The sequence below is a fragment of the Tamandua tetradactyla genome, chromosome 4 (assembly GCF_023851605.1).
Source record: "Tamandua tetradactyla isolate mTamTet1 chromosome 4, mTamTet1.pri, whole genome shotgun sequence".
Classification (NCBI taxonomy): Eukaryota; Metazoa; Chordata; class Mammalia; order Pilosa; family Myrmecophagidae; genus Tamandua; species Tamandua tetradactyla.
Genome location: NC_135330.1, coordinates 192,606,465 through 192,677,385, shown reverse-complemented (window position 1 = coordinate 192,677,385; position 70,921 = coordinate 192,606,465). Strand labels below are relative to the sequence as shown.

The window sequence follows — 70,921 nt, the reverse complement described above, 5'->3', positions numbered from 1 at the left end:
ATAGGGCTTGAGATTTTGTAGGTTTGTCCAGAGTGATGCCCAGATAAATCCCAGAGTGATTTCAACAGTGAATAGGGAAGTATTTGCAGAATCCCCTAGGGGGAATGGTGAGAAAGGGGGAAAATTCAACTTCCCCAAGTAGAGAATTCTTGATATTCTCACAGGCAGTGGGGACAGCCAAAGCAATAGGCCGAGCCTCCAATCTTGGGGTTTGTTCATATGAAACTTAATCCCACAAAGGACAGGCTAAGCCTACTTAAAATTAGGCCTAAGAGTCACCCTCAAGGGAACTTCTTCTGTTGCTCAGATGTGGCCTCTCTCTCTTGGCCGACACAGCAAGCAAACTCACTGCCCTCCCCCTCTCTACATGGGACATGACTCCCAGGGGTGTGAACCTTCCTGGCAACGTGGGACAGAAATCCTAGAATGAGCTGAAACTCAGCATCAAGGGATTGAGAAAATCTTCTCGACCAAAAGGGGGAAGAGCGAAATGAGACAAAATAAAGTGTCAGTGGCTGAGAGATTCCAAACAGAGTTGAGAGGTTGTCCTGGAGGTTTTTCTAACACATTCAATAGCTATCACCTTGTTAGTCAAGATGTAATGGAGAAGCTGGAGGGAACTCCCTGAAAACATGGAGTTGTGCTCCAGTGGCCATGTTTCTTGAAGATAATTTTATGATGATATGGCTGTCGCAGTGTGACTGTGTGGTTGTGACAGCCTTGTGTCTGATGCTTCTTTTGTCTACCTTATCGACGGACAAGTAAAACATATGGATTAAAAATAAATAAATAATAGGGGGAACAAATGTTAAAATAAATTTAGTAGATTAAAATGCTGGTGATCGGTGAAGGGGAGGGGTAACGGGTATGGTATATATGAATCTTTTTCTGTCTTCTTTTTATTGTTTTTTCTGAATTGATGCAAATGTTCTAAGAAATTATCATGATGAATATGCAACTATGTGATGATATTGTGAATTACTGATTATATATGTAGAATGGAATAATCATATGTTAAGAATGTTTGTGTTTCTTTGTTGTCATATTTAAAATATATATATTTAAAAATTAAAAAAAAATGGCAGGATCCAAGTTGAGGGTTGACATTAATTCAAGTTTTCATCCTCTCCATGCTTCAGTTTCCTCATTTGTAAAAGGAATGGAGTGGAACAGCTTAGCTCCGAGGTACTTCAGCCCTTCAGGTTTGTATAAATTTGTTTGAGTCTACAAGACCGGGGAAGGCAGGGCCTGTGACAGTCTACTCTACTGTATACCCAGGGCTTGGAACATAGCAGGTGCTTGTGAATTGAGCGTTGAATGAATTTTTTTTCCTTACTTGTTTAATGGTAGTAATTCACCCAAACATTAAAGGAATTAATATTAAAACATAAAAATAGCTGTCAGGCCCAACTATAAATGTCATCACAGCCATTCTTATTCTATTGCACAGATAATTTAGAATCTACTAATTTCTTTCATCTGCCAAAAGGATAGGTACAAATACATCACCAAGAACAATTGCTTTGATTGATTAAAGTTCAAAAAGAGATTTTGTGCAGGGAATGCTGAACCATTTCCATTTTACAAATGCAGAAAACAAAAAAATATCACTTAGCTCATCTTTTGGACTGGTTTATAAATCCCACTACATTAATGTTTCCCAAAAATAAAGATTCATTAAGGAAATTATTTCCACGACCTTCATGACATTTCTTTTTTTTTTTTTTTTTGCATGGGCAGGCACCGGATATCAAACCCAGGTCTCCGGCACGGCAGGTGAGAACTCTGCCTGTTGAGCCACCGTGGCCTGCCCTTCATGACATTTTAAAATAAGTTTCTAATAGGCTTAGAGAAGTCCTCGATGGCCGTGACCATAAAATGAGTTTAACATAGACAAGTGATATAGTTCAGCTTTGAGCATTTATTTACACTGTTATTAGAAAGAGCTCTTACTTCGTCCATTACTAAAATAGGTTTGTCGAGATATATCATCACCATCTTCATCTACATGGTTACATCTCACTTATTTTTGCCAATGTATACATCTTATTTTGTAGTTCTTCACTTAGCATTAAAAATCATGTTTCTACATTTTCACCTAGTGCTCACAGAGCAAAAGGCCTTCCATGCGTGTCATGTCCTTTTGCTTGGTCTCTGCTGAGCAAACTCGCTGAGGTCTGCAGCTCACAGAAAACTTGAGGTGAGCAGGCTGTACACTTGAATACTTTTGCTCTCCCTGTTGAATTGTCCTCTCTCTAAAACTCAGTTGTTTGTTCCCAAATCTTCTCTTGCCAGTCATGTCTGATATTATAATTACATAATTTAAGTATTACATGAGCTATGCCAGTGCAGAAAGAACAAATGTTACTATGAAAACCAAGCTGAAAATCTCAATAAAAGTGAATTACTAAAAAATAAACGCTTTTGAAATAGTCATTGTGCGATGACTTTAAAAAACATGACGGCTCTAGATGATTTTGCATCCCAAATCATTAATTTCTCATGTCACAATGTAGTAAGAATGTGACCATGCAGAAGACAATACGGGACTCATGGACAGCAGATCATACCCAATAAAAGCTCTGACTCTCCATCAAAAGGTAGGCGAGGGCGGGCCACGGTGGCTCAGCAGGCAGAGTTCTCGCCTGCCATGCTGGAGACCCAGATCTGATTCCTGGTGCCTGCCCATGCAAAAAAAAAAAAAAAAAAAAGGTAGTCAAAGCTATAGAAATGTGGATGCTTTAAAAAGATAAGCCTTTTAAATGTGCATCTTTTCATCACTGGTTCCAACTGAGTCGCATAAGAACATTTCTACTGTATCATTTTAAAAAGCAAATTAACATTCTAATTCTTTGATGTAACATAATTTAGTATGCCTATTATTAATTTTTGCTCCATTAGATTATTTGCAGGCTTTTAAAAATAATACTACAATGACAATTTCATGCATATGGGTTTTGCTTGTTGAATAATTTCTTTAGGGTGATATTAGAAGAGTAGGATTTCTGTATCAAAGGACTTAAATACATTTCTACATTTTGCTAATAAATAGTATTAGCTTTTCGCTTTCTGCAAGAGCAATATTTCCCATTTCCTTAATACTAGTCTAATGGACTATGGTTGGGTATCTATTACCACATAACACTCCACCCCATGACTCAGTGGCCTCACATGACCACCATTGCATTATTTCTCATGGTTCTGAGGGTCAGCCAGGACTTTTCTGGATGGTTCTCTCAATCAGATACGGTCAGAGAGCAGCTGGGCAAGTCCTGAGAATTCAGTACGAAGTCTCCAGGCTCCTGGCACTAACCTGAGCAAATAACATGCCAAGCTAGGAATAGGGAGGGAGGCAGAGAATTCAGGAGTGTGAGAAAGGAAGATTTCTCTTCAGATTGAATATTCCAACCTACATCTCCTCTTCTCTCACACCATGACATGTGATGAATGAGGGAGAAATGCCTCACAGGGCAAAAGTCAGAGGATGGACCTAGAACCCACGATATGGGTGGGTCTCAAGGTCATGAATGCCCTTACGTAATTTATTCCAAGAAGGGCCTTGTTTCAGCTGGAAATGAAGATGAACCCAGGTCCCCCCGAAGCAGTGGGAGAAGGGGACTCGTGTGAAAGCTTTTGTTCCGACTTAATCCTGAACCCCACATCTGGGTGAGCCCTTACTAATTACTACTTTCTGTTTTAAACACTACTTCAGCAAAGCTGGAGTGTCACCAGGATAGGAGGCAACTCTGAGATGAAAACGAAAATGTATAAATAGCCCCTCTGAAAGCACAACAAAAGCTGATCTCCACTGAGGAATCAATATTTTAAATGAGCCTCAGTGCTTCAGGGAACATAATTCTATCTAATCACCCAGCCCTGTCTTCATCCTCCCCCTCACTGCTCCTTCACATCCAATCTTCCCACCTCCCACAAAAGAACGGCACAGAAAACCTCAAATATCATCGAATAAGGTCATGGCTACCAGCTGGGAACTTCAGGAAAGAATACGGGACTTAGCAGAAAACAGTGGCATCTGCCCTGCATATAGGAAGTCGGTAATGGTTTACGAATGTAATTGAAATAGTTCAAAGGACCCCTGAATCAGCAAGGGTTCCACCTAAAAAGCAGTCCATAGGATATATGATACATAAAGTGATGTATTCCAAGGAATTGGTTTGCACAGTTGTAGGGGCTGGCAAGTCCCAAATCTGTAGGGCAGCCAGCAAGCTGAAATCTCTCAGACAGGAGCTGAGGCTGCAATCCCACAGGGAAAACATCTTCTTCCTCAGGGAAACCTGTTTTGCTTTTCAGGCCTTTCAGCTGATTTGATGAAGCCCTCTCAGATTTTTGAGGATAATTTCCTTCACTTCAAGTCAACTGACTGTAGATGTTCGCTGCATCTACAAAACACCTTCACAGTGACACTTAGTGTTTAATTGAAGAACTGGATACACCAGGCTAGTCAAGTTGACATACAAACTAACCATCATACTCCCCCATGTGGGCTTGAAATTTTCCTGGGTGTAGAAGAGAAGATGGTGGAGTCAATTTATGGGTGGATAGAGACAACGTGAGATAAGGGGAGGTCATGACAGCCCTTGTGGGGATGCAATTTCAGGGACCTTTAGCTATCAGCGTCACATACGTCTCAGCAGCCTCCAGTCAGGCCTTGCTGTGGCCCTCTGGAAGCTTTTCTTATCAGCCAGACCCTAGGTTATGGGTCCTCTGCAGAGGTTCTGGCAGCACCAATTTGTAGAAATCCTGAACCTGCCCTTCCCACAACACTCAATGTCATATTTATACCATAAAACGGTAACAACAATAATAGTGTTGCATCAAATATTTACGACATGCTCCAGCTATAGACTAAAATTATTGTTCTCATTGTGCAGAGGAGTAAGCAAAGAAAAGAGAAACTACGTAATTTGCCCCAAGCCTAATAACTAACAAACAGCAGGGGCAGGATTTAAGCCCAGTTCTATCCAAAGCCAAAGCCCAACCTCCACCTACCTTGCCTGGAGGCCTCTGCTCAGGAAACACAAACCCAGGAGAGCTCGCAGGTCCCTGAAAACAGCTCAAAGTGTCTGCTCTTCTCGCTGTCCCTAAGGGACAGCAGCAGGACAGCAGCAGAACCTGTGGGCACTTTGTAGGCCTTAAGGGGACACTCAGTCAAAGTTGCACTTTCTTGGAGCAATATTCCAAAAGCAATGTTGTTTACCTCGTTTTCCTTCCTGTGCCCCAAATAGGGGCATCCATCTGTCATCTTCGTTGAACATATTTGAATACGCACCATAGATGGAGAATTTTATACCATTTACTATATAGTCTTAAACATAATTTTATTTAACAAATTACAGTGAAAGAAGTTTTGATACTCATTTTACTTCAATGTGGTATGATGGATTTTTTTTAAGAACAGGAGGTTTCATTATAACTATACATTATTCTGTGGCGGTATATAATGCAGTGGCACCTGTACTAAATGCTGTGCACTACATGGATTTTACTTCGTAGTATCGCCTATTGTCTTTTTGATTATGTGGTGTGAAGTAGTATCTCCTTGCATTTCCCCTTTGGTATTTAATATCCTTACATCTGTCCATTGCTAACGTTTAAACTCTTTATTAATGCTTTTAAAAATCAGTTTTTAATTTTCTGATCATACTTCCATTTCAAATTCAACTATTCTGCTTTCTTTAAAAAAAATTAGTGACTAAAGAATGTATACAAATCCATAAGCTTCTTGTAATTAAAATATTCCCTCAATGAAAGACTCTTAGGAAAATTAAGCCAATACCATACCATGTTAAAAGTATCAAGAAAAATACATTAAAAGAAAAGAAAATGAGGAAGATTATTTTTATAAACACTTTTTTTGGCTTTCTTTTAAATAATCAAAATAACCCTTTATTTTAAATGCATAATCATTATAATTTCCTTTCTTAGAAGATTTCATAAGAGACAAGCTTTTTTTATAAACTCACTCAAAAAGTCAAGCCTCTTATTTATCATAGAAATGCAGCTACATACCATCCGTGGCCTTAGGACACTCAGCATCAACCATTTCCCACTGAAGAGGGAGGTTTACATGACCCTCTTTTGAATGGCCAATTTCCATAAGAGTTTGGTCCTTGAAGAGAAATCTGTGGCCATCTTTTTTGCTTACATAGAAATAAAACAAACAACTAGTTCTGCCCAGTATTAGCGTATGAATTCAAAGACACCTCTGGAAACTTAAGAGGAGCCCTCTTGGCGATTCTGAGTAACTTGGAAAAATTATTCTCTGACGGCTAAAACACAAAAGAAATTTCTAGGTATTTGAGCCTCGACATCGTACTACCGAAGCGCTTTCCCATTTCTAATGTGGATTTTTTTTTCAACATCCCTCACCGACTATTTTTTGACTTAGCCAAGCAGGGAGCCTATTTTAAATTTCCAATTTGGAAATCATGGAAGCTTTATAGAGTCCTCCACCTGCGTCTCTTTTTAGGAACACAGTTCTTTATTCTCTGAAGGATGAAAACCTCCAGCATATAAAAACTTTGTTAAGCTGTCACTATCAATAGAGTGAAAAACAGAAAAAGTTGACAAAGAAGAAACAAATTGCATCTTCGAATAAGTTTTCTTGAGGCTCTTGTTAAAAGCTACCACCTCTGATGTTAACTAAATTTAACCCATTCTGACCCTTGTGGTGGCCCTTGACCTTTTCTTTCTTCTGCTTCCCGTGGCTGCTGGAGCACACTGGCTCCGGCATTGGAAAAGCGTTCTCTGTAGCACACAAAGGCCCGGCCTTCCTGCCACCCCGTCCGGAGGCCCAGAATAGATGGCGGGGTCAGCACCTGTGCGGAGAAGCAGGTGACAGTGGCCTGCCTCCCTCCTTCTAGGGCTAGTTGTGAGTGTCTACCCTTCAACTATCACACTGCAGTGTCAGGCATTCAAGCCACTGAAGTTCAGGTTTTCTTTGTGAATGCAGACTTTAAACAAATTAATCTATTGCTGCTCAACTGACTGTAAAATTAGTAGATTTACTGTTGCAAAAAGAAAGAAGAAAAACTGAGAGCTTTTACTTCCACTTTTGTTAAAGTCACGCATGTGTCCTAGGCTGCCAATAACACAGGCTTTAAAATCTTTGCAGCAGGACCTAGCAACTTTCAGGGGAGGAGGAGCAGTGTACAGTGGGAAGTTTTCCCTCTACAGTAAACATGTGAAACCCCACCTTTTGAGCAACTCTTTCCTTCGAAGATGGAAGACAGTGAGAGCACAAATTTGTTTTATCACTGTCATTTACATTATCTTTGCTGTCAGTCTTGCCTCCCTTAAATGGCCAGGGCTTTGTAACTAGAACATCCTGTATGGGTGTTTAAAAATGTTATGGGTTTCATTTAAAATGTAAAACACTGTCTCCTAACTTGACCATGACTGTGCTTTGATTTGCACAGTTGAAAGCATCAGCACGGGTTGAAAAGATTCATGGACCATCTCTTTCTTTTTCAAAATGATGCCTGATGATGGGAATGGGAATTATTTTCATTAAAAATGTTTCAAGATGACCAAATTGAGTTTTGGAGGGATTCAGTTATCCTCCAAAACTCAATGCCTTTGAAATGGAAACAAGTGGTTCCATTTCCAAAGGAGACTCTCTGAACCTAGTTTCTGCTTCATTCAGTTGCACAAGGGACTTTTTGCAAAACACAAATGTAACTTTCATATACAAATACTCTTTTATTCAAGAGACATGAAAGCATTTTAAAAATTTATTACAATATACTACTCTCTTTACACAAATTTATCTTGCTTATTCACAGCCACCATCATGTTTTAATAATTGGTGCCATAATTTTTTTGCAATTTTTTTGTAACCTACCACCATTTATTTAATCAGTTTGATATTATCAGACATCTAGGGACTTAATCAGCTTTTCCATTACAAATAGTACAGAAAACCTGAAAACAAATAAGAAAGCTTAAAATCTGTAAAAGTAGCAAAAGTGTTTAGAATATATAGTTAAGGAGGAAAGGGGACATATAAACTATGATTCATGAACAACTATTTGTTAAAGAATATTCTGAATATTTGAACTCACACAGGCTTCCAACCATAACTCTAAAATAAATTCATTCTTTAAGTTAGTCAGAGGTTAACTTTTTAAAATAGTCATTGCACAGTCATTGTGGTATCATGAAGACACAACCAAGTGTAAATAACTTAAAAAAAAAATCCCCCACATAATAATTTATTTGTGAAAGGGAAATATTGTATCTCAATGGCCTTGGACTAAGCAACTTCGCCTCAGACTCTTACTTATTTCTAAAGGCTTCCTCTGCTCCAGTGAAAAGGATCTGAGAGAGGAGAGTTGAAAAACTAAACAGCCAGGAAAGGGACAGAATATTTCCAATAATCCTCAAATAGGGCAAAATGCCAATCTATGCATCACGTGAGAAAATGTTCACAGACCAACCATGGAAATCATTTTGTGGTTTAAAAAGGTAGTTTTAGAACCACTAGGATTGGAGACTTGAGTTATACTCTGTGTGTGTGTGTTCTGTGTATAAATTATGGGTAGAAAAGATAATTTGGAAAAGTTCTACACACTTCTGAGAATCCTCTCTATGCACACATGGAATCAAGCAGTTTACACAGGATTTGTGGCACCATATTACTTTTCAAAACCAAAAAGTAGAGGCCATCGAGGTGGAAAGAGGCTCTTGAAAAGCCAGTTGCCTGCTTTGCTATCTTTATTCAAGGGTCTTTAAAATCTACTATCACCAAGCTGAGCCTAAAGCTCTAGAGGACACTTTTTAAAAGCTGCCATGTCCCACTGCAGCTGGGAACCAAAGCAGAGTTGAAAGGAAGAGGTGCAAAAGAACTGCTCCTTCCTATTCGAGGTGATGTCTGTAGCACCCACCCCTTTTCAGCCAGGTCCTTCCAGGAACACTAAAGCACTGTCTTGTAATTGTTGAGGCATCTGACAAAGGCAGGCTTATCAAACTTTATCAAACTGCCAAACCTATCAAATGCTTGGCACGGGTAAGGTAAAGCTAAAGGCAAGCAGCAAGGAATGAATCCATCCCATATCATGAACTCTTCATTTATCTTGAGGTGCCAATGACCGTTTGGAGTGAATTTATTCAAATCAAAATCTCGCCAAATTGCAAGTCCTTAATTTGGGTATTTTAAATGCTTCATTTAATTTTTCTCATTTCACCCCTTTAATACTTTCATGGATTTAATCCTCCGTGTCACTCACTACTTGAGTCTAGCAGCATAAGGAACAGTTAGACTTAAGGGCATCAACTCTGGCACCAGGATACCTCGATGTTTTTTTTTCTGGATTCTGCTGCCAGTTGTGCAATCTTGGGCAAGTTACTTAATTTCTTTATGATTCAGTTTCCTCATGCGTAAAATGGGGATAATAGTAATCAGTTCATAGTGTTGTCCTGAGGATTAATTAACTTAATTAATTAACGTGAGGGACTTAGAACAGTACCTGGCACTGAGGAAAACACTGTAATTAAAGCGTTGAACACCTACCATTTCTCAAGGTGTGCTCATCACTCTATTCCCTTATCTGCACTAAACAAACATATCCTGGTATTAATACAGGAATAATTTTGATAGAATAAAACGAATCCTTACTTCTTCTCATTTAACTTGGAAATGGCCAACATGGAGGTACTATCCCTGGACAAGAATTGTTTCTGCGTTGACCACTTCATTATGTCAACAAACAGCGAGTCTCTCAACAAACTGCAGACTCGGTCCTTACGCTCCAGGGCCTTTGTAAAGCTTCATCTGTAAAGAGAGCTCATATCTGATCCAAGGAGTGACTTAATGAGAATTAAGTAAAACAATGTGTTCCAGTGGATTACAAGCATCCAATAAACGTTAGTTTCCCTTCATATGATGAACGAACCTGCAGACTCACTTTGCCACAGAGGAATTTCCTCTAGAAGAAAAGGAGAGGGGCTGGGCGATGGGAGAGGCACAGGGGTCACCAGCCTGCCCCCGAGGTGAGGGGTGAGGTGGGGGCAGGGGGCCACACATCAGCAGGTGTTCCTCGGGCCATTGAGAAACAAAGGTACTGGCCTGGACTTTTCAGAACTTGCTCTGCTGTGACTCTGGGCAAGGCACTTCACCCAGATGGGCCCATTTCACCTCCCCATAAAATTTATGACCTGTTCAACCTCTCCAGTTGCACAATTACGTGACTCTACATGTCCTGCCTCTGTCTGCATTTAGTCTCGGGTCACCACTTGAGCGGAGAGCCCTGCAGTATCCTGCCATGTGCCTCCCCGGACCAAGGGATGCTATTTACATGAGTCTGTCTGTTCACCTGCAAAGGGAGGAAGTGCTCCCTAACTCACAATACTATGAAAATTCTGTCAGTTCAACCCAAAAGGAAGAGGTTGGCGTTAATGCCATGTAACCGGTGGAAGGGCTGCTGTTTGCTGCAGAAACTCCAAGTATATTGATCTTCATCTCACCCCTGGAGCGGCAGAAACCAGGTGACTGAGTACCAACTTTCCGCACCAACTCTCGCCTCAGTATTTCTAGTCGGAGGACTTCATCTTGCCAGCTGGAAAAGCTCTCCTCCCTTGCGTCACCCTCCCTTTAAGAGATGCGGGCTGAAGTCCCGCCCACTACGGAGAGCGAAAGAGTCGTCTTTCGTACCCGTTTGCTGGCTACTTCCGCCACACCTTATCAAACGCCCGGCCCGGGTACGGTAAAGCTAAAGGCGAAGAGCAAGGAACGAATGAGGGACCTGCAGGAGGAGGACGTGGTCTTAAGGGTCGTGCCTGCGGAGGAAGCGGCAGTGCGTCGGTCACGCTCAGAAGGTCAGTGTCACCCCCGTCCCTCCGAGCGGGAGAGGGCTCAGAGCTCCAGCTGGGATGTAAGACCGCTGTCAGGGCTTTGCAGAGCGGGCCGGACGTACAGCGTCCTCGACGTCCCGCCTGCCTTTCCGGCCCCCCTACGCACGCACGCACGCACGCCCTTGCTCGGCCGTGTTGAGATGGGCGGGGACACCTGCTAGGAGGTGCGCGCGGCCGCGGGGTGCCGGGTGCCGGGTGCGCGGTGCGCGACCGCGGGGTCCCGGGTCCTACATCTAGGGGCCGGATCCGCTGCTCAGTCGCGGAGCCCCACGTATCATGTAGTGGACCCCGACCATCAGACGCCACCTGAGAGATGTAAAATAAGTTTTCTGAGAAGCGGCAGTTCCCAGTACTTGTTATGAAGGCCTCAGTCTCAGAAAAGCGCTGAGGGTGGAGGAGCTGGAAAAACAACAACACAATCCCAAACGCAGTACAGTAATGAATAAGTCGAATTTGTTCCCCTGCGTGGTAGAGCTTGCGGTCTAGTGAAGGCGAGAAATCGTAGCAAAATAACCACAAAGTTGTCATGGTGATAGGTGCCATAAGGGAAAGGTTACTGCCCGGCGGAAGCATGTAACGTTGAGCATAACTGCTCAACAAACAAATTGGGTGGGAGATCTGACTTAGCTTGGAGGGTGAAAGCGCACCGGGCGGTAGGAGACCTGTCGTTCCCAGTCCTAGGGGAAGAGCTGAACTCCACCGGCCTCTCTGGAGATGCTGGCCTTTGACCTAGGGGCCGCGTAAAGGCGGAGAGGTGGTGGGTGCGCTGGCGGCTGCGATGGGAGGCTTCCGGTGTGGGTGTAAGGGGACCTACTTCTAACCCAGAGGTGGGCGATGTCTTAAACAGGGGTGGTGGTAGTGGACATGGAAAAGTGGGTGGATTTGAGTGAGAGGGAGTAAAATAGGGCTTGATGTTGGGGGGGGGGGGGGTGAGGGAGAGTGGAAGTGTCAAATGTGGCTCTGCATGGGTGGTGACGCAGTCACTGACAGAAGGAGTTCTAGAAGAGGGCGTAATGATTTAGAAAATCAGCAGTCTTCAGCATGGTCGTTTGGTTCCAAAGTGAAGCCAGCTCTCCTGGCAAAGTATTTTTCCCTTTTCAGTTTAGAAGTCACCTGTGGGGTGACAGTTTAGCACCACGTGAATCCTTTCTTCATCAGCTTGCTACCTGATGATTCTCTGTCCATCCTTGCCTGAATCGTGGTTTCATCAGGGGTGGCAAATTGTGATTTTCTGGTTACTTTTACTTTCCTTCTACATTTGTTAGCTGCCACTCTCTAAAGAAGAGTGCCTCCTCAAATGGGAATGATTGCTGTTCTTCCTGAAAAGGTAAGGTACATGCTCATGTCTTTCCTTTAAGTACCAATTTTCAAAGTTAGGAGACAGGATAATAGGCCCAGTGTTGGGAAATGATCTTATTTCCTTATAGATTTTTACATATTCAGTGTCTTGAAATGCATTACAGTCATTAGTCTTTAAGGTTTAAATTATTACCAGTTTGGCCATTGGAAGCCTCTTCAAGCCCCAAAACTAAATGAAATATAAACAGGCAAGCAAGCAAACCAAATGAATTATGCTATCTGGGAAGTCTGAAAACTGGTTATTTGATGATGCAAAGGAATGATTATTAACTGACATAGTGTTATTGAAGTTAATTAAAACGATGAAAGAGTCTTTACCTCTTAGAGATACCTACTGAAATATTAACTGGCAAATGGGATTTATTTTGAAGTAACCCATGGATGGTTGGGGGATATTAGTAAGAGGGGTAGAAGTGAAACCAGATTTGCCAGAGGCTGTTAATTGTTGAAGCTGCATAACAGATGCCTCAGGCTTTATTGTATGAAGGGCATATTTTGAAGAAACATGTACATCTTCAATTCTGCTGATCTCAAGCAAAAATTTAGCTAGTATTAAGGCATCATTGCAGTGAACTGCTTTGTCTGGTGTTTAGTCAGTACAATTTTAAGCTTTATTCAAATTCAAATAATGGTAAATAATTTTTTTAAAAAAAAACATAGTAACGCTATTTTTCCTCTTGGAAAATGTTTTAAAACTTTAAAGAATCCTTCAGCATTTTTTAGAAATAACTTCTATTTTCTGTAAAATATACTAGTATTAAAAGACTAATACACATTTCTTATTTTAAAAATTGTAAAATAATGATAATGATAAATGGAAAGCATGGGGTTAGAGAATTACTTGTGTCTTCATCCTCAGATAGCCAGGGCTTTTTATAAATTTCCATCTTTTTTCTATACCTAGCTTTTTGTTTGTTTCCTTGCCTATTTGTTTGAAAAAAGTTCTACATTTTGAATTAATATTTTCTATTTTAATTTGTTGATAGTTTCCTAAACCATCTGCACTAGCTTTCATCCCTAACTGCTAGGAAGAAAAGAATAAGGTTCATCATATTTAAACAATTGTTATCTGTTTAGTACTAAGGCATATAACAACTTCTATGCCTTGTTGTTGATGTGGACTTTGGAAAGATAATACTGTGATTTAGAAATGAAGCTTACTGAATTAACAGAGCAAGAACTTGTATTCCGTATAGCATCTAGTACTTTGATACTCAACGAATACTTAGTGAAATTTGGGACTTGATGCTGCTAGTATTTTTCTGATGATAAATGGAAAAAAAGTATAATCTAGTCTCTTCAGAAATTTCTGCTTTCTTGGTTTGGGGGTTTCCTCCTCCAAAAAATATCTATTTTTTATTAAACAGTACCTCAATTATTTAAAATGTACTCCTCTCCTACCTTAGAGCCTTTAGATCATCTGCAGCTGGAATCCCCAACCAGTTAGTGACTGTAAAACAATTCATCTCATTCATTATGGGTTGAAGCATCTAGCCGTAGGGTCTTCACTAAGGCCAGTGGACATTTGGAATGGCAGCTAGAAATGTGAAGAGTGCAGTTTCCCAGCATTTGTGTGCATTGGGAGGGATGGCACCCCTGAAGATCCAGCACTTAGATGCCAACACATGCTGCCATGCCTCCTCTCCTTGGCTATTTCCTTTGCTCACACATTCATTCAACATGTATATGCTGGGCCAAGCTCTGGGCTTTAGTCTTGGGGAACACAGCAGTAGAGAAAATGCACCACTTCCATTTTCTCATGAAGCTTACCTTCTAGTGAGGAGACTGAACATATGTACAAATAAATGTATGTGAATTTGTTGGGCTGTGATAGATGCAGTGACTTTTTTACAAAGGCATGGTAAATGGGTTTGAAAGTGCTAGGGTATGCTGTCTTGTAGAGAGCAGTCAGAGAGGGCCTTGCTGAGTAGGTAGCGTTTGAACAGAGACCTGAACAGAGGCCTATAGATAACTGGGAGCAGTGCAAGGAGAGGGAGCATCAGGGTTAGAGACCTAAAGTAAAGGCATGTTTAGTGTTTGCAGAAATAGCAAGGAGGCCATCCAGATGAAACAGGGAGAGCTAGAGGAAGCGTGGTGGGTTCTGTGGGCAAAAAGGTAGATGGGGGCCAGATCTCAGAGGCACTGGATCTCAAGCTCTTTCAGGGCTTCTACCCTAAGTGAAGGTTGAGCAGCCGATGGTGGGTTGTGAGGGATGTCATCTGACTTAAACATTTTTAAAGGATTGCTCTGCTTCCTGTGTGGGTAATACATTGAAGAGGGGCAAGGACAGAAGCAGGCAGACCAGCCAGGAGGAGAGGCTATTACCGTTACCCAGGTGAGATATCATGGTGTGTGGTGATAACACTGGAGAAAGTGAGCAGAGATTGAATCCTGGATATATCTGGGACATCGAACAATAGGGTTTGCTGATGGATTGCTGAGGGAAATAGAAGACTGAAGGATACTTGTATTTTTTTACATATTTTTTGGCTTGAGCAATTGGAAGATTGTGTTGCCATCTATGAGAGGGGGAAGACTATGGGAGCAGCAAGTTTGAGGCAGAGGATTAAGAATTCAACTTTGGACATGTTAATTCTTGGAAGTCTTCAGATACCTAAGTGGGGATGTTGTGTAGACGATTCACTCCACAATTTTGGAGCCATATGTATAAATTAGGGTGTTACCAAGCAAGGTAAAGGGGAGAAGTGAGAACATGCACAACCTATCACTTTCTAATCAATATATTATGCTTCTCTTATTTTCATATCACCTATCAACATGCGAGGTTTAGGGATTAATGACCATGGTAGAAACAATGAATTGTAGACTCCAGTGGGTCAAAGATGGGGGCCAGAGGGAGTGAGCTGGACAGACAGGAGGTGAGCAGGAGATTGGCGTTCCGTGTGGTAGGGATATAGTTTTTGGTAATAACAAGGTCTCAGTGGGAATTGACCTTAGCAATGGGTGGCTGAGGAGGGCTGGGGAGGCCCATTGGAGTGAGGAGCTCAAGAAACTCGAGGCAGGGTGATTTAGCAGGGATATTGAAATCACCAGAAATTTTCGTGGGAGACACATTGGAGAGACAGGGAGTGGGGTACTCAGTTTTCTCAGGAACCAGGAGAATGGCCCACAGGGCTGGAAATGTCTGTAACAAGGATTGGCAGGATCATTTCACATCATTTCCCTTCCTAGTCACTGCTCCTTGCAGCTCCTTGTCTCCCAGGATCACGTAATCTCACATGTGAACCAGAAAGACTATTTGATATATGAAAAAAGAAAATAACCATTTCTCAAGTGCCCACAAAGTACCAGGCACAGAAGGTGGCACTATAATTCATTATCTTTAAGCTTCATAACACTGCAGGGTGATATATTACTATTCCCATTTTTTCAGATGAGGAGACAGGAGCAGAGAAGTTGAATGACATCCCCAACCCCATGGAATTGAGCTTTTACTCCAGGGACTCTGACTCCAAATCTTAAAAACACATGCTTCCCTAACTCAAGAACCCTTGAGTTACCCTGTTCAAAATTGCATTTGTAATTTCTACCTGTTTTTGACTGGGAGGTAGTTCCCAGGTATAAGATTCTGATTCACCAAGTTACCCAGTCTGGGACTAGTCCAGGAGCTTCCATGTTTAACAGAAGCCTCAGGTGATTCTGATGCAGGTGGCCTCTGGTCCTTTCCTCTCTCTATCTTTGACAAATCCCACTTCTCTGAGTTCTTAATTCTCTGATGTTTCTTAGCAGACCACTAGGGAAGAGGTTTACCCTCTTCACTCATTCAGCCTTTGCTCCTGAGATTTCCAACAGGTCCCTGGAAGGAGAGAAACACTTATTGTGGTAGAGAAGCAATTAAAACATGAGAGTGCCATATATAACTGTAGCATCACAACCATGCAATAGAACCAGCATCACCTTACATGCCCAGTGCTGTTAACACTGGGCGGTAATGCCTTTCTGACCTGCAAGTGATTTTTATGGTTTATGAGGTCAGCACTTTGATTTATTCAGGGATTTCCCTTCTAGGAGTTTCAGTTCATTCTATCAATGGGTCATCTTCCTTTCTGGAGAGTCTCCTTTCCCCCAGTAGTGTTCTTATCTTTTATAAATCATCAGATATATTGATAAATAGCTAGCAGTTATTTATATTAAAAGTTTATGGATTGGGCGGGTAACGATGGCTCAGTGGCAGAGTTCTTTCCTGCCATGCTGGGGTCCCGGGTTCAGTTCCTGGTGCCTGCCCGTGTTAAAAAAAAAAAAAGAAGTTTGTGGATTGATATTTATGAGTCACTAAGGATATATTGCAGCCTCATTAACAACATACTACCATCCGTAGAAGATAGAATTAAATGAGATAATGTGTGGGGAAGAAAAAAATGGAAAGCCAAGGCACTGTGCGAGTATGGTTTATTATTCTAATAATAAATAGGCACAGGACGAACATAAGTTAGCCTGTCCAGGGCCACCGAACAGTACACATCATGATGCAGTTGTCCCAAGAGTGGATCTCGTAGTCCAGAAAACTGCACTTGCCTAACTAACATTCACATGTGATTTCATCCCTGAAGCTATACACACGCCCAGCCATACCCCATATCAGACCACTGGGACAAACGATTGGATTTTAATGTGATTCTCTCCCTCCTTCCTCAGCATGGCCGCACTTTTTCTGAAGAGGGTAATTCTGCAGACGTTAAAAACTGAAGCTAACTGCCTTGGAAGATGTTTTGGTAAACACATCATGCAAAAGACAGCACCAGCACAGCTGTCCATTGTTGCTTCCGCCCCCAGACTCCCCTACATAATCCATGCGAAAGCTTTTAGTACTGTTGAAGACAGCCAGGAGGAAAGAAAAAAGAAAAGAAATAGTGAGACAACTTTTAGTAACGTTGGGAGAAAAATTCATGAGCGAATTATCCGCGTACTAGATGAACAGGGCAATGATATGGGCAGCATGCACCGTGCGGATGTGATTAAGCTCCTGGACAAGCGAGACCTGAGACTTGTTAAAAGGAACAGCAACTCTGAGCCTCCAGAGTACCAGCTCATGACAGGAATCCAGATTCACGAAGAACGGCTCAGGCTCAGAGAGGAGGAAAAAGCTAAACCCAAAACTGGTAGGTATCTTGCTGTTTACTCTCTGAGTTCTTTAGGACGATATGTCAGTGGTGTATTTTCTGGCATTTGCCAAGGTTTTTTGTGACAGAAAAGTTAGAAACTGAAATGCTCAAAAAATCCAAGGTTCCTCCACCATTTCCATTGTTTTTTTTTTCCCCCCTCTTTCATCCCTCACTTATTTCTGTTCCTCTTCGTTATTCCTTAATACCCTGTATCTGTCATCTCAGTATAAAATGAGGGAAAATAAGTACACAACCAAAAGATGCAAACTCTGTCCTCCCTTGTCCTTTTGCTTTGTCTCTGGAGGCCATGGTGTGCAGAGCATGGAGGGGTGCAGTGAAACAGTATCAGAGACTTGAGGCTGGGCCTCCCTCTACTACCCTGCACCACCTGGGCCACTTGCTTCACCTCCTGCCTTTATTTTTTCCTCATCTCTAAAGTGGAAAACATTTGGTTAATTATATGGAAGCACTCTGGACTTGAAAGTGATTCACAGAGAATTTCACAAGTACCTTGATAAAAATATTGGAAGTAACACTCATTTGCAGGTTTTGCCCATCACTTTACAAAACACTTGTCACTTAAACCTTTCAGAGGCCATGAGTTCTATATCAGGTGAATAATTTTGTTTTTCAGTTACTAATAAATGTCATTTGTTAGGAAAGGAAAAGATCGTTCAGTGGAAAGCACGGTGGAACCTGAGTCAGAAGACTGCCACCATGCAGTTGGGTGCCTTGAAAAAAATCACATTTCCTATGGCTCAGTTTTGTAAGGTCACACTTAAGAAGAATGTTGACTGGAAAAAAATATATTCAGAAGAGACCAACCAGGGTGACAAGGACATCAAACTATCACACGTTAAAAAAAAATGTTGAACCAATTGGAAAAGCTCAAGAAAACACCACGCTATGTTCAGAGAGGGCTGAAGGGCTAACAATTGAAAGGCATTACTTTGTTTTGATGTAGACCTAGGACCAATTGGTAGGAGCTCTAAGGAAGCAAGAAGGTGTTAATAATAGAGCTCTTATAAAAAAACAAAATTTCATTTTGAAAATTATAAGGCATACAGAAAAATCTCTCTATAGCAAACACCTGTTACCCAGCACCCAAAGTGAACAAATGTAAACATTGTCATACTTCGATTTTTAAAACAAAATACATTAAGACTTGAAGTTCCCTGTGCCCTCTTCTCTAATCCCATTCTCCCTCCTCCAGAGGACTCTGCTCACTCTTGTGAATTTAGTGTGTAGATCCAATCCATGTCTTTAAATTCCAGTTATATATATAAAAACAGTATATTTTGTATGTGTAAAAAATGAGATACTATCAATTGTTTTCAAGATCTATGTTACATAGCTGTAATTATTATTACCATTGTATGAATACACCATAATTAGTTTATTCTTTTCCATGGACATCAAGGTTTCCAGTTTTTCATCATGAACAATAAGCACACCTGTCAGTGTCTCCTGGTGCTCACTCTAGGTCCTATGACTCTGCATGCAGTTACCAGGTCCTTCCTCCCTTCAGCAGGGGGAAGTTTCCTCCCTACTAGGCACTCAGACATTGCTCATGGGTGAGAAGTCCTAACTTATTTTAATTTATATTTCCTTTCACCATTTGTTTTTTGTGAGTTGTCTATTCATCCTCCTTTATTTGTACATTTATATTGTTTTTCTTTCTGATTTATATATAGAATTCTGTTCTGTAGGATGCAAAAACTTTATTCGTTAGTTTTCGCTTTGCGTTTTATTACTCAGTAGTGTTTTAAGTTTTCATATAGGAAGATTATTGATCCTTGTTTTAATGAAATCTTTCCCTTCTGCTAAGGTCAAAATATATTCTGTTCTTTCTTCTTTTTGTTTTTAAGTAATCTTTTTCACATCTGGGGAGATTTTTGTATCAGTCGAGATCTTTTTCTCCCCATATGAAAACTCAGTTGTCCCAACACTCTTTTTGAATAAAGTGATTTTCTAATAAGATTTCCAAAGACAATGGGAATGAGTACAGAATGCAGGAGCTCCCTTGATTGACCCTTTAGCAGTGAGGAGACCAGAAGAGGAGCTGAACTGGGCGAGTATTTCCCAGATACTGGTACATGTCAGAAAGAAACAAGGATAATGAAGTTTATCATAATACTAAAACTGTTCCCTTTAAAGGACCATTCTTTGGGTATTCCTCATCAAATGATTATAACAAAAAAAAATTTCAGACTTCCGGAGAAGATGGCAGCTTAGTAAGACGCGCGGGTCTTAGTTCCTCCTCCAGAACAGCTACTAAAGAAATAGAAATGGTACAGAACAGCCCCCGGAGCCACGACAGAGACCAAAAAGACAGCGTACCCCACTCTGGAACGGCTGACCGGCTGGGAGAATCCGCTGTGGTGAGATCACTGAGGGGCGCGTGCTTCCCCGGGCCCGGGCGGCTGGCGGCTGGAGTCCCTCCCTCCTTCCTTCCTGGGCCAGTGTGGAGAATTGGACAGGCGTGCCCTCAAGCCGTGGCAGCCGGTGCCCCCCCCATGCGCGGCCCCCCAGAGTGGCTGGGAGAATTGGATCGGAGGTCCTCCAAGCCGCGGAGACCGGCAACCGGGGTCCCTTCCACACACGTGGCTTCCTGGTCCGGCTGGGAATGTTGGATAGGCACTCCCCCAAGCTGCGGAGGCCGGCGCCCCCCCCCCCACGCGTGGATTCCCGGGCTGGCTGGGAGATTTGAAACAGAACTCCCCTAAGCCGCTTCGGCTGGCGACCCTCCCCCACAGCGAGAGTTTTCCAAAGTTAAAGGAGCCACAGCATCTTTTACTGGTGGGACCTGCAGACAGACGAGCGCCACGAGCGCCACATACTGGGCAGGATAAGAAAAACAGAGCCCAGAGATTTCACAGAAAAATCTTTCAACCTGCGGGGTCCCATACCCAGGAAAATCTGATTAAATGCCCAGACACCAGCAGAAAATAACGGATCACACTAAAAAAATTGAAGATATGGCCCAGTCAAAGGAACAAACCAGTAGTTCAAATGAGATACAGGAGCTGAGACAACTAATTCTGAATGTACGAACAGAAATGGAAAACCTCTTCAAAAACCAAATCAATAAATTGAGGAAGGACATGAAGAAGACATGGGCTGAACAAAAAGAAGAAATAGAAAGTCTGAAAAAACAAATCACAGAACTTATGGGAGTGAAGGACAAAGTAGAAAAGATGGAAAAAACAATGGATACCTACAATGGTAGATTTAAAGAGACAGAAGCTAGAATTAGTGAACTGGAGGATGGAACATCTGAATTCCAAAAAGAAACAGAAACTATCGGGAAAAGAATGGAAAAATTTGAGCAGGGGATCAGGGAACTGAATGACAATATGAAGCGCACAAATATACGTGTTGTGGGTGTCCCAGAAGGAGAAGAGAAGGGAAAAGGAGGAGAAAAACTAATGGAAGAAATTATCACTGAAAATTTCCCAACTCTTATGAAAGACCTAAAATTACAGATCCAAGAAGTGCAGCGCACCCCAAAGAGAATAGACCCAAATAGGCGTTCTCCAAGACACTTACTAGTTAGAATGTCAGAGGTCAAAGAGAAAGAGAGGATCTTGAAAGCAGTAAGAGAAAAACAATCCATCACATACAAGGGAAACCCAATAAGACTATGTGTAGATTTCTCAGCAGAAACCATGGAAGCTAGAAGACAGTGGGATGATATATTTAAATTACTAAATGAGAAAAACTGCCAACCAAGACTTCTATATCCAGCAAAATTGTCCTTCAAAAATGAGGGAGAAATTAAAACATTCTCAGACAAAAAGTCACTGAGAGAATTTGTGACCAAGAGACCAGCTCTGCAAGAACTACTAAAGGGAGCACTAGAGTCAGATACGAAAAGACAGAAGAGAGAGGTATGGAGAAGAGTGTAGAAAGAAGGAAAATCAGATACGATATATATAATACAAAAGGCAAAATGGTAGAGGAAAGTACTACCCAAACAGTAATAACACTAAATGTTAATGAATTGAACTCCCCAATCAAAAGACATAGACTGGCAGAATGGATTAAAAAACAGGATCCTTCTATATGCTGTCTACAGGAAACACATCTTAGACCCAAAATTAAACATAGGTTGAAAGTGAAAGGTTGGGAAAAGATATTTCATGCAAATAACAACCAGAAAAGAGCAGGAGTAGCTATACTAATATCCAACAAATTAGACTTCAAATGTAAAACAGTTAAAAGAGACAAAGAAGGACACTATCTACTAATAAAAGGAACAATTAAACAAGAAGACATAACAATCATAAATATTTATGCACCGAACCAGAATGCCCCAAAATACGTGAGGCAAACACTGCAAACACTGAAAAGGGAAATAGACACATCTACCATAATAGTTGGAGACTTCAATTCCCCACTCTCATCAATGGACAGAACATCTAGACAGAGGATCAATAAAAAAACAGAGAATTTGAATATTACAATAAATGAGCTAGACTTAACAGACATTTATAGGACATTACATCCCACAACAGCAGGATACACCTTTTTCTCAAGTGCTAATGGATCATTCTCAAAGATAGACCATATGCTGGGTCACAAAGAAAGTCTTAACAAATTTAAAAAGATTGAAATCATACACAACACTTTATCGGATCATAAAGGAATGAAGTTGGAAATCAATAATAGGCGGAGTGCCAGAAAATTCACAAATACGTGGAGGCTCAACAACACACTCTTAAACAACGAGTGGGTCAAGGAAGAAATTGCAAGAGAAATTAGTAAATATCTCGAGGCGAAAGAAAACGAAAACACAACATATCAAAACTTATGGGACGCAGCAAAGGCAGTGCTAAGAGGGAAATTTATTGCCCTAAATGCCTGTATCAGAAAAGAAGAAAAGGCAAAAATTCAGGAATTAACTGTCCACTTGGAAGAACTGGAGAAAGAACAGCAAACTAACCCCAAAGCAAGCAAAAGGAAAGAAATAACAAAGATTAGAGCAGAAATAAATGAAATTGAAACATGAAAACAATAGAGAAAATCAATAAGACCAGAAGTTGGTTCTATGAGAAAATCAATAAGATTGATGGGCCCTTATCAAGATTGACAAAAAGAAGAAGAGAGAGGATGCAAATAAATAAGATCAGAAATGAAAGAGGAGACATAACCACTGACCTCACAGAAATAAAGAAGGTAATAACAGGATACTATGAACAACTTTACGCTAATAAATACAACAATTTAGATGAAATGGACGGGTTCCTAGAAAGGCATGAACAACCAACTTTGACTCAAGAAGAAATAGATGACCTCAACAAACCAATCACAAGTAAAGAAATTGAATTAGTCATTCAAAAGCTTCCTAAAAAGAAAAGTCCAGGACCAGACGGGTTCACATGTGAATTCTACCAAACATTCCAGAAAGAATTAGTACCAACTCTCCTCAAACTCTTCAAAAAAATCGAAGTGGAGGGAAAGCTACCTAATTCATTCTATGAAGCCAACATCACCCTCATACCAAAACCAGGCAAAGATATTACAAAAAAAGAAAACTACAGACCAATCTCTCTAATGAATATAGATGCAAAAATCCTCAACAAAATTCTAGCAAATCGAATCCAACAACACATTAAAAGAATTATACATCATGACCAAGTAGGATTCATCCCAGGTATGCAAGGATGGTTCAACATAAGAAAATCAATTAATGTAATACACCATATCAACAAATCAAAGCAGAAAAATCACATGATCATCTCAATTGATGCAGAGAAGGCATTTGACAAGATTCAACGTCCTTTCCTGTTGAAAACACTTCAAAAGATAGGAATACAAGGGAACTTCCTTAAAATGATAGAGGGAATATATGAAAAACCCACAGCTAATATCATCCTCAATGGGGAAAAATTGAAAACTTTCCCCCTAAGATCAGGAACAAGACACGGATGTCCATTATCACCACTATTATTCAACATCATGTTGGAGGTTCTAGCCAGAGCAATTAGACAAGAAAAAGAAATACAAGGCATCAAAATTGGAAAGGAAGAAGTAAAACTATCACTGTATGCAGACGATATGATACTATACGTCGAAAACCCGGAAAAATCCACAACAAAACTACTAGAGCTAATAAATGAGTACAACAAAGTAGCAGGTTACAAGATCAACATTCAAAAATCTGTAGCATTTCTATACACTAGCAATGAACAAGCTGAGGGGGAACTGAAGAAACGAATTCCATTTACAGTTGCAACTAAAAGAATAAAATACCTAGGAATAAATTTAAGTAAAGAGACAAAAAAAACCTATACAAAGAAAACTACAAAAAACTGTTAAAAGAAATCACAGAAGACCTAAATAGATGGAAGGGCATACCGTGTTCATGGATTGGAAGACTAAATATAGTTAAGATGTCAATTCTACCTAAATTGATTTACAGATTCAATGCAATACCAATCAAAATCCCAACAACTTATTTTTCAGAAATAGAAAAACCAATAAGCAAATTTATCTGGAAGGGCAGGGTGCCCCGAATTGCTAAAAACATCTTGAGGAAAAAAAACAAAGCTGGAGGTCTCGCGCTGCCTGACTTTAAGGCATATTATGAAGCCACAGTGGTCAAAACAGCATGGTATTGGCATAAAGATAGATATATCGACCAATGGAATCGAATAGAGTGCTCAGATATAGACCCTCTCATCTATGGACATTTGATCTTTGATAAGGCAGTCAAGCCAACTCACCTGGGACAGAACAGTCTCTTCAATAAATGGTGCCTAGAGAACTGGATATTCATATGCAAAAGAATGAAAGAGGACCCGTATCTCACACCCTATACAAAAGTTAACTCAAAATGGATCAAAGATCTAAACATTAGGTCTAAGACCATAAAACAGTTAGAGGAAACTGTAGGAAGATATCTTATGAAACTTACAGTTGGAGGCGGTTTTATGGACCTTAAACCTAAAGCAAGAGCACTGAAGAAAGAAAGAAAGAAATGGGAGCTCCTCAAAATTAAACACTTTTGTGCATCAAAGAACTTCATCAAGAAAGTAGAAAGACAGCCTACACAATGGGAGACAATATTTGGAAATGACATATCAGATAAAGGCCTAGTATCCAGAATTTATAAAGAGATTGTTCAACTCAACAACAAAAAGACAGCCAACCCAATTACAAAATGGGAAAAAGACTTGAACAGACACCTCTCAGAAGAGGAAATACAAATGGCCAAAAGGCACATGAAGAGATGCTCAGTGTCCCTGGCCATTAGAGAAATGCAAATCAAAACCACAATGAGATATCATCTCACACCCACCAGAATGGCCATTATCAACAAAACAGAAAATGACAAGTGCTGGAGAGGATGCGGAGAAAGAGGCACACTTATCCACTGTTGGTGGGAATGTCAAATGGTGCAACCACTGTGGAAGGCAGTTTGGCGGTTCCTCAAAAAACTGAATATAGAATTGCCATACGACCCAGCAATACCATTGCTAGGTATCTACTCAAAGGACTTAAGGGCAAAGACACAAACGGACATTTGCACACCAATGTTTATAGCAGCATTATTTACAATTGCAAAGAGATGGAAACAGCCAAAATCTCCATCAACAGACAAGTGGCTGAACAAACTGTGGTATATACATACGATAGAATATTATACAGCTTTAAGACAGGATAAACTTATGAAGCATGTAATAACATGGATGGACCTAGAGAACATTATGCTGAGTGAGTCTAGCCAAAAACTAAAGGACAAATACTGTATGGTCCCACTGATGTGAACCGACATTCGAGAATAAACTTGGAATATGTCATTGGTAACAGAGACCAGCAGGAGTTAGAAACAGGGTAAGATAATGGGTAATTGGAGCTGAAGGGATACAGACTGTGCAACAGGACTAGATACAAAAACTCAAAAATGGACAGCACAATACTACCTAATTGTAATGTAATTATGTTAAAACACTTAATGAAGCTGCATCTGAGCTATAGTTTTTTTGTTGTTGCTTGCTTGTCTTTTTCTTTTTCCTTTTTTAATTTTTTTCTCTATATTATCATTCTATATCTTTTTCTGTTGTTTTGCTAGTTCTTTTCCTAAATCGATGCAAATGTACTAAGAAATGACGATCATACATCTATGTGATGATATTAAGAATTACTGATTGCATATGTAGAATGGAATGATTTCTAAATGTGTTAATTTCGTTTTTTTTTAATTAATAAAAAAAAAATTCAGATTTTTAAATACCCTTACCTGGCAGTTAAAAACTCAGTACCTTTATGTCCGAGATCTCCCTGGTTTAAAAAGTGTTCACTGATCTCTGATACTAACGTCAGGTAAGAGCCTGTTGGGGGTCCCTGTTGCAAGTTAAGATATTAAGCAGTCTGCGTGGTTAAGTAGAATAGTAACTAGTCCTGGCACCAAACCTTTCTGTTCAAACTAGGACCGACCCAGATAAAGGAACTAACTTTTTCTTCAAATATTGGACAACATGATTTGGACACTAAGAGTAAACAGGTTCAGAAATGGATTGAGAAAAAATTTCGAGTTCAAATTACTATAAAGAAAGGGAAGAAAGTAGAAGAGCCAGAAAATAAAATGGTAAGTAAAAGTAGAAATAAGTGCTTGAATTTTTTGCTTCCTTGCTTTTTTATTTTTTTTCTTAAATTAGGGTCTAGATCTTAAGTTCTTCCAGCAGTCACATTTATTCTTGAACTTGAACTGTTAATTTGCTTGTTCTTTAATTTGCTTTGTTGTTTTAATCTATACAATTGTAAAAAATCTGGAGAGCTGGCCATGGTGGCTTAGCAGGCAGAATTCTTGCCTGCCATGCTGGAGACCAGTGTTTGATTCTTGGTGTCTGCCCATGTAAAAGAAAAAATCTGGAAAATTTAAAGACAAAGAAAAGTGACCAGTAATTCTATCCAGTGATACCAGCTTTTCAATTTGTTTTTCAGAATGTAAGCATATTACTTTTTCATTATAGCAAAAGTATTTTCTATATGTGAATGTGAAAACATTCTGCTTCATAATTTAAAGACTGTATACTATTCTATTTTATAAATTATAAAACATCTGACTTTAAAGGGAAATTAAAATCTGTAGATTCATCTTTTTAAAAAGTTTGTTTCCTTTTTATAAATGTCCATGAGAGGCATTATATAAAGTTATATTGTATTTAGAAAGTGTGTATCATTTTATGATCTTAGGATAAGTTTATAGAATATCCTTTTGTCTTTAAATTTAGGTAACTTATTTCTAACTAAGAGATAAGTTAGCCAATATTTTCAGCTCTAGCACCATATTAGAATTACTTACGCTAAGATCCTAGCCCAACTGATTCTCACTCTCTGGAACCCACATATCTGTATTTTAAAAATCATCCCAAGTGGTTTTAACACAGAGTGAGGGCTGGGAAATACTCTCTGGGCTGAAAGTTTTGGGGATTAAGGAGGCACTTGGTTTTAACAGTCTAAGTCCGCCACTCTGTATTTGTTTTTTTTTTTTTTTTTTTTTGTTTTTTTTATACTTTATTTTATTATTATTTTGTTTGTTTGTTTGTTTGTTTTTTTTTTTTTACATGGGCTGGGACCGGGAATCGAACCGGGGTCCTCCGGCATGGCAGGCAAGCACTCTTGCCCGCTGAGCCACCGCGGCCCGCCCTCTGTATTTGTTTTTGCAAGTGGGTAGTCTGCGGCCAAAATGTAGCCCCACTCAGTAATATGCCAGAATGAGAAAACTTTTATAGCTTTAGTATATTCATTTAGTTACATGCAATTTATGTAACTGCTTGGTTGTTTTACAAGTTTGAGTCATCTCAGATATGAATGAATTGATTACCTAACTGCTTAAATAGCAGCAATTCAAGAATACCGTTGTTCTTTTAAGAGTGTTAGAGCTTTAACATAGAACCATAAAAGACATTGATTTTTAAATTAATCTTGTGGCTATTTTCCTTTTTTAGGAAGAGATATTTAATCAGATCCTCCAGACTATGCCTGGAATGGCTACCTTCTTATCTAGGCCACAGGCTATTAAAGGAGGAAATGCTACAATGTGTGTTCTCCGTCCTTTGAGCAAAAAGGAAGAGGATGAATATAGACAAACTCAGGAGACTCAGAAAGGAGACATTTTGACCAAAGAAAGTGGAAATGATAGATAATCAGTTGTTCTACATCTGTAATTTTAATAAAAAGAAATGTGCTTCTGAGAGAAAATAAGCTCATTGGTCTGTAGTCCTCTAAACAAAGCAACCTGATATTTAACTGAGGGTAAGTATTGCAACTGTCGACAGCATGTTTTCTTCAATAGAGTGCAGAGACTCTCCATTTTTGGGCAAGGATAAGCCTTGTTCTGATTTCTTTTTGGGAGGGATATATCCACTGAGACGAGAGGCCAAACTCCGTTTTTCACGAGATGCTTTTACCTTTGGGAAAAAGGAAAATGGGAGACATTAGGATTCAAATTAATTAAATTTGACTAATTTTACAGTTCAGTTGGATGTCCTGAGAGATATACAACACTCTAAAGTAAAGGAAAAGTCCATTAGATCGCCTTCAATAGCCATGCAGACTCACACAATAATAAAAAGTTGAAAATATTCTAATCAGAATGTGTCTGGCTCAAGCAATTTATGTTTTAGTGGAATTTAAAAGCTTCCTGAATAGTTTAAACTTACTTTGATCTTCATTTTCTTCTTGTCAGGATCATGTACAACAGCATGCCTAGTGAGGCTTTGCTACAAGGAAACAGAAAAAAAAAACTATTTCTAAAACATCTGCATTTGGTGCTTTTTAATATGAAAACTACATGATTATTACTTAAATAAACTGTCAGTCTTCTGCAGCATATTGTTGAGGGATTTGACTAAACTGAAAATTTTTTCCCCACTAGAGCTAAGGAAAGAACTGTTCCTCTTGGACTTAAGTCACAATCACTAAAACTTCCCAAGGATCCAGATTAGGATTTATCTAATCCCAACTACCTGTAGCTTCTTATTTTTTTCATAAGTAATGGGGAAAACACCAAGTTCTGAATGAATCATTCTACACTCAAGAAGGCTGTTTTAACTGACATCACCTAAACCTAACTAACACCATGGGAAATATGACCAAAATCTTGCTGTCCTCAACAGTCATGCTGACCCTCTGCAACCCCAGGTGGTTTTGTGACAGTCTGGACTGCTGAGCCACTCTTATAGTAAGCATCTGTGAGATCCACCTGCCACAGAGCCAGTTTGCAATATGCGCAGACCCTCCTGTAATGTCCTGTTCTGACCTACATGGACCAGAGAGACCCAGACTAGTTCCCACTATTCCCTGGTCCATGTAGTCCTTCTTGCCCACTTTCCTTCTCCATCCCCAGGTGACGGTGGTCTAAAAGCACACCCTTAGGCATAGGCCAGTGGTTCTCAAATGTAGCACACATAAAAATTGCCTGGAGGGCTTGTTAAAACAGGTTACTGGACCCTACGCTTGAGTTTCTGATTCAGTGAGTTTAGGGTGTGACCTGTAAATCTGTATTTCTATTAAGTTCCCAGTGGTGGCAATGCTATGATCCAGCACTAAAACTACTGACAGGCAAATCTGGAGGGTTTAAAAACTTAGAACTACTCAGTTTGAAGCAAGAAGGCCTAGAACCCTGTTGGCCCAACCTGCCCCACCCACAGGCCCCAGGATGCCATCCTGGAATCCAAGGCTCCTGGAGGTCTTCATGTGTGAAGATGAGTACTTACTTTCATTGCAAACCTTTTGCCACAGCCAGCATGTTCACACACAAATGGGCGTGTTTCCTCATGAAACGAGAGAATGTGGCTCTGGAGATTGAACACAGTTGTGTAGGTCCTACCACAGCCTTCCCTGGGACAGCGACACACATCCCTTTCTGGGGCATGGGTTTTCATATGTTGTTTCAGATAATCTTTGCGTTTGAATGTCTTCTGGCATACTTCACAAGTTGTTTCCTCTAGTGGAGCAGATAGACAAATTTAACCCATTTCCCCAAAACTCACCATACAGAAAAAAATGAATATATAAAGTGACATCTTGAGTACCTAAAACCTTAAGACCAGACACAAATCAGAAACTGCAGAGGAAACCTTAACCTAGGTCTTTACTGCTTGAAAGTTTGTTGTCTCAATTCTCCCAGGTTTATATACTGCATAAAGTCACTCTGCTTGCTTCTCAAGGAACCAGGGTTTTCAGCTGCTTTTGGTTGTTAAGTGGAGTTAGCTTCCTCCTTTGCCCTCCAATCCTCATGGTCCTGCTTCCCGAACCATTTCTCAAAACACTAGCACCTCCCAGGTGTCTTTCAAGGTGAACTTGGCAGAGCTCCTCCCTAACTTGGGACTGCAGCCCCTCTTGCTCATTTTCAACCAGCTAATGTCTCAGTCTGGCAAACTGACGTAGGCCCTGACAGCTTCAGTAGCCAGCACCCCATAAAATATACCATAGAAGCCTTTTTATTTGAAGGCACATACACAGTATTTTACTTTTTTAAAAAACACGAAGTCAAATAAGAACAAGAGTGTGAAGTGAACATGGGGAAGCAAAAAAAAAATAAGGAAGTATGTGACCATGAAGTGAATGCTTAGTCTCAGAGATCAGAGGCTTAAAAAAAAGAACAGATTAAAATCTAAAAAAGAAAAAAAAGATCCCAGCACACTCAAGGGAAGAGAAGTGCTCCAACACCCTTCCTGCTTATTCTTCCAATATAATACACACTTGGGCCCACCTAGCACATCCTGGTTGATACCAACTTTATCAGCTTTTCCATTAAAGCCAAACTGGATGTAGTGCAGTCAATGATGGACTGTCTGTACACCAAGTGTTTCCCTTGTATAACTGACTGTGTAATGGCTGAAAATGAATAATTGGGGCAGAAGTATCAAGGGCTCTAAGGATCCACGATTTGAATGGCTACATGCACTCAGAAAGGAACTTACACAGATGGCTGCTTGGTACAGAGAGTAACCCACCATAAGTGTTACATTGTGGCCACAGCTGACCAGGACCTTAAGCAAAGAATCCAGAAGGTCCCCAGAGTTTCTGTCATGTACATTTCTAACCATAGGTAAAGCATCAAATGGATGCCAGTTGATTATGAAGCCCCTTGATTCTAGTCCTCACAAGACAGAGTTTCTCTGCTTTCCTATGACTTCCTGTGACTAGTTCATTAAACATACCAGAGCCAACTGATTGTTATGAAATCACTCACTTTTTGATGCTGTTTTAAAAATATTTTTTATCACTTAAAAATTTGTTGCATTTTTTTAATAAATCTGATGCTCAAATGATTGCTCAGATCGTTTGATGGTCTTTATTTTTTTATATTCATTTATTCAGCAAATATTTATTAAGTCCATACAAGGTGCTTAATAAGATGCAGTCCTGCCCTCAAGACTCAATATTATGATGGGGAGGAGGAACACATAAATAAATAACTACAGTAAAATAGTGAGCTAGGGTAAAAGAATGGAGGAGTAGGATATGGAAACAAACATGGAAAGAATGATTTCTTTCTACTTGGTTGTGAAGGAAGGTAGGAAAGACCGGAGGCAGTGGTGTTTTGACTTAATCCCTAATAAATCAGTGGGTTATGTTGGAGTCCTGTGTGGGGCTGGAATTATTTTTGCAACTGTCCTGTAACTTTGAAAATATTTCAAAATAAATTTTTTAAAAAAACGGAAAAAAAAACCATGAAGTCACTTTTTTCGGGGCAAATATTTATACTGTGTCATTCATTATCCACCTTACCTTTATGGGCTTCTCTCACATGTTTCAAAAGCTCCGTCCATGTTTTTGCCACAAAGGAACATTCCTTTTGACATACATAGCCTATTTAAAAAAAAAAAAAAAAAGATCAGGGCATTGCCTGTTATGAATACTCAGTATAAACACTGATCATACAAGGAAACTTTCCTGCCTATATAATTCTTCCCCTACCTCCCAATGCTATTCAATTTAGTCTCAACAGGTAGGAATGAAAACCAAGAAAAGTTTCTGTTACAATACAAACAACTGCATAACAAGGCTTCCTGCAAAGATTTTATATCTGCAGACTTCCCAAGAAAGATGCCTGCCCCTTTTCGGTTCTCAGTCAGTTGGGGACTCTCCAGCTTCTTTAGTTCCCACCTGCCTCCCTACCCCCTGCCTACTCTTGCTTCTCTTATTCCTCAGCAAAAGTGTTCTCTGGTCCTTGCTTTTGGCAAATAACCAACATTGAACCTCAGTAGTTTCAGTGCCTACCACCTAGCTACCTCGCATCTTGCCATCTTTTAAGTTTCAAGAAGTAGGCAGGGTACAGCTAAGGAAGAAAACTAGGAAGACTGTCAACAAAACTGGACTTTGCATATGCTAGTTATGCAAAGCATCAGAACTGCATTAATCAGTCAATGTGAGAGCCAGGCTGAGTTTCACCTAACCAAACACTGGAGAGGAACTACAAGGAATGAGTTGCCTTTCACTCTCAGCTACTGTTCTCTTGTGTTTTCTTTTTGATGGTTTGTTTTTTAAAAAAAAAAAACATAAATGCTAAGACTTGGGAACACAGATATCAAAAACCTTTCATGGAAAAATAATATATTCAAATAAGTTATTTTGAAAGCAGGTTACAATCTGATTGCTCTGAAAACTTCAATTATACAAGCCCCTTATATGGCTAACAAGGAAGAAGAGAATGCACAGTAGTAAACAGAAGAGATTAAAAGCAATTAAAAAGAAGGATGCAATGCCGTGGCTGGAGCACTGGTGCTTTTGTAGGTATAAAGCATAACCAGGCAGCTGCTGCACACAGTAAGATAGTATGTTTGAGCAGCGATGACACAGCAGTGGAAGAATCAATACAACACACATGATGTCTGGTCAGGGGAAAAGTATCTAAATAAGCAAAAGCCAACCCCCCACCCCCATCCCTTTGCCTAAATGTACTCTTCTTCCCCGTATATAACTTAGGTTTTCTCTGTATGACAACGGAATAGAACAGAGAGCACCAAGTATTCAAAGAATTAAGCAAATGCACTGTATTACTGGTGTTTTACCCACAGCGAGTGCTGCACAGGATCCCCTATACATACCCTCATGTACCTTCTCATGTCGCTTCAGCCTGCTAGGTGTAGTAAAGGGTCTCCCACATCCTTCATGGTTACACCTAGGTTATCCAGACATCAAGTATTAGCCAGTCCATTTTAACACGTAACTCAAGTTAGTATAAATGTTACTTTGTCCTGTTTCTCCCACGAGGGTCTCCCCTCTTCTCATAACCAAACCAGTCAGGTAAAAATAACATTTAAAATTTAGACATAATCATAGGTGAAATTCAAGTTACTTGATTAGCCTTGGGTCGAATCTAACTGTTAGAGAAAAAGTTTGTTTGTTTGTTTTTTTTTGCTTATGTGAGCAAAACTAAACTTTTTTTTTGTACGCTGAATGATGGGGGGTCACATTTCATTCTTTTTCCATGTAACCATCTCATTATTGCAGCACCATATGGTGAAAACATTTTTGGGGGGTGGGGGGGGTGGGAAGTACACGGGCTGGGAATTGAACCCAGGTCTCCCACATGGCAGGTGAGAATTCTGCCACTGAATTATCCTCCCACCCCCAAAACAGTTATTTTTATACCTCTGAATACATACTCTGTTTTTATGCCTACTGGAAGCCACTTCAGGAGATTCTCTAGTTTGGCTTTGGTAACACCAAAGCCGTTCTCAATAGTCTACCTAGTTCTACTATGCCACACAGGGATGGAATACCAAGGAGACCCAGCAGCAGATGCATCGGCCTCAGGGAAGAACAAAATGCACGTGCCACCTCTGTGCTAAACCATCAACACACAAGAATAGTAGGCAGAGCTGCAAGCACCGCCAGGCCCTGGAGCCGCAGCAGCTCTGAGCAAAAGCCTGGCCAGAAAGCCAGAAGGGAGCCTCTGTCTGGCCATGCCCGCCCAGGAAGCTCTGCCCGCCACACCTACACAGGGAGCCTCTGCCCCGCCACACCCACACAGGGAGCCTCTGCCCCACCATACCCACACAGGGAGACTCTGCCCTGCCACACTCACACAGGAAGCCTCTGCCAGGCCAGAACACACACGCAGCCTCTGCCCTGCTCCAAGCAAAGCCCTGGGTTTCTCCATTCTCTTTGCAAACCTATCCCAACATGTATAATCAGCCTTTCTTGTTCCTGATGGAAAGCTTCTCTAACTGCAGTTTAAGCCCAGTTACTTTTGTCTTGTTCCACAGAAAGAGCAATTAGTGGCTTCATAATAACATTTCTATCATAAAATGAAATTCTATTTGAATAGTCATTTCTTTGCCTTCTCTTCAAGCTTAACCACAGTTCTCCCAATCTCACTGTACTGAAAGGCATTAAAGTATTTGTCTTATAGAAACAAAAGCAAAATTAAACTTCTTAAGAAAGCCCCAATATATAAATAGGCACACCCTGTACCTGTTAATGGTAACAGAAAAACGTTGACTAAGAAATTGCTTCAGGGCACTTTTGCACCCAACCCGACTCGCATGTGAACCCTGAGAGCTCTTCGAGCACTGAGAACACCTGCCTGAACAGCGGCTCGCTGGTGTGCTGACACTGGTGGATTTTCAGCTGCTGATGTTTCTTAAAGGTCTTCTGACAACCTTCAAAATTGCACTGTTGAGAAAAGGTACGTAAGTCTTGAGAAAGAAAGATCCAAGAATCAACAAATTCTGTAAAATTCTACTTTATGTCAAGAAGTTTTAAAAAGTGATGACATTTGCGAATGAAAAAACGTCTTAGTTGGGGCAGCCTCCCAGTACACTTTCCTCAGCACAAGGTTTGCTTCCAAAATGAAACCATTACCATGAGGAGAGCCGATGTCAGACTGAATTCAGATATCTGAGAAACAATTTAGTTGATGAACATTTTGGAAACATAGACAATAAACAAGAAATACTCAGAAAATTTAAGTATAAAAATCATTCATACTTACTACATACTGTTTTTGCTGATTCTCATGTTTGCGCTCAAAATGTTTCTTCAAGTTTGATTTTGTGTTGAATTTTTGATTACAGCCACTAGCGTCACAACTGTAAGAAATTGTATAACCCAAAATACGAACAATCCATTAAGATATGAATGTCTTCATAACTTTATAAAGTTAGTTATTCCAAAGTATGGTATAAAATAGTCTTGAAGGGCCATGGTGGCTCAGTGGCAGAGTTCCCACCTGCCATACCAGAGACCTGGGTTTGCTTCCCAGAGCCTGCCCATGCAAAAAAAAAAAAAAAAAAAAAATGTTTTTAAAGATTTGCAAAGTCCTAGCCCAGGCCAAGCACACCTCTCGAAGCCAAGGCGATTGCCCTGTAATGAGATGGGTTTCAGATCCCATCCGCGAAGTTAGGGCGCCGCATCTTGGTGCAGCACACTGGGGCAGAGGGGACCTGAAGAGCACTAGTCTCAGAAGCGCAGACCCCGCTTCATTCGTGCTCAACTTCAATTACTCTCAGCTTAGAATCTGATGACCTTAATTGTGCTTAACATAGCAAACTGCACTTCCAGAAAGACCTCAAAACACTAGCTTTGGCTTTGCATTAGAGGCAAAAACATTCGGTGCAGAACCGCACACCAGCACGTCTCGCCAGTGAGGGACGTCACCATGCCAGGCTGGGCCCCCTACGAGCATTTCTGAATCTGGGTTTCAAATAATCTAAATCCTTTGTGAGGATTTTTTTTTTTAACATATGCTCTTTTTGTGGTGAGTTCTCATAAGACTGAGGATGAAGGAGGACTTCATCATGGATAAACAAACACGTACACCTGGCACAGTGCTGTCCATGGGGCCTAGAGGAGAAAGATGGGGACAGAGAGTCCACAGTGCAGTGGGGGCTTATCCAGGGCCCCCTGGAAGCACCAGAAAGGGACCTAGTGGTCCCAGCCTCAGTCACAGAACGCTCGCGTGAGCTGGGCGTGGGGCCGGCAGGAACAGCTTTTTCCAGCCTCAAGTGTGATGGGGGTGCCAGGTGGCTAAGTTCTGATTCAGCTCCCACAAAGCGTCCTTAAAACAAGGGGGCACACTCTTGCTTCCTTCTCCTCCTCACTGGCTGGAAGGCTCACATGGCAGCTGGGGCACAGGAGGGGAGGAACCTGGGCTCTGTTGGCCGTGGAGCAGCCCCGGAAGCTCCACTCTGCCTGTCCGCAGTGTAGTCGTGCAAGGGAGAAGCAGAGCGCCCTGTTCAAGCCTCCCCTGTGCTGGGCTGCCTGTCATCTGACTCTAATTCTGGGCCAGGCACCACACCCAACACAAACGTGGGCCAAAGGGCTGGGCCTGGGACAGTCCTGCCAGGAACCAAAGAGCACATGTGGGGGCACAAAAAACTCTGGCAGGCAGGGGTGTCTGAGAGGCAAGCAGAAGTGGCAAAATGCACACAAAAAAGGTCAAATCACAAAGGTCCATCAGAACTGGTCTTTATTAGGTAATTAGTGCTTAAATCCACTGCAACGTTAAGAAGAACGGCAACCAGAAAATAATACGGAAAAAGGCCAAAGGAATAACTTCAGTAATTCCAGTGAGGAAGATGGGCTGACCGTGGTAGCAGAAGCAAGGGAGAGGGACTGGAGGTAGACGTAATGGACCTGCGGCCGCTGTGCTGCACAGGAGGGAGGGCAGTCCTGGGTCCAGGAGAGCTGCCGTACCTCTCGGGTGGGTCTCAGGCTAGGAGGGGACATACCCACCCAGACAGGCACAGAGCAGGACTAAGACCAAAGAGCTGAGCTGAGCTTGGAAGATGAGGAATTCTGGCCACATGGGATTTAAGCCAGAGGTACAGCCAAGTAACACAGTACGGCCAGCAGCAGGACATGGGGGTCCGGAGCTAAGGAGAGAGGTCTGGCCAGGAGAAAGACCTGGAAGATGATGCTGCCTAGTAGTCTCCTTCCAGCTGGAATAACCTGACTCTTTCCATCTGTGCACCTGGCCCGAGCCCCATTTTCTCCAAGATCTAACATGCTTTTTTATGTTCTATATACAGCTGCTCCGTTCAGAACAAAGAAGCCTAACAAGGCCCACAGTGGCAGTTTTCTCATCCCCAACCCTACCCACAGGACTCCCCACCATTCCCAACCTAGGTCCCAGCTGCTTTTAGTTTCTTATGCAACTTTCTGGGGTTTTTTATCCAAATATAAGCAAATACAAATAGAAGCTTCCTGTTCCACAATCCTTATCATCCCCCCCCCCCACCTTTTTTGTATCCTGTATGGCAGGGTCGCATTTCATTCTTTTCCCATGTGAGTATCCTGTTACTGCAGCACCATTTGTTGAATTTTTGTTTTTTGTTTGTTTGGGGCCAGGAATCAAACCCAGGTCTCCCATACAACAGGCAAGAATTCTACCACTGAACTACCCTTGCACCCTGTGGCAGTTAGATTCAGTTGTCAACTTGGCCAGGTAAAGGTGCCTAGTTATGTTGCTGTGGACATGAGTCAATGATATGTGAACCTCATCTGTTGCTCATTATATCTGTGGTCAGCTAGGAGGCGTGCCTGCTGCACTGAATGATGTTTGATTTAATTGGCTGGTGCTTAAATGAGAGGGCTCAACGTAGCACAGCCCAGGCAGCTCAGCATACCTCATCTCAGCGCTCGCAGCTCAGCCCAGGCCTTTGCAGATGCAGAAAGAAATCACCCTGGGGAAAGCTGTTGGAACCCAGAGGCCTAGAGAGAAGGCCAGCAGAGATCACCCTGTGCCTTCCCACGTAAGAAAGAACCTCAGATGAGAGTTAGCTGCCTTTCCTCTGAAGAACTAATGAAATAAATCCCCTTTTATTAAAAGCCAGTCCATCTCTGGTGTATTACATTCCGGCAGCTAGCAAACTAGAACACACACCCCCATCCCCTTTTTTAAGACACAGAAAAGGAGCCCACTATACACCCCCTTCTGTACCTTGGAGGGTCACTTAACCTGTCCTGGGAGTTTCTCATTTTCACAGGGGGCGTCAGCAAATATTTTCAGTGCTTCAGGGGGGCGGTGCACTTTAAGCAGCCCCTGCTGATAGGATTTGGGCGGAAGCCAATGTTTTCCTCCTATGAACAAGGTTGCAAATAGCCTTGTACATGGCATTTAACACTGGCACGAGGTATCTGTAGAACAAATTCCCCAAACTGAAACTTCCAGGTTAAAAACTATATCCCAGTCCTATTTTCCAGGTCATTTTACTTTTTGCTGCTCCAGTTGAACAATAATTTGAAATAAAATAAGCTTCATTTAGGGTCATTTACTTTGACGACACACAGTACACCTGAATAAACTGAAATAAAACGCCGTCCCCAGCCTCCGGCCTCGTGGCCTCTGTAGCCTGCCAGTAAGATGGGGCCAGATGGATTCTGCTTCCCACACACAGGACAGCAGCGGGTGAAAACTCCCTCCCTCCGTCGGGGCCTTGAATGAGACAGGAGCTGCTTTTTGTCAGAACCCAAGAAAATCAGACCAGGTCACAGAAAACCATGCAATTGTATTATCTCTTAATATCCAGAAACACTGCTATGTAGCCATTTCCTGATTACCCAAAGCTGTTTGCAGGAGACCATCTATTATTAAGTTTATTTTATTCTGGTCAGTGGTTCTCAAAGTGCTAGAAATACAACTTCTCAGGCCCCACTCCAGACCTACTGAATGAGAAACTCTGGGGCTGGGATTCAGTAATCTGCACTTCAATGAGCTCTACAAGTAATTCTGATGCATTCTAAATTTGAGATCCACTGTTTTAGAGAAGTAGCTGCTTTAAAAAAAAAAAAAAAGGCAGTATCTCCAGCTTTTCAGAAATATGCAGCTATTCCTAGAGGAAAATGAAAACTTGAATGATCCTGGCACAAAGGCTTAATTGTAAGAAAAACATGATAAACTATTAAAAGTTCTACTTCTTCATGCTTTTTCTAATATCCCAGTGGCTCATCAGTTCATAAAGACCTTGAGGCTACTGAGACAAAGTATGCCAGGGAACCTTTTCCATCTAGTTTGAACCGTGTGCTTTTCAAAGCTGCTATCCCATTTAGTATGTACTTTTAGGGAGATGAGAGGATGCAACCTAAGGGGACTCGAGGAGAAGTTTTCACACACCAATGACACACAAGAGGGCCACTCTCTTCCACACATTCCAAATCTGTCCTCATCTTACATCAGATGGAAATGAAAGCAGCTTGATCTAGCGAGTTAGCCATCCACCCATTTTTTTACCAAGTCTATATGCCAAATATGACCCTCCTCGAAGGCCTAGCCCAGTGCTCTACTTACACAAATGGCTTCTCCCCAGTGTGGGTCAGGATGTGGCGGCTCAGATGGTATTCCCTGATGAAGGCTTTGTCACACCCTTCATAGTCACAGGCAAACGGCCTCTAGTGGGGAGAAAAGAAAACTATGGTCAACCCTGCCCTGGTCAGTGAGCAGACCTGGTTTTATTTAAGGTCTAAATCCCTGGCCCACCACCTCCACAGTTTCCATCCAGTAAGCATGCTGAGTGCCTACACTGTGCCAAGCCAAGGTTTTCTGCAGAAAATTACACAATACATAAATGCCACAACTTCTCACAAAGTCACTGCAGGCAAATTCTGCTATAAATTCCAAGACAGCAAATTTTCTCTATCATTTGACACAAGCTGGACAGTCATCACAGTCATGGTGTCCTAGACGTGCCTGGCCTGGGGGCAGCAGGCTCCAACGGCCCAGCCCCTCCTACAGACAGCCGGTCTCCACGGACCTACCACCACAGCATGATCTATTCTTTCCAAAGCCGAGGGCAGAGGAAGCTGCAAGCTCTAACTCATCCTGAACAAGCCCAGTGTCTGTGCTAAGAACAGGCAGAGCTACAGGAAAATGTATGTCACACCTGAAAAAGCTCACCAGCACAAGGATAAAGCAAAGCAAACAGTGCCCACCTCTAACTGCAACCTTCACTTGGGACTCAGGAGTTGGGAAGTGAAACTTCATTCTGAACCTGCAGGAAAAGTCAAAGCATGTCCCCAAATAACCACAGTTTTGCATCCCTGACTATGGAAAGCATACCACCACAATGGCTGGGGGTGAGAGTGGTGGGGTTGGGGGGGGTGCGGTGGGGGTAGTAACGAAGCCTTAGATGAGAGGACTAGGAGCAAAGTAGGAATAAGCAGACAAGCAGTATTACCAGGCAAGCTTCAGCTTTGGCAGGGAGCAGGCTCAATAAATATCTGTCAGGTTAACTTGTGAGATTTGGGATAACAACGATGAATTCAAGTTGTCCAGCCTGTCTGAAGGAAGCAGGTGGTGCCAAGATCCAAAACACAGCATACAGGTCCAAAAGGACAGGTGAGCTCTGATCTGGACCTACTTGATCCACTGCACCCCCTGTTCTGCGCTCTACCTCCAGGGCGAGGGTGTGGCCTGGCACACGCCCAGCACCCAGTGCAGCGGGACAGCTGAAAGAATGAAGGCACGCTGCAAGCAAACACTCTCCTACACAGAAGCTGGCGTCGGCACCCGGCTGGAGGAGGCTGGAGCGAAGGAAGGTGCCTGGTGGTGGCGGGACGTCACATCGTGCACATATTTACAGATGACGAGGAGATGCTGACTGGCCGAGACTCGAGACCAAAGACCCGGAGAATTTTCCCAAGCCGCAAGCCCGTGTCAGGGATCCCGCGGTCCTTAGAGCGCGGCTTCTCAGCCAAGTGGCAACCCAGCCACTTGGGTCACTTTCCAGCGACCCAGGGTGCCGAAACGGAGCACGCCTGCACAGCGACGCCTGCAGCTCTGGGGCCACCCGGCGAGCCCGCAGCGCGTCTCGGGTCCCCACGCGGGACCACTGAGCGCCACGGCACCGACGAGGTCACGCCCCGCCGCGGCCCCGCGCCATAAGGTCACACCTCCCGCGAGGCTCCGCTCCGCCCCGATCACACACCGCCGTGGCCCCACCCCGGCGAGGCCACACCCCTCCGCGGCCCCGTCCCCTGAGGTTCCACCCCTGCGGCCGGCGGGCGGGGGGTAAGCTGGCGCCTCCCCTGCCACGACCCTTACCTCCCCCGTGTGCTTGCACAGGTGCGCGTCGAGCTTCCAGGCCTTGTTGTAGTTGGCGCGGCAGTCCGGGAAGGAGCAGATGAATCTCCGGGGCAGCCCGGAGGCCGCCGGGGACAGCGCTGGGCCCTCGCCGGCCGCTGTGGACTCGTCGGCGATGGTCGCGGACGACACGGCCGCGAAGACCGAGGCCGGCGGCTCCAGGGCGGCCTGCCACCGCGCCCCAGGCCAGGCGCGCAGCCACGTGCGAGCGGCGGGAGCGCGCGGTCGCGCGTTTCCGGGAGCCGCCAGGGCGAGGCAGGCCCCGCCCCCTCCCGCTAGCGCCGGGGCCGCGCATGCTCCGAGGGGCTCTCGCTGCCGGCCCCGCCCTTCGCGGAGAAGGGGTCGACGGCAAGAGCGTCTCGGAGCATGCGCGACGCGGGGCTCCTGAGGGGGCAGTCCCGAGGCGCGGCCGAAGTGGGAGCTATCCTAGAGGAGGACGCGAGGGCTCCCCCAGCACGCGTAAACTGCTCGGCATGTCCTCGGTGCCGCGTGTCCTTGCTCGCCCTTTGCGTGCTGCCTCGGGACGCCTCGGGACAGTGGTTCCTGAGCTCTGCTGCACGTGAGAGTCACCGGGAGAGCAAAGCCCAGGGCGCAGCGGGCCAGCCGAATCCCGTCCTCGGGGTGGGCCGCCGGCGTCGGTCGCTTTTGAAACTCGCCAGGGGTTCCAGCGGGCGGCAGCGCTTGGGCACCACCCCTCCGGGCGTGGTCGGCGCGGCAGCTGGCGCTGCTGCCCGTCAGGCCCTCAGGCCCGGCCCGGCGCTCCGGACTCGGAGATCTGCAGGTGATTTGGCGCCCATTAGCCTTAGGGAAGCGCTCCTTGGGGCTGGAATGAACACGCCATCCTGGTTTGTGAGGACCACACATTTAAAGGATGTTACTGGGTGAGGATGACGGTAACAGGAGGGCTGTGTTTTGTCATTCCAAATAAGCCGTTAAGCAAGCACCGATCTGAATCCGCAGGTCCCTGCAGAGAGGAGCAGCTTTGAAAACAAGCCAGGGCCTGTCAGTCCTGAAGGGAATCCTCACTTCCTTCTCAGTCCTGAGCCTTGCGTCCCCGCCTTCAAAGTGGGAAAGAGGGTCACACCTGCCTCAGGGGGCTCATGCAGGTGGAGGGCGTGACGTGCCTCCACCTGTTGCTTTTCCCCTCTGCCGCTCCAGCCCCTGGGTGTCCCCCTCGCTCAGTGGCTCGGGGACATGGTGGGGGGGCTGCCACGCCGTCTTTGAGCTCCCTTTCTTCAGCCTCCTCACTCACCTACTTTAGATTCTAATTTACTCGTTGTAGGACCTCGGATGAGGGCCTTTGAATCTCTTCTCACTTTTAAACTGGGACTGATTAAACCCCTCTTTTAGGATCTCTATTGGAATTAAGTGAGGGTCTATTAACCAGTTATCATGTGCCATCCACTGGGAAGGGCCCACTAGCCACCGACCTTCTGTTCTTGCCACAACTCTCTGTAAAGCAGCAAATCAGCAACCAGGCTGTGCCACATGCTCAGCTTATGCTGGCCTTTTTCCCTGGAAATGCTCCTTGGCCCCAACTCTTTCCTCTCTGTAGTTAATCCCCCAATGTGTTTCTCCAGTGGTCCTTATACCTAAATGCTGAGTGGATTTTTTTTTAACTTGAATGTCAAGCAGTCACCTCAAAGTCAACATTATTTTTAAGTCAGCAATGTCTCATGTCAGCGGTGCTATGACTCTGTCTGTCAGCCATGAAAACTTGGAGCAGGGCTTCTCAACCCTGGCTGCGCATTAGAATCCCCCTGGGGAATTTCAGAAAAGCATCATGCCGGAGTCCCCCCACCCCTGTTAACTCGGAGTCCCAGTGGTTGGAACCACTGACAACCCCCAGCTCTTTCATCAGCTCTTCCCCCATCAGGCCAGTGTTTGCACCTGTCCCTTCTACACCCCTGCCACCCTCTGGTAGGTGCTCCCTTTGCTCAGCCGTGGCACCTGAAATAGCCTCTTTGCGGTTTCTCCTACCTTTACTCCCTCCTGCATGTGGCTGCTAATGTCAGCTCCCTAAAACACTGACACTTTGTAGATTTAAGTTTCTAAGACTGGTATTTGCAGAGTATTTTTCACTCTGTGTCACTGTTATCCCTACAATTCAGGTCACAGTGCTCAAGTGGTGTCTTAGTTTTCTCAGGCTGCTATGACAAATGACCACAACCACAAATTGGGTGACTCAACAGAAATTCATTCTCTCGCAGGTCAGGAGGTCCTAAGTCTGAAATGGGGTTGTTGGCAGAGTTGCTTATTTCTGGAGTCTCTGAGGGGAGAATCTGTTCACAGCTCTCTCCTAACTTCAAGTGGTTTTCCCCAGTACTAATTGAGCATTCCTGGGTTTGTAGATCCTGCCAACCTCTGCCTCTCTTCACACAGCCGCCTTCTCTCTGGGCATCCTCTTATCTTATAGGGACACATCATATTGGATTAGGGTCCATCCTAATCCAGTGGGCTCTCATCTTAACTAATTCCATCTGCCAAACCCTATTTCCAAATAAGGTCACGTTCTGAGGTTCCAGGTTGATGGGAAATTTCAGAAGACACTGTCGGATCCCTGGGCTCAGGCTTCTTCCAGGCCTCTTCCTACCCCAGGCACAATTCCAGGCTCAGATCAAGTCCTACTTCCTCTGGACAAGCCTTGCCTGACCACTGCAGGCCCCAGACATCTTCTCTACCTTCGAACTTTTGTAGCCCTTCCTCTCTGTAGCACTGAGTAGACCATCCTCTACTGTGCTGGGTTATTTTTAACTACTCAAGCATGTAATTTCCTATTTCCCTGATATTGACTTAATCTCCATAATGGGGCAGGAACTGAGCTTTTTTTTTTTTTTTGAATCCTTAGTAGCAAGGTGACACACCAGGGGCTAATCTTACTCTTTTCTAATCAACTGAACACACAATCATGAATCCATTATGTGAAATCTTAAAAGCTTCACATGAGTGTCTTTGTCAAGGGATCTTTAGTGCATAAGAAACAATGCTGGTCAGACAAATCCAAGTGAAAAGGATTGACTGTAAGGATCCAGGGGAACCTCACGGAGCCAATTATAGGAACCGTGACTTGGCCACAGGAGAGGACAACCTGGGGCAAGATGTGCCTCAGTCCGTCATTGTTTATACCTCCTTAGCCACCCTCCTCCTTCGCTTTCCAGGCAGCTCTGAGACCATTTTGTTCATTGCCCCTGGGCATGTATGTGTGTGCACACGTGTGCATGTGTGTGTGTCGCTGTCTTTCTCCTGGGCTTCAGGTCTTCCTAGTCTCTGTTCTCTATCATCTCTGTGTCTCTTTCTTTTCTCTGAAGATCAGCTTCCTCTGTAAGACTGAGCTTCTGCCCTTGTGACTGTGGATTTCCCAGTGCTTTGGCTCAACTCGAACATAACATCCCACACTCTACACAGTCTAGCCCCTTACCTCTTGTTTTAGTTTGCCATCTGCCAGAATGCAATGTACCAGAAACGGAATGGCTTTTAAAAAGGGGAATTTAATAAATTGCAGGTTTATAGTTCTAAGGACAAGAAAACATCCCAATTAAAACAAGTCTATAGAAATGTCCAATCTAAGGCATCCAGGTAAAGATACCTTGGTTCAAGAAGGCCAATGAAGTTCACAGTTTTTCTCTCAAGTGAGAAAGCACATGGCAAACACAGGGTTTCTCTCTCATTTGGAAAGGCACATGGTGAACATTGTATATCTGCTGGCCTTCTCTCCTGGCTTCCTGTTTCATGAAGCTCCCAGGGAGACGTTTTCCTTCTTCATCTCCAAAGGTCGCTGACTGGTGAACTTTCTGCTTCTCGTAGCTATATTGCTCTCTCAGAATCTCTTGCTTTTTCAAAATGATTTCTCTTTTATAGGATTCCAGTAAACTCATGAAGACCTATCTGGAATGGGTGGAGACACGTCTCCACCTAATCCAGTTTAACAACCACTCTTGATTGAGTCACATTTTCAGGGAGATAATCTAATTAGAGTTTCAAACATACAGTACTGAAGAGGGATTGGAAGAAACGGCTGCCATTACAAAATTGAATTAGGATTGAAACATGGCTTTTTTAGGGTCCATACATCCTTTCAAGCTGGCACACCTCTCCATAGCTAATGATACTTGAGAGGGAATCTGTGGCCTGCCTGGGGTTCAAGCTCTTCCCCAGGCCCAAACAGCTTCAGTAGGGAGTGGATAAGACTGTGGGCCACTCAAGTCAAGCCAAAAGATTAACAAATACTGAACTACAGATGCTTGTTCTAGCTAGTAAATTGCATTGACTAGCCTCAGTGTTTCATCTACCTTTGCCATGTGACTTTGTTCCTCCCATAAAGGATGGGGTTGGGGGATATATTCATCATCTCTTGACTCTGAGCTCAACCATGTAATTGGCTTTGGCCAAGAGAATGAGTTGGAAATGACAGTATGTCAGTCCTAGGTCTACACTGCAAGAGACCTTGTGGCTTGCTCTCTTGTGTCTCTGCCATTACCACCAGGAGTACATTTCTGGATTAACCTGTCTCAGGAAGAGGAGGAGGGACATGATGAGCAAAGCTGAGTCATCCTATCTGAGTTCAGCATCTATCAGTAGAGTATCAGCTAACCCTCAGCCAACCCACAGGTCCATGACAATCAATGATTTTAAGCCACTGAGTTTTAGGATTCTTTTGTTTTTCAGCAATTTTGTGGCAGTAGCTAGCTGATACACCCCTTTTGCTGGTACTTCCCCACAACCTCAAGTTTCTACTATCTTAAAAAAGCAAAACAAAATAAAAAATTCCTTTTCTGTTCCTGAAATTTCTCTAACCATTGCTTGATCTCATTCCTTCCCATCGCAGGCAGTTACTAAAAAGAAGAGTCTGTGCTGTTTTTCCTTTCTCTCTCCCTATTCATATTTATCATTATCATCAGCAGCATTATTGTAAAAAAATTTAAACACATAAAAATTTAGCAAATAGTTCAGTGAACCCCTGTGGACCCATTATCCAGCTTCAACAACCATCAATTTTTTGCCATTCTTGTTTCATCTAAGTGCCTCCATTCCTAATCTTCCCAAACCTTTTTTTCTAAAATATTTTGAAGCAGTTCTGTTACCATCCCTAACACATATATGTATTTACACAAATATATCCATATCCATAAATACATACATATATGTACGGGTGTGGTTAAGTTACAAAATGTTGGGACTCCGTTTTTCTAGCAGACTCTCTTCTATTATCATCTTTGCTCACACATTTTGATAAAGCAACTGCTGTGTTGGAGAGGCCCACATGGGAAGGAATTGAGATTGGCTCTGGCCAGCACCCAGGGAGGAACTGGGGGAAACTGAATCCTGCCTCCAACCACGTGAGCTTGGAAGCAGCTCCTTCCCATGCTGAGCCCTGAGATGACTACAACCTGGGTGAGACTTCAAAGCAGGGAAACCAGTTAAATTGTGCCCAGGCAGCTAAGCTAATTCCTGATCCACAGAATATAATGAGTGAGGTAATAAATGGGCATTGGTTTATGCTCCTACGATTTGGAGTAATTTGTTACTTACACGGCACAACTAACACAGAGACTTCCACTGCATAAAATAACTAGACATAGCTGTCCCGAACTCACACTAAGGAGAGAGCGCCTAAGCAAAGGGGGTTCTGGCAGAAGAGGTGAGGGGCTCTGACCAAGAATCCAGTCATTTGACAAGTTTTTCCCTAATCAAAAATCAGACACAAATGAGTGTAGCTGTGGTGATAAGGAAACAAGCTATTTCAAATGTGGGTTTCCCTGGAAAATCTTCAATGCATTGTCCCTTTTATCCCAATTTTACTCTTTTTTTCCAGTGTTAACTTCCTCTGGGTTGCACAGGCATAGGTGTTAGCTCTCCTGCAGTTCAAAGAACAAGCCAGGAAATTATCCCTGAAATTCACCTTTAGCTTAGAGAAGCGGAACCACCAACTCTGTTTCTTCTTTTATAGATAGTATATTTGGTAGAAAGATCTTTGAATTGGGTCCCAAGTGCCACTAACTAGTTGAGTATGACTTTAGGCAACTATTCTCAATATGAGCTTCCTCGTCCATAACATAGAGGAGTCCTGCCCTGCCTCCTGGGTTCTTGTGGGCACCAGATAACCTGGGAAGTTACTGAATCTCACTGTACCTTGGTTTCCTCATCAGTTAATTGAGAAAACCCACCTCACAGGTTTTGAGGAATAAATGAGAAAACACATGCAATGCACATAGCACAATACTGGCTCAGAGCAAGCGGTCAGGAAATGTTAGCTCTTGTCACCATCATTACCTTGAGCTGTGTGAACACCTTCATCAACCGGAAAGTCCTCTACATCTGTAAGTTATTACTGACAATAGAGTCGCAAATATTGGCCCACATGGAAGGAGAATTAATGGATAAGGACATTGCACTGACCGAGATTGGCCCAAAGTGAATTTAAGACTATGAGTAAGAAACATTCCTTTTACTTTGTGTGAGAAGAGGGGCACCCCTTGATTCTCATGCCTGAGTCACATTCTCAGTATTTCTCCAGTCCCTTGGGAAGCACTAAGAGTCACCAACTAATCACCCAGGTAGGACAGCCCTGCCAGACTAGCACCTGTGTCTTTGTCCTCACTCCCCAGCAGTACTCTCAGCAGATTCCACATCCTCTTTCAGCATCTGTTCTTTGAATATTCCTCAGAACTTCTCCTGAATGTTCACCTGCGTGGATGGTGTTTAGACACGGTTAACATCTGCCTTCTTGGTTTTCAGCTCATCATGCAATTCCAGCTTGGATTCTCTAATTAGCCCTACTTCTGACTTGGTCTGATCATCACATTTCCCTGACAGCTGTAATTGCTGGGCCAGGGTACCGCCAGGGGCCTGTGCATAATCACTCCCATCCACTTCAAGTCCATTTTGGTCTGGATTAGCCGGATTCCATCTAGTGAGAGAGGCCTAATTGCTCCCTGATTACCCACAGGTCAGGTGCTGGAATGTGCACAGCGTTTCCATGCACTGCACAGGCAAGATTTTTGTTTTTGATAATTTCCTTTTGCTAGCTTTTTTCACAGAGCCATCAGAGATGCCCCAGGCAGAGTGGGTAGGGCAACTTTATGAAGTCTTTGTCATGTTTCTCAGAGGCATCTTGATTCATCCATTTCTCTTCCCCTCTGCTGCCACTGTCCGGGTCCCAGCAGGCATCCTCCTACCGGGTCTACCTGGTGCGCCATCCAGCTCGCCCACTTCCAATCCCTCCCAGCATTGCCACTAAGGCGTCCTTCCTAATGGCAGTGGTTTCTGCCCAATGGCCCTTCTGGTAGGATCCCAAGGACTTAGAAGACACGGTATCACTCCCAGCCTCGTTCCTCACCACTTCTGACCCCGTATCTCACCACTTGTGGCCCCATTTCTCACCACTTCTGGTCCCATTTCTCACTACTTCCTACTCCATTTCTCGTCGTCTCCATTTTGTCTGGCCGTGCTGAGCTCTTTCTGTTATTCAGCCCTGCCCACCTCTCACTTACCTTCAGACCTTCGTAGACATCTCTTTGTATCTTTCTCCTTGCCCCTGCTGTCCATAGGTGGCAGCTTAGGGGGTCCCCTTTGAAGACCCCCAGCAGGCCAGGTGCCCTTCTCTATACCCACAGCACCTGCACTTCACTCCTTACAACCTTAAGGCACTTGACTACAGTTGTTAACTTACTCTTTCCCGATAGCACCCAAGCTCTGACGTGCAAGGCTCATGTATCTTCTTCATCACTGTCCCCAGCATCTAGCATAGCACCTGGCGTGTGGTCAGTGACAAGAAATATTCCTTGACTGAGTTGGTAAATTTCTCAACACTATTATGAAGCAGCAGAAGCAACAGTGGCAGTTTAGGGGCATTTTCCTTGATCAAGCTTTTATTGGTCCTGATAACATATTTTGTGAAACGTTAATGTTTGGATTTAACAAAAGACTTTATTATAGTTTTCTAGCATACCAGTGAACTTTAAAAAAAAAATTATCTCATGTTTCACGAGTCCCATGTATTGTATGACTCTGAAATTCTGTGGGTCCTTGGCTTTAAAGTACAAGGACTGCCTTTTCTTTCTGATCATTTTTGGCCAATTTCTATACTAAGTACTTTAAATATATCCTCTCATTTAGTCCTCCCTCGAAGTTGGTGAAGTTAATATTATGATCTCTACTCACAAATGAGGAGTGGTGCCTCCTAGAGGCTGGTTGCTGACTTGTGCCTGGACAGGGACCATTGCTTCTATTGACTATGTCTAATGGACCTCAGTACATGCCCACCACCAACAACCTCCCAACCTCCCAACCCCCCAACCCTCTTTTGGCCGCATCTTATCTCCACATGTGTGGGTTTTAGGTTGTCCTGTTGCATGCTCCCTTTACTTATTTGAGTGGAGGTGTTTATTTCTCAATAGCATCATCCCATTTTAGAGTGAAATTTTAGAGTGAAATCTCAACTCTTCTGAAGATTAGAGAATCATTTGTACTACTTTATTGTGCAGTGCAGAGGCAGGTCAGTTTTTTAAATCTTTAGATACCCATTCACTTGAAGAACATAAATTTATTCCTCAAAAGATTAAACATGGAACTACCATATTTCCCAGCAATCCTACTTCTAGATATAGACCCCAAAGGATTGAAAACAGGGGCTTGAACTGATATATGTGCATCGATGTTCATAGCAGCATTATTCACAATAGCCAAAGGTGAAAACAATCCAAGTGACCATCAACAGATGAAGGAATAAACAATATGTGGTCTACTCAAAACTCAAAACAGGGCCTACTACATAAGCCCTTTATAAATAACTGCTTACTGACTGGGTGAATTAATGGGGGAAGGAGGACAGATGGACAAAGTCTGCTGACCAGGTGTGCTTTACCTGCCCTAGCTTACAATGCCCCAAATTCTGCAAGCACATGGCATCTCCCGGATTCCCTGGAGCAGAGATGATGTGACAAGAACGTCTTTTCAAGTCAGCCCTATTTTGGAGATGGATGTGAAAGCCTGGGCTCCCAGCCAGGACTACAAGGGGAAGCTGAGCCCTTCAGCCCCCAAAGGTGTAAAGTTTTAAACTTGAGGTAAGTTTTCTCCACTGTTGGAGCTTTTCCAATTGTTGGGTTTATCTTACCCGGAAGCCCGTGGTGCTCAGGAGTTTCCCAGCCTTTACGTTGACTATAAAGACGAGGGAGGTGATGAAAATGCAGGGCCCTCCATTCATCCTTTTCTGCTTCCTTGGTGGTGGAGAGTTGTGTGGAAGGTGGATGGGGAATGGGAGGGTTTTTGTGTTCCTCGTTGCATCTGGGGCAGGGTTGGAGAACTTGCAGGATGTATCTTGGGAAACCACTGTTCTAATTTATGTCATGAAACCAAACTTGCCCCAGAGTCTCAAAAGGACCTCTGGTAACACTTTCACTCACCTGCGGAGGGAGGAAATAGCTGGTCTCCAGTGTTAGTCTAATAATAGGGGTCTGAGAAGATGGGGAAACAGTTGCTGACTTCCCTACGTGTCCTGCCTCCTCCCCCTTCCAGACAAAGGAATCTGAAAAGAGAAAATGCCTTCACCCGCTTGCAGCTGGGATGGAGTGAAATGGTTCTGGTAGGTTTTTCTCTTTCCCAGATCTTTTCTCATACTTTTCTCTGAAGGATATATGGTTACAGGAACAGATTTCTGCGGGTCCTTCCTTTTCCAAGTGTGGAAGAAAAAATCTTGCCCCTGCACATCAGAAGCTTTTCTTTTGTCACAAAATTGTGGGTTCATTCTCCTCCCCCACCCCAAAAATATCCACAGACATCTTCAGCAAAAAATAGTGCACCAGGTGTCAGGGAGTTTGGGCCCAGGTTAAGAATTCAAAAAGTGGGGAGAAAAAGATTTCTCGAAAGGAATTCCAGGCTGCAAAACAGATTACCCCCAAATTTAGCAGCCTAGAATTAAAAAATTATTGTCTCAGTTTCTGGTCCAGGAATTTGAGAACAGCTTAGCTGGAGTCAAAATGTCATCTGGGCATACAACCTACTCTCAAATGTTTAGAATAGATTAAATAGGTGGATGAATAGATAGAGACAGATAAGCAGAATGACAGAAAATGAGGAAAACTGTTCAAAGTTGGTGGATCTGGGTGTCGGGGTTGCGGTATGTTGGAATTCTCTGTATGGGTTTTGTATGATTTTTGCAACTGTCCTGTAAATTAGAAATTATTTTAAGGTAAAAAAAATTTTTTTAAAGCTATTATGCAAAACAAGGAAAGTCTGAAAAACTCTCACAGCCAACAGGAGACTAAGTAGACATGTTGACAGCTAAATGTAAAGCGATCTCCTAAATGTTCAGGAACAGAATAAGGACATTAGGTCAAAACTGAAGAAATCAGAGTAAAGAATAATAATGTATCAATATTGGTTCATTAACTGTGACAAAGTTACTATACCAACATAATATGTTAATAATAAGGAAAACTGGATGTAGGGTACTATCTTTGCAACTATCAATCATGTCATCACACACAGACTCCTTATTAAGCTCATTTAGAAGTCAATGAAAGTCTGTGAATCTGGAAGAAAATTTAGGACAGTGTCCTCTGGAGAAAATTAAAGAACAGTTTTTGGGAGGAGTAGTAAAGAATGCTTTGTTGTTGGTTTTGTATTTGCAAAAAATACGCCTTGAATATTAGAGTTGTCCTAAAATGTGCTTTACGATTAGTCTACTTAAAGAAATTACTTAAGGTTAAGTGGGCTGGTGATGCATAATTAGGATACATTTCTTCAGTTGTAGCCCACTTGTGACATCAGGAGCCACCAGGAAGGAGAGGTTGGCCACCTGGGAGGATTTCAGGGGGCCAGGAGATAGCTCACCCCATGGTGATTCCTCTTGGGGGAGGGGACTGGGAGGTACACACTGTGCTACTTTGATATCTGGCGGGTAGAGGGGGGCAAATATTCCCAGAAAGGACTGTCAGCACCCTCCAGCCACACACCTCTGAGAGCCCACCTGCGGTTGTACTAGGTGGGGTTCTTACCCATTGCATGTGATGTACAAGACTAGAAGAGTCAGATCGGAGATGCGAATTTTAGAGTGTGGAGCTTTAGGTGAAATTTAAAGCCACGGCCCAGCTCTGCTCAGACCCGTGTACATTTCTGAGGCCTTCTGGGTGCCCTGATGTAATGGCCTGCACCTGTGACTCTCTCCCAGCGGCAACCCCTGGGCTATAGGAGCCCCTTTGTGCCTGGAGTTGGCCTTTAGCCAGGGGTGCACAGGTGGGAGCCCCCAGCAACCTTACTTGGAGCTTTGTTCCCCCACCCCTATCCTGCCCTCCCCAAGCAGTTCCCCCCAGGGAGCACTTCCTTCGTAAATCACGGGCTCACGAGTCCTAGTCTCAGGGGCTGCTTCTGGGAAACCCAGAGTCAAATCATTTAATAAGGTTTATTATAAAAACCAATATTCCCCTGCCTCTCCCAGCCTCCTCCAATTGCTTGTTCTCCAGAAGTAATCATTTTAACTTTTTTTTCCTCTGAGTATTTTCCTTTACATTTCTAAATAGCACACTTCTAGTGCTGCTTCAGATATTTCAGTTTTAGGCGTTTTCTATCGGTTTTCCATTGTGAAATAGGGGAATTCTGCAATCTCTCTCTCTCTCTTTCGCACACACATACACACACATAACACGCACACACACTCTTCTCTCCTTCCACTCTCCTAATATGTTATAAATAATAATACTAGATTACTCTACAGGCCTTGCCCTAAGCGTTTGACACATATTCATTCATTTCACACTCCACTCTGCAATAGGTTTTCCTGTGATCCCCATTTTACAGAGAAGAGAATTGAGTCAGAATAACTAAGAAAATTGCCCAGTCAGGCAGTTACTTAGCAGTAGACCCAGATTTGAACCTAGACAATCAGGTTTCAGAGCTCCTGATCTTTATCCCTGCATCATACCATTGGAATTATTAATAAAATCCCATTAGTGCTTTCAGAGCTGATCCAGGTGGTAAACTGGTTTTTCTCTTACAAAACTTTTTATTTTACCCAGAGTTTTAAAAGTGTGTTTTTTTGTTTTCTTGGTGTCTTCTGCGCTTACTTTGATTTCACCCTACTGGGCTCCGCCCCTGCCACAAACACACACACTATCTAGCTCTCCTCTCAATAAGCTCAAACACACCAAGTGTTCAGTCAGTTGTACCATCTTAGAGAAACGTCTCCTGGGTCACTTCTGGCCTGTTCTAATCTGTGCTGGCTCTTCCCAGAACCTGCTATGGGACCAGGTCCTGGGCTCTCCCTCCTCCTTGCCCACGGGTTTCCTTGGCCCCTCTCCTGTTTCCTGGAGCCTATCTTACCCTTTCTTGGTTTACTTTTTGTCTTGCTGGAACAGACCCTCTGTAGATTCCCAAGAAAGAGAACAAAGGAGTAAATTGGAGGGAGGTATGTGTATCTAAAATGCCTTCTATCTCCTCTCATACTTAACTGTTTGGCTGAACATTGAATTTTGAGGTTGAAATATTCTCCTTAGGGTTTTGAGGGCCCTGCTTCATTGTTCTAGCTTCTTCCATCATTGCTGCAAAGTTTGAAGACATTTTATTCTTGATCTTTTATATATGACTCGACTCTCTATGCTTATCCTCTCTCTGAAACTTTGAAGAGTCCTCTCCTCCTTAGTGTTCTGAAATTTTACAATGATAATCCAGTGATATGTCCTGAGTGGGCTTGTTTTCCTCCACTTAGCTGGGCATAACTGAGCTATCTTCATCTGGAAACCCACTGCAGTTCTCGGACACTTCTTGAATTTTTGGATGATTCCTTCTATTCCTCTCATTTTCTCATGCTTTCACTCCTATTTCTTCTGTCCTTTTCTTTTTTCTCTATTTTCTCGGAGATTTCCCAGCTTTATCTTCCAATGCTTCTACTGAGTTTTTAAAGTATTCTATCATATATTTCTTTTTTTAAATTTCTACTACCACGTTTTAGATTTATTTTTTATTGATATATATTATTTATTCACATATCATGTAATCATCCAAAGTGTACAACCAGTTGTTCATAATATCATCATATAGCTGTGCATTTATCATCACAATCTACTTTTTTTCTTTTTTGTGAAAAATAACGTATATACAAAAAACAATACATTTCAAAGCACATTTCAACAATTAGCTATAGAACAGATTTCAGAGTTTGGTATGGGTTACAATTCCACAATTTTAGGTTTTTACTTCTAGCTGCTCAAAGATCTGGAGACTAAAATAAATATCAATATAATGATTCAGCTATCATACTCGTATATTAAACCCTACCTTCTCTATATAATACTGCCATCAACTTTGATTTTTCTCCTACTCTTCTCCCATGTTATAAATGTTAAAAAACTTTGTTTCCCCTCTGGTTGTTGATTTTTTATAGCAACCTGTTCTTGTTTCACATGGGTGGTATCATCTTATATCTCTTTGAGGAAATTGAAGATAGTATTTTTGAAATTTTCACCTCTGTGGGTCAAGTTTGTTCTTCCATGTTGCTTTTTCCTCCTTGTAGTCATCTCTGTCTTACATAAGAGAAGTTCCACAGCTGTGTGATGATCCTTGGCTGCCTTCTCCTTGTTAAGATTCTCACATTTAAGATTTAAAACTGATCAAAGTCCTGTGCATATGGGTGGGGACTGGAAGCTTGTCCACTGCATTGGAGAACTCCTGTGGTTTTAGGTATTTTATTTTGGCTTGATCACATTCCCCAGGTTTCGCAAGCAGTATGCTTTTGGCTACAATTATTACAGAAGCTTTGTGGAGGAAGAAATGAAACTGGGAGTCTACCTATCCAGTGTATAAACTTTCCTCAGTCCCTCTACCCTCAACTATGCCAGATTACTGTCAATCTAGAGACCCTATATTTTACCTTCTTTTGTCCATTAGGTATGACTCTGGGCTTCCGGGAAAGAGGAAAGGAGAAATAGCAACAGAGAGGAGTGTGTGTTTGGGGGGGAAGCACATGCACACATTCAATGTATTTAGGGATCTAACTGCTTCTTAAACAGACTTCCAATCACTTCTCCTATTTCTACAAGGGTCCCCAAACTTGTGGCATTCCTCACCTAACTTATAGCTAGGACCCATAACTTTATAGGTGACTTCCTTTCCCATTGGAATTGTCCAGCTCTCTGTAAATACCCTATCCACAAATAACAACACTGTAGACCTGATATTCTACTTTCATGCCATCCTTGCAAACTCCAAGATGGACGTGCTATTTTAAATATCCCTGTCTCTCAGTTAATGGAAACTTTGTTTCTATTATAATTTCACCAGTGGTCTTTCATAGGCTGAAATTACTACTCAAGCAGTTATCAAGTCCTAGTATCTACTCATTTTTCCAATTATAGTGACCCACCTAAATTCTGGCACCATTTGCCAAAGAACAGCTAATCTCTTCCCCTCTGTTTCTAGAAGTTGCCCATGGAAGACTCCCTGTATCCGCCTCTGTATGGGGCACTCAGTAAGTTCACAGTGACTGTTGTATTTTCCATGTTTTGCTCTAGGAAGACGTGTTTACAATTGGTCACTTTTCCTTAGAATCCACATCTGCATATCCACCCTTGGAAGTAATAAAACGCCAACCTGCTGCTCCAGAAGTTGAACAGACTGGAGAATTATTTAATAATTATTCCCACTTTTCCTGGATAGCCCTAATAAACCACCCTTATTGGTATCTATCTGTGAATTGGACTGGGACCTGCTATCTAATCTTATCAGCCCTTACCAGATCTTTAATCAGATTGCCCTTTTCTCTCATCTTAACCTTTCCATTAAATGACCTAAGTGATCTATGAATACTGGAAAGCTCAAGAGTAAGATTCCAGCTTCTCAAGAAGTCTGTGTGTGATGGTTGGGTTCATGTGTCAATTTGGCCAGGTTGCCCAGTTGTCTGGTCAAGAAAGCATTGGCCTAACCGTTACTGCAAGGACATTTCATGGACTTAAATCATCAGTCAGTTTATGGCATCTATGGCTAATTACATCTATGATCAACTAAGGGCAGTGTCTTCTGCCATGAGAGATGTTTACAATTGAAAGATTTTATGGGAGAGGTGATGACTTCAGCAGCCAGAAGAATTTTCCTCTCTATTTCAGCCAGCAAGCCTCTCCTGGGGAATTCATCGGAGACCTTCATCAGAGTGTCCAGCTTGCTGCCTGCCCTATAGAATTTGGACTGGTGCGTACCCACAGTTGCTTGAGACAGTTTTATAAAACCTTTTATTTACAGATATCTCCTGTTGGTTCTGCTTCCCTAGAGAATGCTGACTAATACACTGTGACTCTCCCATCTCTTTTAGTTCAGAAGAAGCTCTGAAGCATGAAGCCAAATGACCAGGAGTTAAACTACCCGCTTTTGTGGTGATGCATGGGCAACTTTCTTGCCTGGAGCTGCCTCTGTGTGGGGCACTCAAGAAGTTCACAGAAACTGCTGCATTTCCCATGCTTTGCTCTAGGAAGTAACCAGGACTGTGGACAATATCGCCCAAACCACCATCATCACCAGAGATTGAAAAGTGCTCTGATGAATGGTGCTTCACAGCCTTCTGGCATTGGATGTGATTCTGGTTTCTCAAGGGGCACTTGTGCAGTGGCCAGATGCAGCTATTGAGAATGTCTTCCCCCCCAAATCTCTTTGATATCTATGCCATCACAAAAAGTATTCAGACTGCAAACTGAGAAATTTATTATATCACCACCGCTGTCCACATTCCACCATTTAGAGATGCATCAGCACCAGTGTCCTGGGTTCCTTTCATTAGCTTCCTTCAGGCCTTAAGCCTTGGCTTTATTCCCTTATTTAAACTTTAATAATGAATCTCTTCATTATGTTTCTAAGTATTCCTCTTGTCAAGCATCTGGTCTCCAAGACCCTCCAGTAACACACTGGACCTTTGGTCCAGCTGCTTTTGTAGGGACAATACCAACAAGAGCCTTCAGGAGACAATTTCTTAGACCCTACATCACCCCACTCAGATCTAGGATCCCTCTGAATTGTTCAGTGATAAGTGAATATCATTCGTCTTCAACAAAAAGGAGGAATGACAATGCTGGATATTGCCTGAGCCCTGCATTCCTGGAAAACAGTGAAGGTTAAAGAAATGCCTATTCTTTTGTGTTGAGGAAACAGCATGCTGACCAACATGGCTTTACCTCCCCCTTAACTTGACCCCAATCTAGGTACCTGGGCCCTTTTAGAGGCCAGATGGAACATGCTCCTCCAGACCCTCACATTAAACTCACAAGATAACACCACGTAATCGATCACCCTATTGCTGGACAGACCCCTAACTCCTCCACTAACCCACTCCAATCCTTAAAAATCCTCTTGCATTTTTCTTCAGTGAAGTAGGTTCAGATCTCATTCTGACCTCTCTTCCCTTCTGCAATGGTCCCTGCCCTCCTTGCAATAACTCTTTTGAATAAAGTTCCTCCTGACCAAGTTCCCATTTTTTTTTTTTTTTTTTTGCACTAAGCAGGATAAATGCTGGAGCCGGGCTGGCTGGAATTTTGTCCTAGCTCCACCCTTCTGCCTGGATGTGTGGTCTCCAGCAAGCTGTGCACCTTTGTCACACTTCAGTTTCCTGATCTGAGAAATGAAGACCTATCATTTCAGGGATGCTGTGAAGAGTACATGTGGTACTGCTTGTAAAGGGCTCCTTTGGGTTTCTTGGTAAAGGTGGTGGGTTGAACACAGGCGTTTACTTCTGCCTCCTTCTGAAACCCAGTTAAAATGACTGTAAATGTGTTTTTCAATAAGGCACATCCCAGAAGGACAGAGAAACAGGAGATGAGATTGTAGCACCAGGAATTCAGACTCTGGAAAGTAGGGAGTTGGATGATAACTGATTCCTCAGAGTCAAGGAGGCAAGGAGAGACCTGAGTGAGTTCAGACATGTAAGCACTTGGTACAGTCAAAGGCAGTGCAACTATTCTGGAGATTTATCAACTGGTAGAAAAAGAAAATGGAGAAAATGATCTAAGGCCACAGGTTTCCTAAAAAAAGAACTGATAGTGGATAGTCCTGGTTAGGAATGATAGGTGAAAGGATGTGAAAAAGGCTAATATAGTTCTTACCAAAAGCAAGTTTTGAATCGTACAAGGTTGAGGAGTTGGGAGAGGGATCATCTTAATATAAAGAACCGAAGCAAAGTCATATATTAAGATTACGTAAACCTCAGCCACCATTCAATGTAGGACAGGCTTACAGACAGTGCTGGCTCCAGCAGAGGCAGCTGCAACCTGGAGTAGATGCTGACTCATCGGGTCGTTTTGCACTGCTGTCCTTGGCGCCAGCCTCCTGCCTGGAAGCTCTCCCTGTCCAAAAGCAAGGAGCTAGATGCTGTTTTTTGTTGTTGTTTGTTTGTTTTTCTCTGTCAGTCCAGTTAAAAGTTTGTCAATTTTATTGATTTCTTCAAGGAACCAACTTTTCTCTTATTGATTCTCTCTATTGTTTTTTTGTTGTTGTAGTTGTTCTCAGTTTCGTGTATTTCCCCCCTAATCGTTATCTCTTTCCTTCTGCTTGCTTTGGTATTAATTTTCTGTTCTTTCTCCAGGTGTTCATGTTGGTCTTTGAATTTAGTTCTTTCTTTTTTGCATGAGCAGGCACTGGGAATCGAAAGTGGGTCTCTGGCATGGCAGGCGAGAACTCTGCGTGCTGAGCCACCGTGGCCCGCCCTTTCCTTCTTTTTAATGTAGGTGTTTAGGGCTGTAAATTTCCTTCTCAGCACTGCCTTTGCTGCATCCCATAAGATTTGCTGTGTTTGTTGTTCTTTTCATTCATCTCGAGATATTTACTGATCTCCTTTGCAATTTTTTCTTTGACCCACTGATTGTTTAAGAGCCTGTTGTTTAACCTACATATATCTGTGAAATTTCTGGTTCTCTGGCTGTTAATTATTTCCAACTCGAAGCTGTTTTAACCTTGGATGGGGCAACCCAGGGGCACTGGGTGCTTGGGGAGAGAGAAAGAAGGAGAGAGTTTCACTCAGCAACAGAAGGAGGCTGGAGCCACTGCTTCAAGGCCACTGTCCACTTTTGACAGCACCATTGCCCAGCTCTTTCTCTGCCACCCAAACATGAATTTGCTCTGGAGCTGGAGTTGCCTCTGAAAAGAAACCGCGCAGAGCCACCTTGTGGCGGAAAAAAGACACAGCTTTCAACCTAAATACTTCATTGGATTTTATCTGACATCATTAGCAGGTGTAAATACATCTGCATACTCGCGTACCCTTGATTCCGCCCATCTGCTCGGCAAGCATTCTAAAGTGGTCAGCAAATGTTTAGAGCAATCTGTACTTGTTCCACTAACACATTTACCACAGGTAATTACCTTAACTGCCTGATAAAAATGTAATTGGCTTGTTGTAAGGCTAGCTATTGTCTGAAAATACTTTGACTGACAGTTACATTGGCTTCTTGGTTATCTTTATAGGCGTATAATCATATCCAAATTTGATCATCATTCTGTGACTTGATTAAAGTAAACTGCCAAACTGGATAATCATGACCCTGAAAGGATTTATTATTTGCCTCAAGGATTTGGTTTGGATTTTTATATCGTCAGAAAATAAGAAGTGAGTCAAACTGCCCTCAGATGCCATTGATTGCTGTGCAGCTACACTCTGTCCTGCCAGGGTGCCAACTAATTCATCAAGGTATTGCAAGGCCCTGGAATAGCATTGTGCACACTTAAAGCACTTGTGTTGTTACTCACAGAAGAATCAGGCATTTCCTGAGAGCCTTTTATCACATTGCTAATGGCAACAGCCATGGCCGAGCTCTATTACCGCTGTGGGACCACACGGCCAGGGCACCAAGGAGAGGCTTTCTGAGCATGACTGCCAAAATCTGCTGTCTTGGCGCTGGTGGGCTCTACTCCACCTGCATTGCATAGGACTGTTACAAACAACTTTGGCAGCAATGAAAAGCTCTGCCGGACTGCATTGGGCTTAACTGGTGAGACAAATGTCCCTTTTCCAGACACACGCTTCAGTCTTCAAATGAACAAATCGCCTTCTACCTAAATTCAGTAGAACCTCCCCTCTTGAGCACTCATTGTAAGAGATATTTGTCAAAAATGTGATGGCCTGTAAGATTTTTTTTTCTCATCGGCCTAGGAATTCATCAGCATCCTTTAGGAGCGTCCACCATTTGGGCAGCATCTCTGCAGCCTGCCTAGCATCTGGAGGATGATTCCTTCACTTGGCTGTATTTATGAAAGCCAAACTCAAGGCCTCAAACAGTGTAATAATGAGTCTCAGGGTGGTGTGGACATTTCCAGGCACTAAGTAATAACCCCAAATCCAGCCCGGGGGTGGAGGGGAAGGTATTCTGCTACAAGCTGCTTTGGACATGCCCCTGGAGTCTTCTGGGGCAGAATTTAGTTCAATTTTTAAAACAAGTGGTTTCCACATGTCCTCTGAGTATACGTACAACCTGGTATGTTCCCCACCCTCCACACTTGTCCTGTCCCTGCTCCTATGCCAACCCAGTGGACTCGGAGGCTCCTGCCCAACTCCAGTCCTTGGCCCCCAGGGACCTCTGAGCCCACTGACTTCTGCCAAGGCATGCTGGCATTTCACATATCTTGTCTTGACCTTTTGTCTAATTGTTTCAAGTGTGCTGTGCAACATCCATATCTCCCCAGCGAGACTGCATGCGCCATGATGCCAAGTGGGCAAGAAATACTGGGCATGTCAGATTCAACCATCCATATTCATTCATTCATCACAAAGTTATTGGGTGCTTACTCTGTGTGTCAGGCACTGTTCTGAGCAGTGGAAAGACAGCAGTGGACAAAACAGGCAGTGTCCCTGCTTATGGGGAGTTTCTCTTCTAGTGGGAGAGGACCCACACTAACCAAATGAATATATCACATTCTAGATGGAGAATCTGATGCATAGTCCAAGATCACCCAGAGACAGGAGTAAAATCAGGATCTTCAATAGCCAAACTCAGTCAGACTTGCCAGCTTTCAGTCTTACCGTGCATCACTGCGCAATTGTGCACGTACATCAGACACCATGCTTGCAGACAAAGTGGGGACTCTGGGAAAGTCTGTTCGGCAACTAACATGTTAGGTACCCCATCTTTAATCCATTGGGTCTCCAAAAATATGCAGCATGTGCCCCACTGGGGAGACTGGATTTAAAAGCGGGTCCTGGGGACGTCGAGGCCGTTGCTGGCCACTGGAGGTGCTGCGCTTGGCCACTCTGATCTGTACACCAGCGGCGGGAGGAGAGCACCGGCCCTGACGATTCCAAATTCCCCTTCACTAATACAGTTCATCTCATCGAGCCAACAGGATCATAGGTTCACTTATGGAGCGAAAGAGAGCGACCTTTACCCGTCATTAATGTTTTACCACCCTGCTCAAAAAGAGTGACCTTTAACCCCCAAACAGACTCTCAGCCGAGGCCAAGCAGGGACAGCTCCTAGGTGAGTTCTGGGAGTGGCTGTGTCCCTGTGCCAACGCTGTGCCTCCTTTTCCATCCGGAGAAACAAATAAACAGAAAGATAAGCTCTTTAAAGCCCACGATGAAGCAGACCCAGGATCTCCCAAGCAGAGGGGGAGTGATATACGGCCCTATATGGCCCTCTGCCCTGCCGGGGTCGGGCTAGGTCTCTGGATCAGTGGGTGGCGAGGAAAGTCCTGTGATTTATGGCACCTGCCGGACCTTGGCACGGGGCTGGGGTGTCTCCAATGTCTAAATCCAACTTGGGTATGCTCAGAAAAGGGCTGAGTAAAGGAAGAAAATCAATCCTCGACCATGCCTGCCAGGAAGAGAGCGTTTAAGTGTTCGATGTCAGGGAGGCAAGCCGGTTCCCCGACAGCGATGCCAACCCCACAAGCAGCCCACCTCCTGTCAGGCAGGGGGCCCAGGCAAATCTTCAGCTCGGGTCCTTTCTTCCCTTCTCCAGTGCAAAAGGCAGGAAAGCTCAGATACTTTCATTTCTATATGTGACTCAGGCCCACTTATTTGTAAACTCAGAGGTAAGTCGTTAGGAGCTGGTGCTAGTTTATTCATCAACTAAAATAAGTGCAGGTCTCAAATTTACTGAGGTTCTAACTCCTTGTCCTGAAGGTTTGGCCTGGCCACGTGGCATATGCGGGGGAGCTGGACTTCTGTAGTGGGGAGGAGGAGTGGTGTCAGTGCTACGTTGGTCATGCTTTGCAGTTGCTGCTTTTCTTGCTTCTAGATTATAATTTTCTTCTTTACTATAGGTTTAGCTTGTGGTGGGTTGTTTGGTTAGCCCCGGAGTGTGCAGTGATGTATTTTAGCAGCCACTTTTCCAAGTGATTACACTTTAACACATGAATGCATTGAGATTCAAATGTGAACCAAATGTGCCCCTACTGCTAAGTCAAAATGTACGCAGTTCTACCAAATGCATTTGTAGAGCTCTTTTGCTCTACCCAAATAGAAGCAGATTGAGGGAGGTAGGGCTGGGGCTCCTACCGTCCTAGAAGGCTGGAACCCCACTGTGCCCATGTGTGCAGGGTTCGCTAGAAAGGAGTTAGCAACCAGCTCTTGGAGAATGTGTGTGTGTGTGATATGCATAATATATATATGCATACTTATTATAAATTGTGCTGATATAGATGTGCGACACGCAATTTACAAATAATGATAAAATAAATTCCACACAGCTAACTGATTCTCGCAGAATGCTTTCCGCTGGGGATGGCTGAACTCTTGCATTGTAAGCCGGCCCATAGTTGCCATGCCACATAAATCCTAGTTGACAGTTTTGTTTAAGAATAAGATGAAAGTGAAACAACAGAAACATGTCAGGACTTCACTGACTCATCAATGATGTGAGTGACTTCTTCGCTACTTCAGGTCCTATTTTCAAACACTGGAAGAACATATTTCCAGTTTTTAAGCTATTTGCTATTTCACGACTACACATATGACAACCTTTTAAATTTAATCTGCATTAACATTTTTCCCATCACTTTCTTACATCAATGATACAGTCAACAAAGCAATAAACCAAGCCCTAGTTTGTGGTGTTTACTGATTTCTGTCGTGTAAATACCCACCGTAGTCTATTTTCAAGTTTTGCATATTTATTACCATTGTTTTTTTATATAAGTCAAGTGTTACATTATATATTTTAGTCCTTAATAGTGACTGTCAGCTCCTGGGGCCACAGCATGTCATTGAGCGTCTGGCTGAGAAGGCAGCTGTGATTGAAGGAAGCTGCTTGTGTTTTCAGACACACCAGTGGGGCTTCCTGGGCAGGCCCCCAGCGGCAGTGAACCCTGTGCCCCCCCGGGGGCAGCGAGCTGGACCCGGGCTGAGCAGTGCTACCGGAAGGAAACTCAGCCCCATAAAGAGGAAGTGCTGGAAGCAGTTTGGGAATTAGGAAGAGAGTGCCAGCCGGGCTGAAAGGTCCAGGGCAGCCATAAAAGGCTGCTCCGGGCTACATCGTGAGAAACAAGGTGTCAGCTTTAAAGTGTTTAATTTTCTCTCTCTTAAAACCTTAGCCAAAAACTTTCATTATAGGCAGATCATAAAACCCAAATTCTAATTTCAAAGGACAGGCCCAAGGACATATACTTATGATTTCTGCAGGCTATAATAATGCTCTCTGATAGGACTGAAAAGGTCATTTTCTCTGTGTTAGTGACTGCAGGGGTTGTTTTGTCAAGTGCGAATTTTTTAGTTCAGGGGATCTGATTCTCAATGATAATAGGTCTGAAAAGGCCTTAACACCCAAAAAAAGTCCTAACATTCAAAACAAGACAAAAATGCTTCCTCCGTCGCCCATCCCCATTTTTCATTATAACATGAGCCCTCTTTCCATTAAGGATTGTACTGGAGCTACTTCCAGCTTCCAGTCCTGCAAAGGGCTAGTCCAATAAAGAAATATCATAGACCTTCAAACTAGTCTCCTCTCAGAAGAGCCCTCAACTGTGAGCTGCCCGGAGAAAAAGTTTTTAAGAAATAAATGATTAAATTTGGAAGCCATCTTAGAGTTTTTGACCACTGAAACCTGCTCTTTGAAAGATAGCACAAGAAAAACTTTATTTAAATAAACATCTATGTGTAATGGATCTTTAATAATAGGATCAACCACAAAAACACCAATTCTTCCAGGAGCTGTTTCGTCTTGACTCAAGAGACCTGAACAAGTAGGTAGATTAGAATCTCTTCTTTGAGTCAGGGGAATGGCAGGCTCGAGATACAGCCACGGGGTCTCCAGGAGGAGCCAGGAGGGGCGCATGCTGGTGCCCTTGGCCCGGCCAGAGCTGTGGCTGGCACTGGGATAATGTCAATGCTGACAGCATTTGTGTGTGTCCTGGCTGACTCGTTCCTCTGTGCCCAGCTGGTGCATTGACACAGCTGCTTTAGTGGTGAGCTCTTTGGACAACACGTGCATTTCAATTTCTAAAGGAGGAAGCCTTCCTGTGGGACTCAACGGATGAGTTTTAAATGGCCCCTTGTTCCAGTAAACCTAGTGCCCCCCGCATCGTGTAGGGGGTTGGGGTGCCCGAGCAGCGGGCCACTTGCAATCTGCCCCCACCCCCCAGCGGCTCCCTGAGCCAACCTGCCCGGGCCATGTCCTCACTCCCTCTGACCTTCTCCACGACCCTCACGGGTTCTCCCCTGTCCTGGGACGTTGCAAGCCCTAATGCCAGGTACGCAAACTTGCCTCTTCTGGAACATTCTACTTCTTCAGGCCTTCCTCCCAGTCCCCCACCCCTACCCCCACCCCCGGCCACGTATTTGAAACGGGGTGATTAAACCAAAGGCTCTTTTATGAGCTTATACAGGTGTCTCTTGTTCATCCAAAGTCAGCAGGTTTGTCTTTAAGCACGAGCTGCCCCGTTTCCCTCCTGGGGCTGGTGGCCGAGGAGAAGGACCAGGTGAAGTTGGACCCCTGCCCGGGTCGCAGCACTGAATAAAACCACGGGTCTGTGAGCAGCCCCTCAGGGAGGCCAGAACACGGCATTCATTCAGCTAGAAACTGCTGACCAGATAACATTCAACCTGAAGGGGAGGACAATCCCCTGAACGCGTGCCAAACCTCTACATGCAGGTGATGGAAGCAGTTGAGATAAAATTCCCATGGAAATACTCCTACCTATGTTCTCATCAGATCCCATGTTTGACACTGAAGCTATGTGGTACAGGGGCAACGGCATGATGCAATGTTAGAAGCCCAGGAAAAGACTTTGACAGAAACGGGAAATTCCTGTCACCCTTCCCTATCCTACGACTGGAACTGAGAGCATTTCCCTTTTTAAAAAAAACTTTTATTGTGGTAACAAACATATAAAACACCAAAGCTGCTATTTTAACCACTTCCATGTGACAGGGCAGCACTGTTAGCCTTGGTCACCATGTCGTGTGGCCATCACCACCACCCAGTACCCAGACTCTGTCACCCCAAACAGACGCTCTGCACCCCTAAAGCGCTAACTCCCTATTCCCCCGTCCCCGGCCCCTGGTAACTTCTAATCTGCTTTCTGTCTCTATGGATTTGCCCATTCTAGATATTCCATATAAGTAGAATCACATATTTGTCCTTTTGTGTCTGGTTTCTTTCCCTCCACATACAGGACATTTTTTTAGGATGCCAGTAATAGGCTAAGCCAAGAATGACTATGACTCCTGTCATTTGGTTCCCCTATTCCCAGGGACAAATAACCCCCAGACTACAGGGCCAGGCGCACAACAACAGATGTGGACATTTCATTAATATGTAGTAAACATGTTTGACATTGATGATGCGTATTTCACGGCAGTGTGATTAGGAAGCGAGCATACCTGCAGGTCTGTACCAAGCACACCATCATGGGTAGGAGACCCAAAGAAAATGAATCCTTCACATCAATACATAACATTTACAACACGTGACCTCGGGCTCCAGCTGTTGCTCCATGTGTGGGTATATAACCCTCTTTGGGCTTTTGAAGCACGACCTCATACATTTGAACTTTCCTCTCTCTATATAATATATACAGGTAAATAAATATTTATATGTCTAAATATACAGGTGAATAAATGTTTTTATAAATAATTGTATTTATTTATTTAATAATAATTTATAAATAATTTTATAAATAATTTATAAATAAATTCCCAATTTATAGATATTAATTTGGAAGGGACATTTAAAAAATGTTGAATGCCCATAGGGGAAATGATTCACCTGAAGGTACATAAATCTGTGTTTGGGCTGAAAGGACAACGCAGGTCGCTGGGTCCCTGTTTCACAGAACTGTCCCCCTGGCTCCCAGAGGGACCTCCTCTGAGACCTTTCCAGACGCCCGGGCCTGGAGGAAGGCGCTCCTGCTGGCGTTCCTCCGTCTCCTCCTTGGTCTGGTGTCCTGGGAATCTGAGGTCAGGAGGGTGATGAGATTTTAGTTGAGGTAGATAATTGTATTCCTCTGGCTTCTTGGGAAGGGAGGCACACAGATTTGCTTTTGGTAATTATTGGTGACATAAAGAAGAATTTTATCAATTTAGTGCTTGGAAATTATTTGCAAATTCTTAGGTATACTCATATCTGCTAAAGCGGGCCGTGGAGAACCGGGTGGGAAGGGGAGGGGGGCAGGGAAGGAGACAGTCTCTGTGAAGCGGGAAGGAGCAGAGACTCAGAGAGTGAACAGCCTTTACCTGGTTTCCAGACACTGAGCTATTGATAATTCTGATGCCAACATTTCTTAAAATCTTTTAACAAATATATTCATGCTAGTACATTCTTAGGTCCGTCGTCAATGAATGAGAAAATGGGGTAAAACTCTCGTAAGAGTAAATTTTAACTCAGTAAATAACAATAACAACAACAGCAGAATAGCTGTAATAATTCAGTGACCATTTATGGGGGACTTTCTATCGTGGGACCCCCTGCCACAGACCGGAGGCCACTGTCTTTGTCTTCATCATGCTCATGGTTTCCTGGGAGGGAGAAGCTTGCTTGTCTCTAACTCATCATTCAAGCAGAAAGAGCAGAGACACATGCGGTGGCATGCTGGGATGGTGCACGGAGCTAAGAGCTGACTATTTGCATCTCTCCAACTTCAGGTTCCAAAACGTCCAAGTAGTAGCTTTGAAATCCCCCCTCCCCGGTGGAGGTGTTTATACGCAGGGAAAACAGCAAACAGTGCAGGTCAGGGCTTATCTCCCTTCCCCCCAGAGAACCGGCTGTAAACACCGGCCAGAGACCAGCACACCACTGAGCGCTGGGGACCTCGAGATGGCAGATGAGATGGCATTTACCTGGGCCCTGGCTGAGAGTGACTTCTACGCATGGGAAGCACCTGCTAACGCACTCTGCCCTGTCTCGCCATTTTTCTATCTGTCGTGGATCCGTTTCTCAGCTCCAGACTCGGAGGGGGAAATACCAATTGCAGCAGGTCTGTGGACTACCCAGTGCTCTCCCATCTCTCTGAAATTGAGTCTTCGGCGCACATGGACAATCCTGCGTGCTGGACTCAAGGGAGGACAGTGACGAGCAGCTGCCTGCACAGCCAGAGTGGCACCCCTGAAAGCTCATAAAAATACAAGCACGTGGCCAGGGATAGCCTCGCTAGCTCGGACATTTTCTTCCTCAACTTAACCTAAATGGTGACAGTCACTAAAATCAAATGTGTCCTTCTGAAACGACTGCATTTATTAATTTGCATTTTTTAAAAGCAGGGAATCCCTTTCTCTCCATTAATTTCATCTCTTTTTGCCATAATTATATAAATCCTCTTTTTCTGGAAAGGCATCTGTTGCCAAAATAAGCCTCTACTGCTTTCTGCAGGTGGTCTTAAATGGAAATACGCGGAAGCCGCAGCTGCATATCCCAGACCCTCTGGTAGAAGGTTGAGGCCGGCGGGGGCGTCCAGCGAGATCCCCAAACCCTTCTCGGTAACTCCCTAGGTTTGGCTTTGACACCTTTTTAAAAGTCAAAAGAGGCATTTGCAGGGAACCATAAAAAGTCATTACATATGCAGAACAATTGGAGCGCCTCCGCATCTGGGGAAGCAAACGCATCTGTCTTCTGTCTCTTTCTTCCCTAAATGTCTCCCTGAATCGACTTTTATGGGGGTGGGGGAGCAGGAGGGCGTCGTAAACATCTCCTCTCTCTGGCTCCCGGGGTGCACGACGCCGTCTGCGCTGCTGCCCGGGCGCGCCGAGTCCGTGTGCTGCCGGGGCCTGCTGAGCGCGTGGCCGCCAGAGCCCGGAGGGGCCGGCAGATGCGAGATAAAGAGGAAGGGGAGGCAAGACGAAGCTCGTTACAAGGAAAGTTAACCGGGACTCTCCTTTTACATCGCTGCTTCCAACGCCCCCACCCCCCCCACCCCCCGTTTTCCCAGGATCGGGATCACCTGGGCAGCCCCCGAGTCTGAGAAAATTTCCGGGGTCCCCTGAGGTCCTCCCTTTTCCAACTATCTGTGCGAGGCTGGATTCTCTTACTTCAACACAGGCAACGCATGGAAACAGACTTGAGAACCCAGGGGTAAAGAGATTTGCATAATAGAAAGCAAGACATTAAAGAGATTGGCCAAAAAAGAAAAAAGAAAGAAAAGCAGTGTTACTCTTTTTACTGTTTTGTTGTTTTGAAAAAAAATCATTACTTTTTATAAAAATATGTTGTTTACGTTAACATGTAAAGGGTTTATTATTATTATTCTTTAATTAATTAATAAATATTTGAAAAATCTCTTAGTTTTCATTTCCAATGCAGTAGATGTGGAGAGATGTAACCCACTTGAACAAAACATTCATGGGGGTCCACAGTAATTTTTAAGAGTGTGAAGGGATCCTGAGACCAAACACTTTTAGACCTGCTGCACTAGACAGGGAAAAATTCTATGTAAACATTGTTCGTTGCTCTAACCCTTAATTTTGAAGACCTTGGGCTGATTTGAACCTTTGGATAACAATAGGAATTTCCCTCTGACCGCTCATAAAGTCACCGGAGACGAAAGCCTTAAATTAGCCTTTGATGAAAGACACCTGTTGTACAAGACTAATGCTCTGTAGAAACCCCAAAAGACCAGGGAAATGGCAGAGACAAGATAAGACATTTACCAGAGAAGGTCCTTCTGAGGACACACCTGCTTCCCTCCAGAACCTAACCTCCCTCTCGCCCTGGCAACCACTAATCTGTCCTCTACGTCCATAATTTTGTCATTTCGAGAATGTTATGTAAATGGAATATAGTGTGTCACCTTTGGGCATTGACTTTTTTATACTCGGTGTAATTCTCTGGATATCTTCCAGGTTGTTGCATATACCATTGATTTGTTCCTGTTTATAGCTGAGTTGTATTCCATGGTTTGGTTGTGCCGCAGTTTGTTTACCCGTTCATCCATTGAAGGACAGCTGAGTTGTTTCCAGGTTTTGACTATAATGGATAAATCTGCTACAAACGTTTGTATATGGGTGTTTGTGTGGACAGCAGTCTTCATTTCTCTGGGATAAAGACCGAGGATTGCAAATGCTGGATCATATGGAAATTATGCATAGTTTTTTAAGAAATTGCCAAACTGTTCCAGAATGGCAGTACCATTTTACTGGATCACTTACATGAATGATCCAGTCTCTCTGCATCCTTGGCAGCTTTTGGAGCTGTCGCTGTTTTTAATTTTAGCCTGAGAAGTGTGAAGTGGTATCTCGTAGTGGTTTTTATTTGCATTTCCCTCATGTCTAATGTATCGAACATCTTTTCACGTGCTGAGCTGCCATCTGTATATCCTTTTCAGTGAAATGTCTGTTCATCATCTTTGCTCATTTTCTAATTGGATTGTTTGGTATTTTACTACTGAGTTTTGAGAGTTCTTTGTATATTCTAGATACTATTCCTTTGTTGAATATGTGGTTTGCAAATATTTTCTCGCCATCTATAGCTCATATTTTCATCCTTTCACAGAGCTAGTTTTTAATTTTGATGAAGTCCAATTTGCCCATTTTTCCTTTTATGTGCTTTTGGTGTCATCTAAGAACTCTTTCCCTAGCCCTAGAACACAAAGTTTTTTTTTTCCCTAGAAGTTCTAAAATTTTACATTTTGCATTTAAGTCCGTGATTCATTTTGACTTAATTTTTTTAATTAAAAAATTTTTAAAACATAACATACAAGCATGAACATTCTTACCATATGATCATTCCATTCTTGATATATAATCAATAACTCACAGTATCATCACATAGTTGTATACTCATCACCATGATCATTTCTTAGAATATTTGCATCAATTCAGAAAAAGAAAAAAAACTCATACATACCATACCCCTTACCCCTCCCTCTCGTTGATTGCTAGTATTTCCATCTACCTAATGTATTTTAGCCTTTGTTTCCTATTTTTTATACCCCTTGTCACTCCCTTTCATTGATCACTACCATTTCAATCTATTAAATTTAACATTTGTTCCCCCTATTATTTATTTTTAATCCATATATTTTACTCATCTGTCCATACCGTAGATAAAAGGAGCATCAGACACAAGGTTTTCACAATCACACAGTCACATTGTGAAAGCTATATCATTATACAATCATCTTCAAGAAGCATGGCTACTGGAACACAGCTCTACATTTTCAGGCAGTTCCCTCCAGCCTCTCCAATATACCTTAACTAAAAAGGTGATATCTATATAATGCATAAGAATAACCTCCAAGATAACCTTTTGATTCTATTTTGAAATCTCCATTTTGAGTTAATTTTTATATAAAGGTGTGAGACTTAGGTCAGGGTTCACTTTTTTGTTCTTGGAGGTCCAACTGCTCCAGCACCTTCTGTTTGGAAGCAGCTTTCCTTCCCCCTTTGAATTGCTTTTGCACCCTTGTCAAAAGTTCGTTGTGCATTTTGTGTGGGTCTGTGTTTAGATTCTCTCTTCTGTTCCAGTGATCTCTGAGTCTCACCCTTCACCTTTGTCACATAGGAATACGTAAAATTAAACTTGAAATCCGGTAGACTGCAACGGATTATCTTTTGAATATTTATTTACTTAAGCTAAGTTCCTTGTCTTTAATCAATAATAGATTGGTTAAAGCATTTACATTTTCTGACATTTTGTCTAGCATCACAGTTTATATTTTTTTACTGTAATTTACACTTCCCCCATGGATTTGCCACTTTCTTTGTGTGGATTACTTTACCTCTCTGAACCCCAGTTTCCTTGGCTTTGAAATGGGAAAGAACAGTCCATCCTCTGCAGTTTGTACATACTTTGCAGAAGGTTCTGGAAGATATAGGAGCTTGCCTATAAAGGCAAGTAGCACAGAACCAGGCATGCAATAGAGATGGGTGCTCCAGTCCTTCTCTTTCCTCAGAGTCATTGTCATTTAAACTGATAATATGTGGGATTGTTTCATTGTATGTTTGAATCTACTCTCTCATTGTATATCTGAGCTTCTCTGACCTCTCAAACCCAGCACCCAACTCATTTCCCAAACCAGCACCCGGTCAGGCAAGGGACACCTCTTTTGTAATGACCAGCATGCCGATACCACACTTTAATAGGTGTGGTAGAGTTAAATAGATAAATCTAGAGTTTTAGCTGGCTGATGGCTGGGA

The 70,921-nt window shown here is 43.1% G+C and overlaps 3 protein-coding genes and 1 pseudogene across 13 annotated transcripts; 3 read left to right on the top strand and 1 right to left on the bottom strand.

Annotated features, from left to right (window-relative positions):
• Positions 1-10,652: 10,652 nt before the first annotated feature.
• Positions 10,653-27,566, top strand: MTIF3 (mitochondrial translational initiation factor 3). Of its 10 annotated transcripts, none has more exons than XM_077158917.1 (5): positions 10,653-10,836; positions 12,138-12,199; positions 16,888-17,351; positions 25,790-25,947; positions 27,311-27,566. In XM_077158917.1, the coding sequence occupies exons 3-5, from the start codon at positions 16,889-16,891 to the stop codon at positions 27,506-27,508; spliced, it is 819 nt and encodes a 272-aa protein (XP_077015032.1). In that variant the 5' UTR covers positions 10,653-10,836; positions 12,138-12,199; position 16,888; the 3' UTR covers positions 27,509-27,566. The 10 variants fall into 10 exon arrangements, with proteins under 10 accessions (XP_077015032.1, XP_077015034.1, XP_077015030.1 ...); XM_077158915.1 differs by lacking the exon at positions 10,653-10,836 and adding an exon at positions 10,973-11,036; XM_077158916.1 differs by lacking the exon at positions 10,653-10,836 and adding an exon at positions 11,043-11,187.
• Positions 27,513-40,766, bottom strand: GTF3A (general transcription factor IIIA). Its single transcript, XM_077156937.1, has 10 exons — positions 40,715-40,766; positions 40,360-40,673; positions 38,608-38,708; positions 34,312-34,408; positions 33,904-33,992; positions 32,420-32,493; positions 31,101-31,181; positions 29,081-29,310; positions 28,025-28,084; positions 27,513-27,772 (listed from the first exon to the last, which is right to left on the bottom strand). The coding sequence occupies exons 1-10, from the start codon at positions 40,764-40,766 to the stop codon at positions 27,608-27,610; spliced, it is 1,263 nt and encodes a 420-aa protein (XP_077013052.1). The 3' UTR covers positions 27,513-27,607.
• Positions 29,901-30,638, top strand: LOC143681679 (rRNA-processing protein FCF1 homolog pseudogene; annotated as a pseudogene).
• On the top strand, positions 40,740-56,835 carry LOC143681678 (uncharacterized). Of its 2 annotated transcripts, none has more exons than XM_077158922.1 (5): positions 40,740-41,179; positions 49,271-49,460; positions 49,912-49,978; positions 55,491-55,572; positions 55,699-56,835. In XM_077158922.1, the coding sequence occupies exons 1-2, from the start codon at positions 40,765-40,767 to the stop codon at positions 49,330-49,332; spliced, it is 477 nt and encodes a 158-aa protein (XP_077015037.1). In that variant the 5' UTR covers positions 40,740-40,764; the 3' UTR covers positions 49,333-49,460; positions 49,912-49,978; positions 55,491-55,572; positions 55,699-56,835. The 2 variants fall into 2 exon arrangements, with proteins under 2 accessions (XP_077015037.1, XP_077015036.1); XM_077158921.1 differs by having other exon boundaries at positions 55,694-56,835.
• The last annotated feature ends 14,086 nt before the right edge of the window (positions 56,836-70,921 follow it).

Bases quoted from the DNA above. Each gene is read 5' to 3' on its own strand.
- MTIF3 (XM_077158919.1), top strand. From the start codon at position 16,889: ATGGCCGCACTTTTTCTGAAGAGGGTAATTCTGCAGACGTTAAAAACT. The intron at 17,352-25,789 runs GTAGGTATCTTG...TGTTCAAACTAG, and splicing joins AAAAGCTAAACCCAAAACTG to GACCGACCCAGATAAAGGAA. The intron at 25,948-27,310 runs GTAAGTAAAAGT...TTCCTTTTTTAG, and splicing joins AAGAGCCAGAAAATAAAATG to GAAGAGATATTTAATCAGAT.
- LOC143681678 (XM_077158922.1), top strand. From the start codon at position 40,765: ATGCGCGACGCGGGGCTCCTGAGGGGGCAGTCCCGAGGCGCGGCCGAA. The intron at 41,180-49,270 runs GTGATTTGGCGC...TACCTGCCCTAG, and splicing joins CCGGACTCGGAGATCTGCAG to CTTACAATGCCCCAAATTCT.
- GTF3A (XM_077156937.1), bottom strand. From the start codon at position 40,766: ATGCTCCGAGACGCTCTTGCCGTCGACCCCTTCTCCGCGAAGGGCGGG. The intron at 33,993-34,311 runs GTAAGTATGAAT...TTTTCTCAACAG, and splicing joins ATCAGCAAAAACAGTATGTA to TGCAATTTTGAAGGTTGTCA. The intron at 28,085-29,080 runs GTAAGTACTCAT...GTTTCCTTGTAG, and splicing joins GCAAAAGGTTTGCAATGAAA to CAAAGCCTCACTAGGCATGC.